This window comes from Sminthopsis crassicaudata, chromosome 3 (genome assembly GCF_048593235.1).
Source record: "Sminthopsis crassicaudata isolate SCR6 chromosome 3, ASM4859323v1, whole genome shotgun sequence".
Lineage (NCBI taxonomy): Eukaryota > Metazoa > Chordata > Mammalia > Dasyuromorphia > Dasyuridae > Sminthopsis > Sminthopsis crassicaudata.
Window position 1 is genome coordinate 47,104,022 of NC_133619.1, and position 72,089 is coordinate 47,176,110.

The 72,089-nt window shown below is 34.5% G+C and overlaps 1 protein-coding gene across 1 annotated transcript; it reads left to right on the top strand.

Moving 5' to 3' along the window:
- Positions 1 to 18,846: 18,846 nt before the first annotated feature.
- On the top strand, positions 18,847 to 24,314 carry LOC141564822 (uncharacterized). Its single transcript, XM_074307683.1, has 2 exons — positions 18,847 to 18,934; positions 22,854 to 24,314. Exon 2 carries the CDS (start codon positions 22,883 to 22,885, stop codon positions 23,735 to 23,737), a length of 855 nt encoding a protein of 284 aa, XP_074163784.1. The 5' UTR covers positions 18,847 to 18,934; positions 22,854 to 22,882; the 3' UTR covers positions 23,738 to 24,314.
- The last annotated feature ends 47,775 nt before the right edge of the window (positions 24,315 to 72,089 follow it).

Below are 72,089 nucleotides of genomic sequence, written 5' to 3' on the forward strand. Positions count from 1 at the left end.
ACATGTTTGAAGAGAGAGTGAAAGGAGAGAGAGAATAAATGAGGGGAAAGCAATAGTAATAGTAAAAGCAATTTTTGAAGTGTTTATCTATTGGAATATCATTGTTCTCTGGGAAATGATGAGCTGAATGTTCCCATGGGGGGGAAAAAACCTGAAAAGTACTCCACGAACAAAGCAAAATATGCTGTATATGAAATGATAGCAAGGTTCTAGGGAGATCAGGAGTAAAGGATTTTAATGGTTCTCACTCACAAAATCTTGTACAACTACTCTAAAGGACTTATGATAAAAAATCTTATCCATTCACAGAGAAGGATTGATTATGTGTGAATACAGATTGAAGCATTCTCATTTTATTCTTAATCTCTCTATTTTTAAAATAATTTCTCTTCAGGGTTCTATTTTCATTAAGGTGGGAGGTCTATGTTTTTTCACAAATTTATGAAAATGTTTTGGATAATTTCATATGTGGTTTCTTAATTTGTGGATGGGGAAAGAACCTACAAAGCAAACATCTTTAAAAAATCTTTACATTAAAAAAATGTAAAAGAAAAATTTTAAAATGTAACTTGGGCTCAAGATTAAATTAATTGAAATTATATTCAAAAAGGGATCATTCACTTTTGTCCTTTGGAGGTTATCATAGTAACTTTGCATTTCACTTAGTAAAACTCAGTCCAATGAGAATGTGAGAAATCAGAGTACAGAGAGTTTAGGAGAGAGAAAGGGGAAAGAATAAGTAGAGGCCACAGTCAATAAACATTTCTTATCTAGAGTGGGTCAAGCTCCATAGTAAGCAGTGGGGGGATACAAGAATTGCCCAAGCCGGGCCCTGGTTTGAAGGAGTTTCCAGTATAAGGGGGTGATTCCATACAAACAACTCTGTACAAATAAGTGGTTTACCAGAAAAAATTGGAAGTAATGAAGTTGTCTCTTGGGGTTCCTCCAAGTGTGTGATAAGGGAGAGCATAGGCAAGAGCACATTGATAAAGGTCCAGTTGCCCACCAAAGGCCAGGAATCACTCCTTGGCCAATCATAATCTCAGAGCTGCTGCTCTTTGCTACCCACAATTCCTGATTCCTTCACCTTTGCTCATATGGTCCCTTCTTCATTCACAGACTTGGTCGAGGAGCAACAGGCAAAAGCAATGAGACGCTCAGGTCCCCGTCACCGTATTTTTGCCTTGTATTTGGAAAATATTCAGCAACCCTCCGACCTCAGGAGCCAGGGGCACAATATTCCTGTGAGCTCACCAAGGAAGGAGAGGAACGCTGGGGCCCCTTGGTGGATGAGACATTTAGGCTTTGACATTCCTCCTAAGGCCCTGGCTCTTCTTTTGATTTTGATTAATCCACCCCCTCGTTCTGCATCCTGTGCTGAAACAACACACAGAGCTCCAAACAGGAACAGCAAAGTCCATCCTATTTTCACAAATGATTCAGAAACTTCACCCAAGGCTGTCCCCAAGGCCCTCACCTCCACCATCAGGCCTCAGGAATTATGCTCTGAAAAAGCCGGTCCCAACCACCCTGAAAAATTCAGTGCATTTAAGAAACTAAGATCTAAAGAGGAAACTGCCCTTAGCCCTCTCTCCAACAGTACCCCACTGGACCCTGTCTTTCGCCTTCGGGACACCAGTACACCAAAATGTGTTCGGAAACTTGCTGCAGAAATGCTCCAAGAAGAATGGTCTTGTCCAGAAAATGCTAATCCCCCCAGCCCTGTCAGAACCAGTGCCATTAATATAAGATCTAAAGTACAGGCTATCTCCAACCCTGTCTCCAGCACTATTCCAGAGTGTAGCTACAAAGATGACTCAGAAATGATACTAGGAGAATGCTCCAAACAACAAAAATCCACCCTATCCCGCCTTGCCAAACTCATTACAACTCAAAAGAGGAGGGGTAAAGTGAACCCTGCCTTTGTCATCCACTCCCATTGTTCCCCAAGGTGTGTTCCCCCAAATTCCTCCCAAACAACCCAGGGAGGCCATTCTGGCTAACAATGCCCCTTTTGGGGTTTCTTTAAAAAGTTTCTTTCTTTAAATGGAGGAGTCTAGAAGTATCATCAAAAATATGCTAACTTCCAGCACTGCCTATTTTGCCCACAGGCTTGACAAAATTATGCTGCCGATCAAATTTAGACATTAAAATAAAAAAAAAAAAATTGGGGTAGAATGGAGGTCCTTCAGACACAGCCCCAAAGATGGGAAGAAAGCCATTGGACTGAGGATGGACCTGTCTGAACTATCATCACTGAGCTAAATCCACTGAAAAAAGAAGTGGGGACCCTTGGCCTGGCTAGGTATTGGCTGGAGCTTCAGCAAAAACCACAGACACTTTTATCTCACAGTCAAATCAAGTTGAAGTTGTGAGCCTCCTGGAGAATAAGTGAAGCTGGGCTGATTAGGATGGCAACAGCTGGGCCACTGAGGACCTGAGGAAGTGGCCCTGACAAGAAGGAACCACACCCTGGTGGGAGCAGAGGCAGGGGCTGGGATGCTATTGGCTGCCAGTACAGAGTGCTGGTACACCCAAAAGGGGATGCTCTTGGTTTGTGCTTCTGGGTCAGAGAGTTTGGGGTTTCTGGACAGAGGGCACATCTGAAGAGGAAGCATGAGGAACCATCCCTTCACAACACAAGTAGAGGTCCTTAAAATAGTATTAAATCTTTTTTAAAAAATGCACCAGCTAAGAAGAATCCCACCATAGGAACATTATGGCAACAGGGAAGCCTAGAGTTCATTTTAAGAGGACACTTAAGTAAAAGAGCTTTTATCTCAAAGAGTAACCTGAAATGGCCCCAAACCCAAAGAGAAAGTATACAACTCAAACAAGAATTTAAAAAGTCAAATCAGAGACACTAAGGAAAAACTTAACCAAAGTAAAAAAAAAAATAAAAATCCGTGCAAGGAAAACCAAAAGCTTATGAAACAAAAAAGGAAACCAACTTGGAAAGGAGAAATAGTCTCAAGATGAAAATAATTCTTTGATAATGAGGATGGAGCAAGTACAAGACAAAAAATTTAAGACAAACCAGGAAATAACAGAAAGGATAGATTTTAGAGATTCAAAACAAAGAGAACCAAATGTGAAATAAAAGTTAAAAAATAGATCTGGAGAAGAGATTTAAGAAGAGAAAATTGGACTGCCTGACAATTGTGACCTAAAAAAGAACCTTGAAACAAAAATGCAAGAAGTAATTTAGGAAAATTGTCCTGGGGGTGGAAGAGCCAAGATGGCAAGAGAGGAGACATGACTTTATCAGAGCTCTCTCACATATCCCTCAAATTAACAGCAAATCGAGCCTTTGATCTGGTTTTGAAGTGACAGAACCCACAAGTATTTGCAGTGTGACATATTTCCGCCAGAAGATAATTTTAAAGATCTCCAGAAAAGGTCTGCTTCAATTGACCACTGTGGGAAGTAGGCCAAGCACTGGTAATGCAGACCTCCCCCCCCTCCAGGGTGGTGTGGGCTTCAGGCACCATGGAATCTAGCAGGAGGAATCTATAGCAGTGCTGGCTCCTCTGTCCTTGTTACAAGCCGATAAATCAGCATATTAGCTGGAAAACATCCAACACAAATGCAAAAGGCAAATCAGCCGCTAAACCCCAGAATATCTTGGGCCCTGGCCATGCCCAACTAGCACCAGAAGTTAGTCAGCACTGACCCAACTTAGCCTAATAGAGGAAGCTTGGACAATCCCCCCTTTATCTAAAACAGACCTAAATCTTAAAAAAACAATAAGCAAAAAGAACTCTCAGCATAGTTTTTTATGGAGAAAGATAACAAGAGATTTCAAACTCTGAGGACACTAAAAGTAGGTCATCTCCAGATGAGATCCCAAAGGATGATAGGAATTCGTCCCCATCTCACAAGACTCTCTTGGAAGAATTCAAAAAGGAACTTGAAACGAGAAGAAAGATAAGGAAAGGAAATGAAAATTTTGCAAGAGTGTTTCAAAAAGAAACATTATGTAAAGAAAACTATTTACCAAATAGATTTAATGAAATGGTAAAAGCCTATAATACCTTACAAAATAGATTTGACAAAATAGGAAAAGAAAATAACTCCTTGAAAAATAGTTTCTGGGGGGCGGAGCCAAGATGGCGGAGAAGAAACACACGACTCTGTGAACGTCCTCACTCCCTCACAACGAATTAGATAAATCAGCCTCACAAATAGCCCTGGACTGATAGATACCACAAGGACTGGAAGCAAGACTTACCAGCTGAAGAGAATCTGGAGTTTCAACAGAAAAGGTCAGTTCCCAGGGGAGGAAGAAGAGAGGCCAGCACAGACGGCTGGGTGCTCGCATACTGCACCAATCGAGCTGGGAAGGGCTCTGGGATCAGAGAAGCCACTTAGATAAAGGAATCTGGCATAGGCCGTTAGCTCTTCTCTGCTTATCATATAGCAGTTCAGAAGAGAAAGCTAAAATACTTTAAAAAAACTCAGAGAGATTAGATTTTCCCCGGACCCTGGGGGTGACTCAGGAGATCTCGGCACCAGGGGGTGTGGCCTCAGCTACCACCTGAGAATAGTTAAGAGATTGACAAGTGGGTGGATACAGCCCAAGGCAACACACACTGCCTAGTTTAGCTAGAGGGAGTGGAACTCAGATCAGGAAGTAACAGAGAAGCAGAACCTTTGAACTAGGGACCTTGGTTACTGGCAGACACTTCTAGTTTGAGCACAGGGGCTTCTCACGTCACCTGCTGCAGACATCCACTCCCCACCTTGACTCATATGCTAGGCTTTGTGCCGTATTTACTGTTCAATCTCAACCTCAAGGAAGCCACTAAAACACAGCGCCCTCGGGGCACAGCAGTGCTAATCACCTCTGAGGCACTTCCAGGGAGGGGGTGGGGAACTCTCTCCCAGAGCTCTCTCTTAGCTCAGGCACAAGAGCCGCTGCATCCATCCGTTCTGGGAGTAAGCTGGTAAAGAAGTAAATAAATAATTTCCTACCCCAGGGACAGACCCCAAAAGATATTTTAAATAAGAACAAAAAAGCCAGAAAAACCATAGATTCCTTCTACACAGAGAAAGAGCGGGTATCCAACCCCCAGGAAGTTAACGGCAGAGAGACAGCAGATAACAACCTAAAGGGGAACGGTTCCTGCCCCCCATCACATTACTCTCTCCTAGATGAGACTATTAAAAACTTAAGAAAGCTTGAAGAAAAATGGGGAAAGGAAAGGGAAGCTATGATAGAGAATAACAACGTCCTGAAATTGGAGTTGGAAAAAATAAAGAATTCACAGGAGATGCAGGGAAACAAAATTTGTGAATTAGAAAAGGTTAAAAAATCACAGGAAAGTAGGATTTCTGAATTGGAGAAGATAAAAAAGTCTCAAGAATATAGAATTTCTGAATTGAAAAAAGAAAATAATTCTCAAAAAAAAAAATTAGGGAAATGGAAAAAAATTCAATAGAGCAAAATAATTCATTTAAAAACGAAATTGGGCATTTACAAAAAGAACTAAAAACTGTGAAAGAAGAAAATAACTCCTTAAAAGTCAGGATGGAACAAATAGAAATGAATGATTCACAGAGAACCCAAGAATCAGTCAAACAAAACAAAACAAAAAAAAAAAAAAATGAGAAGCTGGAGAACAACGTCAAATACTTACTGGGAAAATCTATAGACCTGGAAAATAGATCTAGGAGAGATAATCTGCGGATCATTGGACTTCCAGAAAACTATGACCAAAAAAAGAGCCTAGATTCTATTTTACAGGAAATTATCAAAGAGAACTGTCCAGAGATAATAGAAACAGAAGGGAAAGTAGATGTGGAAAGAATTCATCGAACTCCTTCTGAAATAGACCCTAAAAAAAGAACACCACGGAATATTGTGGCTAACCTGCAGAATTACCACACAAAGGAGAAAATCCTGCAAGCATCTAGAAAAAAAAACAATTTAAATACCAAGGAGCCACAATAAGGGTCACTCAAGATCTGGCTGACTACACATTAAAAGATAGAAGGGCCTGGAACCTGATATTCCGTAAGGCAAAAGATCAAGGACTGCAACCAAGAATGAACTACCCAGCTAAGTTTAGCATCTTTTTCCATGGAAGAAGATGGTCATTCAATGAAATAGAGGAATTCTATATGTTTCTAAGAAAAAAAAAAAAAACAGACTTAAACAAAAAATTTGATCTATATCCACAAGACTGAAGAGAAACAGAAAAAGGTACACAGAACCCTTGAGAACTGTAACTCTGTTGTGGGTATATAAAAAGTACTCAAGGATAATTTGATTTTACTGATATAAAAGAAAAAAAGGGGTGGGTAGTAAAGAGAAGTAGGTCATTTCAGAAAAAGGGGAAGGAATGATAAAAAGAGGGAAACTACATCCCAGGAAGAGGCATAGAAAATACACCATACCTGAGGGAATTTAGTGAGGGGGAGAATCATTGTGTGAATCTTACTCTCATCAGGAGAGGCTCAAAGAGTAAACAATTAACATATTTGTTTTTCAGAGAATTTTCTCTCACCTCATTAAAAGGGGGGAGAGGAAAAAGGAAAAGGAAAAGGAGAATAAGTGAAGGGACTTGGAGGGAGTGGGGAGGGATACTAAAAAAAAAAAAAGGGGGAGGGTTGCGCATCACAAGGGGGGTCTGTAAATTAATTGGGGAGGGGGATCAGGGGGTCAAGGGAAAAAGCATAATCTGGGCATAATATGATGGCAGGAAATACAGAATTAGTAATTTTAACTGTAAATGTGAATGGGATGAACGATCCCATCAACTGGAGACGGATAGCAGATTGGATCAAAAATCAGAACCCTACAATATGTTGTCTGCAGGAAACACACTTAAAGCAGGGAGATACATACAGAGTAAAGGTAAAAGGTTGGAACAGAGCCTATTATGATTCAGGTAAAGCCAAAAAAGCAGGGGTAGCTATCCTTATCTCAGATCAAGCAAAAGCAGAAGTAGATCTCGTTAAAAAAGATAAGGAAGGAAACTATATCCTGCTGAAAGGTAGCATAAATAATGAAGCCATATCAATACTAAACATATATGCACCAAGTGATATAGCATCTATCTTTCTAAAGGAAAATTTAAGAGAATTGCAAGAAGAAATAGACAGTAAAACTATAATAGTGGGAGATCTGAACCTTGCACTCTCAGATTTAGACAAATCAAACCAGAAAACAAACAAGAAAGAAATTTAAAAAGTAAATAGAACATTAGAAAAACTAGGTATGATAGACCTTTGGAGAAAACTGAATGGCAATAGAAAGGAATATACTTTCTTCTCAGCAGTTCATGGATCCTATACAAAAATAGACCATATATTAGGACATAAAGATCTCAAAATTAAATGTAGGAAGGCAGAAATAATAAATGCCTTCTTCTCAGATCACAATGCAATAAAAGCTACATTCAGTAAAAAGTTAGGGGTAAATAGACCAAAAAGTAATTGGAAACTGAATAATCTCATCTTAAAGAATGACTGGGTGAAAGAGCAAATTATAGAAACAATAATTTCACCCAAGATAATGACAAGGATGAGACATCACACCAAAATCATTGGGATGCAGCTAAAGCAGTAATAAGGGGAAATTTTATATCTTTAGAGGCTTATTTGAAGAAAATAGAGAAAGAGAAGATTAACGAATTGGGCTTACAACTTAAAAGGCTAGAAAAAGAAACCCCCAACCAAATATTAAACTTGAAATACAAAAATTAAAAGGAGAAATCAATAATATTGAAAGTAAAAAAAACTATTGAATTAATAAATAAAACCAAGAGTTGGTTTTATGAAAAAGCCAATAAAATAGATAAACCTTTGGTAAATCTGATCAGAAAAAGAAAGAGGAAAATCAAATTGTTAGTCTTACAAATGAAAAGGGGGATCTTTCCACCAATGAAGAGGAAATTAGAGAAATAAGGAGTTACTTTGCCCAACTTTATGCCAATAAATTTGATAACTTAAGTGAAATGGATAATTTCCTCCAAAAATATAGGCTCCCTAGATTAACAGAGGAGGAAATAAATTGCTTAAATAGTCCCATTTCAGAAAAATAAATGGAACAAGGTATTAATCACTCCCCAGGAAAAAATCCCCAGGACCAGATGGATTCACATGTGAATTCTACCAAACATTTAAAGAACAATTAGCCCCAATGTTATATAAATTATTTGAAAAAATAGGGGATGAAGGAGTCCTACCAAACTCCTTTTATGACACAGACATGGTACTGATACCTAAACCAGGTCGATCGAAAACTGAGAAAGAAAATTATAGACCAATTTCCTTAATGAATATTGATGCTAAAATCTTAAATAAGATATTAGCAAAAAGACTTCAGAAAATCATCTCCAGGATAATACACTATGATCAAGTAGGATTTATTCCAGGAATGCAGGGCTGGTTTAATATTAGGAAAACTATTAATATAATTGACCATATTAATAATCAAATTAATAAGAACCATGTGATCATCTCAATAGATGCAGAAAAAGCATTTGACAAAATCCAACATCCATTCCTACTAAAAACTCTTGAGAGTATAGGAATAAATGGACTATTCCTTAGAATAATCAGGAGCATATATTTAAGACCGTCAGTAAGCATAATATGCAATAGAAATAAACTACAACCTTTCCCAGTAAGATCAGGAGTGAAACAAGGTTGCCCACTATCACCATTACTATTCAATATAGTACTAGAAACGCTAGCCTTGGCAATAAGAGCCGAGAAAGAGATTCAAGGAATTAGAGTAGGAAATGAGGAAATTAAACTATCACTTTTTGCAGATGACATGATGGTATACTTAGAGAACCCCAAAGACTCTGCTAAAAAGCTACTAGAGATAATTCAAAATTTCAGCAAAGTGGCAGGATACAAAATAAATCCACATAAATCCTCAGCATTTTTATATATCACTAACAAAATGCAACAGCAAGAGATACAAAGAGAAATTCCATTCCAAACAAATGTTGAGAGTATAAAGTATTTGGGAATCCATCTACCAAAGAAAAGTCAGGAATTATATGAGAAAAATTACAAAACACTTGCCACAAAATATAAAGTCAGATTTAAATAATTGGAAAGACATTCAGTGCTCTTGGATAGGCCGAGTGAATATAATAAAGATGACAATACTCCCCAAACTAATCCATTTATTTAGTGCTATACCAATCAGACTCCCAAGAAACTATTTCAATGACCTAGAAAAAATAACAAAATTCATATGGAAGAATAAAAGGTAGAGAATTGCAAGGGAACTAATGATAAAAAACTCAGAGGAAGGTGGTCTAAGTGTACCTGATCTAAAGCTATATTATATAGCAGCAGTCACCAAAACCATTTGGTATTGGCTAAGAAATAGACCGGTAGATCAGTGGAACAGATTAGATACAAAGGACAAAAAAGGGTACATCTATAGCAATCTAATCTTTGACAAACCCAAAGATACCAACATTAGGGACAAAAATCCATTATTTGGAAAAAACTGTTGGGAAAACTGGAAATTAGTATGGCAGAAATTAGATATGGATCCACACTTAACACCATATACCAAGATAAGATCAAAATGGGTCCATGATTTAGGCATAAAGAGGGAGATAATAAATAGATTAGAGGAACAGAAGATAATCTACCTATCAGAACTGTGGAGGAGGAAGGAATTTATGACCAGAGGAGAACTAGAGATCATTATTGATCACAAAATAGAAGATTTCGATTACATCAAACTTAAAAGTTTCTGTACACATAATACTAATGCAAACAAGATTAGAAGGGAAGTAACAAATTGGGAAAATATTTTTAAAAGCAAAAGATGACAAAGGTCTCATTTCCAAAATATATAGAGAACTGACCCTAATTTATAAGAAACCGAACCATTCTCCAATCGATAAATGGTCAAAGGATATGAACAGACAATTCTCAGATGAAGAAATTGAAACTATATCCACTCACATGAAAGAGTGTTCCAAATCACTACTGATCAGAGAAATGCAAATTAAGACCACTCTGAGATACCACTACACACCTGTCAGATTGGCTAAGATGACAGGAACAAATAATGATGAATGTTGGAGAGGATGTTGGAAAACTGGGACACTAATGCATTGTTGGTGGGAGTTGTGAAAGAATCCAGCCATTCTGGAGAGCAATTTGGAACTATGCCCAAAAAGCTATCAAACTGTGCATACCCTTTGACCCAGCAGTGCTACTACTGGGCTTATATCCCAAAGAAATACTAAAGAGCGGAAAGAGACATATATGTGCCAAAATGTTTGTGGCAGCTCTTTTTGTTGTAGCTAGAAACTGGAAGATGAATGGATGTCCATCAGTTGGAGAATGGTTGGGTAAATTGTGGTATATGAAGGTTATGGAATATTATTGCTCGGTAAGAAATGACCAGCAGGAGGAATACAGAGAGGCTTGGAGAGACTTACATCAACTGATGCTGAGTGAAATGAGCAGAACCAGAAGATCACTATACACTTCAACAACAATACTGTATGAGGATGTATTCTGATGGAAGTGGAAATCTTCAACATAAAGAAAAGCCAACTCACTTCCAGTTGATCAATGATGGACAGAGGTAGCTACACCCAGAGAAGAAACACTGGGAAGTGAATGTAAATTGTTAGCACTAATATCTGTCTGCCCAGGTTACATGTACCTTCGGAATCTAAAGTTTATTGTGCAACAAGAAAAAGGCATTTACACACATGTATTGTACCTAGACTATACTGTAACACATGTAAAATGTATGGGATTGCCTGTCATTGGGGGGAGGGAATAGAGTGAGGGGGGGATAATTTGGAAAAATGAATACAAGGGATAATATTATAAAAATATATATATAATAAAAAAATATTTTAAAAAATATATTACATATCCTCAAAGAGATGGTAGTAACAAAGCATCTGACTGGTTTCTCAAGGAACCTGTGTGTGGGCAAAGAAGTCACAGTTAGATTTGGAATAACAAAATGATTTAGAATTGGAAAAATACTAAGACAAGACTGTATATTGTCACCTTATGTGTTTAACTTATATGCAGAGTATATTATGTGAAATGGGAATCAGGATTGAAGTTCCTGGGAGAAATAACAACCTCAAATTGTGCAGATGTTTCCACTCCAATGGCAAAAAATGAAGAGCCATTAAGAAGTCTCTTGATGAGGTTGAAAGAGTAGAATGCAAAAGCTGCCTTAAAACTTAACATCAAAACAAACAAACAAATAAACAAAAAATAGTTAAGGACTTGTGAGCTAATCCCATCACTTCCTGGCAAATGGGTGGAGAGGATATGGAAGTAACATTAGAATTTACATTCTTAGGATTAAAGATCACTGTAGATAACTGCATCCCTGAGGGGTGAGGAGACAAAAACAAAAACAAAAACAAAAATGCTTAGTCCTTGGAAAGGACTATGGCAAATAAGAACAGTGTACTAAAAAGCACAGATACTCCTTTGCTGACCAAGGTCTGTATAATCCAAACTATGTTTTGTTTGTTTGTTTTCCAAAAGCAATTTATAACTGAGAATTGGAACATCAGGAAAGTTGAGTGCCACAGAAAACAGATGCTTTCAATTTGTGAAGCTAGAAAAGACTTTTGAGAGTTCCTTGGACAGCAAGAACATATCAGGAACACTTACATAGCTAAATTAATTCAATCTATTCACTAGAAGATCAAATGCTCACCTCATACCAAAATAAGTGCAAAATAGTTATGTGATTTGGATAAAAGAGATACCATACGCAAATTAGGAGATCAAGAGTTAGTTTATCTTTCAGAACTTTGTAGAAGAAAGGAATATATGACCCATGAAGAATTACAGAATATTATGAAATTTGATTACATTAATTAAAGTTTTTGCACAAACAAAACCAACACAATGAAGATTAAAAGAGAAGTACAAAGCTGAAGCTGGGAAAAAAATTTTACAGCCAGTGTTTATGATAAAAGCTTCATTTCTAAAATATATAAAGAACTACATCAATTTTTTAAGAATACAAGTCATTCCGCAGTTGATAAATGGATATGAACAATTTTCAGGTAATGAAAATCATATGAAAACATGTCATTTATAATCATATGAAAAAAAAATTCTCCAAATCACTATTGTCTAGAGAAATGCAAATTATAACAACTCTGAGGACCATCTTATAACTCTCAGATTGGCTAAGATGACAGGAAAAGATCATGATAAATGTTGTAGTTTATGTGGGAAAACTGGGACACTAATGCATTATTCTTGGAGTTGTGACATGATCCAACCATTTTGGAGAAAAATTTGGAATTATGCAAAACTGTGCATATCCTTTGACCCAGCAGTACCATCACCGAGTCTATATCCCAAGGAAATCACAGCAGAGGGAAAAGGACACATATGTGCAAAAATGTTTGTAGCAGCTCTTTTTGTGGTGGTAAAAAATTGGAAAATGAGTAGATGCCCATCAATTGGGGAATGGCTGAATAAGTTATGATATATGTAAGTAACTGAATAGTATTTTTCTTTAAAAAATGAGGAACAAGCTAATTTTAGAAAGGCCTGGAAGGATTTATATGAATTAATGCTGAGCAAAATAAGCAGAACCAGGAATACATTGTACACAGTAATAGCAAGAATGACTAAACAACAAAAGTAATTTATGTTATATCAAGGCAGCTGGTCATCTATTGAAACAATTAAGTTCTTTAATGAAGTTCATACTTCATATCAGAAAAGAGCAATTTACTTTTGTGGTGGTGGGATTTAAACACAATAGGAGAAAATATAATTATCCTGATATTATATATAGCATGACTTCTTAAGATAAATTGGTATAATTAATTAAATAGTAAATATAGATTTGATGTAGTATCCACTTTTAATCATGTACCTATAGCACCCTAATGTCTTAGAAACCTTTTTTTTTTTCTTCCCCAAAGTATGACCTGTATTGTCCTAGGAAAGTTTACTTTCTCCACCTCATTTTATATATGAAGGACCAGAGGCAAAAACGATTAAGTTTCTTTCCCAGGATTTCACAGTTAAATTTTAGGCTAAATTTGAACTCATGATTTACTGAGACAGAAACAATATCTTCGTATTCACTTTGCTCAAACTACTCTATATTCCACTCTCTATCTATCTATCATCTATCTATCTAGAAACATAAACATGCATATATATGCACATATATCTATATCTATATGTCTTTATATCTCTCTCTCTCTCTCTCTCTCTCTCTCTCTCTCTATCTCTTTATATATACATACGTATGTATGTATGTATCTGAATCTTTATGCTTCAGGTTTTCCTACATAAATAACATACATATGGTTAAGCAAATATATAAACAAAATTTCCATAAATAGAACAAGTGAAAATAGAATTGCTAAACCCACAATTTCATTGTTATAAGAACTTCCCAGGTGCAGAAACTTCTACAAATTTAGAATAGCATATTCTCTGGAAGTTATACTCTTAGAAAGTTGTCTATAATACTGAGAAGTTACATGACTTTAAGATTTTTAGAAATCTCAAGGGAAATTTTCATGTAAAAATGGACAGGGTCAAATACCCCTTATGTGCCAGAAGTGGAACTGAAATACAGATCTTCCTGAATCTGATAACACTTTTTGATCTATTTGTATCCACAGCCATATTGCTTGTTATATTGACCTGTGTTGTTGTTTATCATCATTATCATCACATGAGTATTGTTTAATAAATGCCCACTTCAAGGTTCAGTGAATGTATTTCTCTGAAATCTTTTTGCTAGTCTAATTAGCATTTTGTATTTTATTTCTTTTTTCATTTCTTATTTGTCTTGACCTGTTTTTTGTTCTTTAGGCAATTCTTTGGCCTCCTAAACAATGTCCCCTCTCTTACCTTTCTATCTCCTTTTGAAACTAATTATTTCCATGGAAAAAATTCAAGTTTCAAGAGCTTATTAAGTCTGGGGCCATATTTCTTAAGATAAACACACATACACATACACATACATACACATAAAGAAAAAAAAAAAACAAAAAAAAAAACTCTAAATCAGACAAACAATAAAAAACAACAAAAAAATTTCCAGATAATCCTAACCAGTTTATTTCTATGTATGATACAGGAATCTAGTCTTTACTTTGGTTCAATTGTCCTGCCATTCTTGCCATGCAATCCTTTACAATAGTTACCTTCTTGTTTCTCTTGTTTAACTTCTAGCAACTTTGATATTGGTTGTTCTTATAATAATAAAGCTTAAGTTAGTCCTTCATTTCAAAATTAAACCATTTTTTACAAAGTGGCAACTTTGGGAAACAAATGGAACTAGGGAAAGGAAGGAAATAGATGACATGTTCCCCTTCAAGATTTTGCAATTGACATTTAGCTGTCAATATTTAAGGATTTAGGTAAACATTCATTCTTGTTAGAAAACCTGAAGCTTCATAGACAGAATCTCAGAAATCCTCAGGAATAATTAGATGAAGACCATCAATAGAAGAAATTTAGCCAGTACTGCATGTGTTTAGGAGAATACAGCTTAATTACAAATGCTATTGATTTCAATGAAGAGAAACTGTTTGTTTCAGTAATAAATAATGAAAGAATGGAAAAATTCATTTGTCCCTTGTTATGTTTTTCCGTCTCTTAATTGTCTTTAAGCAGCTGCTCATTGCTCTGAATAAATGTAAAACTGAACAATTGTCAGTAAGATAGAGAATTATATAGAATAAGGGGGGCGGAGCCAAGATGGCGGAGAAGAAACACACGACTCTGTGAACGTCCTCACTCCCTCACAACCAATTAAATAAATCAGCTTCAGAAAAAGCCCAGGACTGATAGATACAACAAGACTGGAAGCACGACTTACCAGCTGAAGAGAATCTGGAGTTTCAGCAGAAAAGGTCAGTTCCCAGGGGAGGAAGAAGAGAGGCCAGCACAGACGGCTTTAAAGCCTTTAAAGGTGTGAACTAATTACATGGGTACATAAATGCTTGGTCTCAAGTTCTGGCTCATAACATCTCCTTGTAGGATCAGAGCAATCCTACTGAACCATTGGATGATATCCATTCCAATGACTTAGCACCTTGTAAGAATCCTAACAAAAGGATGTTTGAGAAAAAGTGTGGATGGAGGTAAGGAGTGTTAAAGAAGTTACGAAGAAGAGGAGGAAGATGGGAAATTTCTTTGCTCTATCAATAAAAAAGCCATATTATCTCTCCTGGATTGGACATGAACCATAGAGGGGAAAAAAAAAAAAAATAATTGAAAAATTTTACATTCAAACATATTAAATTCCCCTTATCTATCTATCTATCTATCTATCTATCTATCTATCTATTAGGAAGAAATGTATTTTCTTCCTAATGGATACTCAGACTAGAATTTTACAATTTCAGAGTCGGCGATGTTTCTCATGTTTGGTAAAGATGCACGCTAGGGGGAAAATGGCAAAACTGTTTATTGAGAATTAGTGGGAAATCGTTTGAAACCCAATGAAGGCTCAGGGCCTTGGGTTCAGGAAAGTAAGTCAGGAATAAGCTTCCTGTCTCTGCATGAAGAATGCTATCTGCAATGAGAGAGCTGATTGGAGGGAAGGAAATGATATCATAGGAAAATGGAATGTGATGTCATGATGACCTCACAAAGCATTATGGGGATAAAAGACCAGGAGTCCCAAGAGCCGTGCTCTGTGCGGGAGAGAGAGCAGGCGAGATAGGGAGTGTGAGAGTGCGATATTGAGCGGAGATAGAGAGCGCCAGAGCCCAAACAAGAGACAGCGATAGATAGAGAAGAGAGAGGCGGAGGAGAGGAGAGAGTGATAGATAGAGAGGAGAGAGGCGGAGGAGAGGAGAGAGCGATAGAGAGAGAGAGAGGCGGAGGAGAGGAGAGAGCGATAGATAGAGAGGAGAGAGCGACAGAGAGGTATCACCTCATACTTCACCACCTAAGGGACTGCCTTGGCATCTCGGAGAAGCTCTTTCAGGTAAGAGACTCCATCATACTCACTATTCTGGAGGGGGGACAGCCGAATATGTCTAGGAGAAGGAATGAGGGAGTTTGTATTGGGGGGGGGAGATATGTATGTTTGTGGGAAGTCACTGGATCTATTCTCTCCATACTGACCTTCACTTGCTAGTTGGTCAAAAGTCAATTGTGTATTAACTCCTGTTTCCCTATTGCACTGACTTGAATCCTACATAATTCATGATACTCCAAAAGCCACAACAAGTTTGTCTAAGTTCTAAACATGTCCTAGCTATGGATTTCCAATCATTAGGGGTTAGGATTTCATAAGAAAAATTATCTAGTAACATCTTAACATAAGATGATGGGGCCCCATAAAGAGTGATATCTTTCTTCAAATCCTTAATTTTATCCACATCAGAAGGAGTGTATCTTCTCCGTTTTTGACCTGAGGAGTCAAGCTCTCATCACAGGGAATGCATCTATAACATCCCATATATTCTGTCCTTCTCCCTTAGCCTTAACCATTGCTTTTTCTAATTTTGTCATAGGCTGCTTCACAGGCAATTCTGTTTGTGTCACTGCCTCTTCCCCTCCTCCTCTTTCCTCTACCCATGAAGGGTTAATTGAAGGAGGAGGAGATGGGAAATGCTCCTGTTGCTCAGCATTGTACTTAACTCAATTTTTACCTGACTCATCCTTTTCACCTAGTTTCGTTGGATGATCCTCCTCCTGTTCTTTCTTCCTTTTCTTTAGTCTAACACTTTGTAAAGCCACTTGAATTAAATTGTATGTATGAAGAATATCTTTCGAAATAGACTTTGGATTGGAATTGCAGTGTTCACCTACTTGCTCTCCTACTAATTCCCATTCATCTAGATCCAATTTTTTTCCATACAAAAACAAGGGCATATGACCAGCACAGTTTCTAAAAGTTCTGCGATCTCCTTCAAAATTATAATCAGTGCTTGGCTTTTCATAACTTGACAATGCTCTCTAAACATTTTCCTTCAACAGAAACAGAAGGCTATTTTCTAAACATCTGCCCCATTGAGTTGAAATTCTACATTAGCTCTTTAGCCAAGTTTCCTTGTTGTACTCACCCTAATTTCTGGGTCAGAGAGACTTTTCCATTGGATCCAGATCAGAGGTTTTTTCCACCGAACTCAGGATCCTGTCTGCCCCAAATTAGGCCCCAACATGTCATTTTCTGTTCTTTAAATGGTAATTGTTCTCTGGGCTCGGATTTGTTGGGGAGGTTCTGGAGGCAGCCTTGCTTTCAGTTAAGTGCCAATAATCACCTCTTGCAGCCAAGAGTTACAGTCCAGATCCTTTATTGTACCCTTCCAAATCCTGAATCTTTTTCTGTGTCCACTTCACTTTCTTAGAGGCCTATCTCTCTCCTTGATTCCCGAGAGCTCTTGTCCATATTCTCCAGCCAGCACAAATGTCAAAATGGGAATGAATCAGACTCGGCCTCCAAGAGTATGGGATTGTGGGATTCTACCTTCTGAATCTCCGGAAACTCAATCCTAGTTCTGAATGTCCTGGAAGTCCATGAGCAGGCTGTTTCTTTAGACTTGTGAATCTCCTGGACTTGTGAATCTCCAGGAATTCTGAATCTCGCCACTGAATCCTGGCTCTGAATCTTCTCTCAGAGAGTGGACCTGTCCTTTTCTATGGTCTCTAAAGACATGAACTCTAATGTGTGAACCAATGAGAGAACTCCTTTAAAGGTGTGAACTAAGTACATGAGTACATAAATACTTGGTCTCAAGTTCTGGCTCATAACATCTCCTTGTAGGATCAGAGCAATCCTACTGAACCATTGGATGATATCCATTCCAATGACTTAGCACTTTGTAAGAATCCTAACAAAAGGATGTTTGAGAAAAAGGTGTGGATGGAGGTAAGGAGTGTTAAAGAAGAAGAGGGGGAAGATGAAAAATTCTTTGCTCTATCAATAAAAAAGCCACATTATCTCTCCTTGATTGGACATGAACCATAGAGGGAAAGAAAAAAAAGCTGAATTGAAAAATTTTACATTCAAACTATTAAATTCCCCTTATCTATCTATCTATCTATTAGGAAGAAATGTATTTTCTTCCTAATGGATACTCAGACTAGAATTTTACAATTTCAGAGTCGGCGATGTTTCTCATGTTTGGTAAAGATGCATACTAGGGGGGAAATGGCAAAACTGTTTATTGAGAATCAGTGGGAAATCGTTTGAAACCCAATGAAGGCTCAGGGGCTTGGGTTCAGGAAAGTAAGTCAGGAAGAAGCTTCCTGTCTCTGCATGAAGAATGCTATCTGCAATGAGAGAGCTGATTGGAGGGAGGGAAATGATATCATAGGAAAATGGAATGTGATGTCATGATGACCTCACAAAGCATTATGGGGATAAAAGACCAGGAGTCCCAAGAGCCGTGCTCTGTGTGGGAGAGAGAGCAGGCGAGATAGGGAGTGTGAGAGTGCGATATTGAGCGGAGATAGAGAGCGCCAGAGCCCAGACAGGAGACAGGGATAGATAGAGAGAGAGAGAGGCGGAGGAGAGGAGAGAGTGATAGATAGAGAGGAGAGAGGCGGAGGAGAGGGAGAGAGAGAGGGAGAGAGGAGAGGGAGAGGAGAAGAGGAAAGGGAGAGGAGAGAGTGTGCTGTAGAAAATAGAGTTAAGAGAGGAGAGAGAGTGAGGGAAAGAGAGGGTGAGGGAAAGAGAGAGTGGGGAGAGAGAAACAGTGAATAAAAAGTGTGAGAGAAAACTGAGAAAGGTTGTGAGAGAGTGTGGAAAAAGGGAAAGAGAGGGAGAGGGAAAGGGAGAGAGAGAGGGAGAGAAAGAGCAAGAGAGGAGAGAGGGAGGGAAAGAGGAGAGAGAGAAAGAGAGTGGGAAAGAGAGAGAAAGGGAGAGACAGAGACAGACAGAGGGACAGAGAGGTATCACTTCTTACTTCACCACCTAAGGGGCTGCCTTGGGTTTTGCATCTCGGAGAAGCTCTTTCAGGTAAGAGACTCCATGATACTCACTATTCTGGAGTGGGGACAGCCGAATATGTCTAGGAAGAAGAGTGAGGGAGTTTGTATTGGGGGGAAGTATGTATGTTTGTGGGAAGCCACTGGGAGTAGAGATGAATGAGAGAGACATTGCTTGTGACAGCAATAGGAGCTGGACAAGATGCTTGTGGTCTGTCCTCATTGGGGGAGCAGCTGGGATACATGGGAGAACTTAAGGGAGACAACTCTTCTATAGACTCTGAGGAGATTACTCAAACCATCTGAGACTCACCACAAAGAAAATGGCTTTTTGTTTGTTGTTAATCTGAAGAAGCTCCTCGGTTCTTTAGAATGATGTGGGCCTGGGAGTCTGGATGACTGCGTTTCAAACTCAGTGTCCCTGAGGCAAACCATTTCCCATTTGCCTCTGTTTCCTCACAGGGTTGATGTAAGGATCAAAGGAGATGTATAGGGGGAAAGGCTATGGAGTGCAGTGCAGGTGGCACAAGGGAGAGGTTTGCTCTCTCTCTCCCTGATGTGACCCTGAGACTGCCTCCAGGTCTTCATTTAGAGCAATAGCCCCCCATTGGGGGGATTCAAGTTTTCATACATTTGAGCAACCTGTGTTCATTAAAGCCTAAATGAGAAAGGAAGGAATCGAACCCCCAAAGAATTGATTTCAAGTCAACCCCATAACCTTTATGACTTTCTTTAAAAGATGTGAGTAGCAATCATTACATAAATCACAGATTTAAGCCCCTTATATCTTCTCATGCCATGAGAGATGTGGGGATCCCTTAGCTGGAGACGAGATGAGGCAGAGCAGTATCAAAGATTTTAACTTTTTTTCTGACAATTAACCTTCAGACAAGTACTGGAGCCTACCTATCCCACAAAACTCCAAACCATATTTTAAATTCATAGAAAAAGTTCTCTGCAAATCTCAAAAGGAATATATATTCCCTTGCTTGTTTTAATTGGAAGGGGGGGTGGAAAAGATTGTTTATCCTACTTGTAGATATCCCAGGTAGGTATGGAAAATCCTTTTCTCCCTGTGCTTGGGTAGCCAATCTGTCATTTCTTCTTAGAGCTGGTATGTTTCCAGGCACTGAAAGGGTTAAGAAAGGCTATTCCAGGGTAGAAGCTTTCAAGGTTAGGGCTTTCAAGGTGCTCAATCTTGCCCTTCAGGCCCACATTGTAGTTACTACTTTGTCCCCTTAGATCTTGTGGATTTGAGTGAAAGACTATGAGTAAATGTTAAGGGGAAAGAAGAAGCAGGGATGGGAACCCGTGGACTGTAGGCCTGACCAGTATATAGGATATTGTCCATTCAAAGAATATTAGAATTTTCAGAAATTTTGTGCCCTTGTTTTTGAGCTTTAAAGCTTTCTTCTTTATTTTTCGAACTTTAAAAATTCTTCTTTATACTGACAATTTGCCTACAAAGTTTCAACCTCTATTTCTTCCATAGTTGTTAAAAGGAATTTCTCAGTTGCTGACTTTGGATTACTTTTAATGGGGAGGAGAGGGGAGAGATGGAATGGGAAAAGGAGGAAACAGGGAAAGGGACCTCTAGAAATGGATCATTTTTTATCAAAACGTATTGGACAATGAAAAGCAATAGCTGACTTGTGTCCAATGAGAGATTAAGTCTTTTTTGGGCTGCTTGATACTCCTTTAGCTGGGAAGATGGGATGTTGGAAGCAGAGTCCTCAGTACTTATTTGATGACAGTATTTTTCCTCAGGAAATTCCTGGAATTCATCATGGTGCAAAGAAACCAAATTATTTCCTCAGGCTGAGGGTCAATCACTAAATAAATAGCAATGATTATTCTTATGTCAGTCACTGTATTCAATAAGACACCACCCCCAAATTCATCTTAAGAGAGAGGGCCAGAAGTACACAAACTAGAATATGCCAAGTAAATACAGAGTATATAAAAAAATGTCAGAAGGCATAATCCTAATGGAACAATGAGGCTATCAGAAGAGTTTAGGACAGAGGTGTACACGGTCACCAGGCTGATATCTATGGGAGAAAAGAAGGGAAAAAACAAAAACAAAAAACAAACCAAAAAACTCCTATAGTAAAAATGTCACCTAGTAAGGAATTAAAAGATGACTAAGTCGTTGGAAGACATGTGGGCTGAGCTAAGGGAAGAGTAGTGGATGACTGAGCCTGCAAACCTGGCTGACAAAAAAGGGAATTTCAGAAGAGAACAGAGGGTAGGAGAAAAAGAACAGATTCTGTTTTGGACATCTTGAGGATCCAGTGCAATTGGCCATCTGGTTCAAAATGTCCATTAGATATTACATGGGAATTGGGGGAAAGAGCTCAAGAGAGATTGAGGCAGGATGAATATCCCTGGCCGTGGTTTAACCTGTATATGTTTGTATCCCGACATAGAAGAATGATACTTGTAACTGCTTAGGACATTCTCAATATTCTGGCTGTTGGACGGAATATACATGGCCAGGGGATAACGAATGTGCGTGAAGTATGAAGGAATAATATCTTTTTTTAAAAAATGATGACAGGGAGTGAGACAGGAATGGACTGGGAAAAGGGAAAGGAAAAAGTGGAGTGCTGCAAATTATGTGCCATAAGAAAAAGAAAAAAAAAAGGCTTTTTCATTGAAGAAGGAGAGGAGAGATTGAGAGAACATTAGTCTCATCAGAAGTGGCTCAAATAAGAGACATCATAAATACTCAATAGGTGTATGGAAATCTATCTTAGCCTGCAGGAAAATGGGAGGGCTATAGAATATGGGAGAGGGGTGATAAAAGAAGAGAGTCAGTGGTCAATAGCAAAACATGTTTGAAGAGAGAGTGAAAGGAGAGAGAGAATAAATGAGGGGAAAGCAATAGTAATAGTAAAAGCAATTTTTGAAGTGTTTATCTATTGGAATATCATTGTTCTCTGGGAAATGATGAGCTGAATGTTCCCATGGGGGGGAAAAAACCTGAAAAGTACTCCACGAACAAAGCAAAATATGCTGTATATGAAATGATAGCAAGGTTCTAGGGAGATCAGGAGTAAAGGATTTTAATGGTTCTCACTCACAAAATCTTGTACAACTACTCTAAAGGACTTATGATAAAAAATCTTATTCATTCACAGAGAAGGACTGATTATGTGTGAATACAGATTGAAGCATTCTCATTTTTTTCTTAATCTCTCTATTTTTAAAATAATTTCTCTTCAGTGTTCTATTTTCATTAAGGTGGGAGGTCTATGTTTTTTCACAAATTTATGAAAATGTTTTGGATAATTTCATATGTGGTTTCTTAATTTGTGGATGGGGAAAGAACCTACAAAGCAAACATCTTTAAAAAATCTTTACATTAAGAAATGTATAAGAAAAAATTTTAAATGTAATGGGCTCAATATTAAATTAATTGAAATTATATTCAAAAAGGGATCATTCACTTTTGTCCTTTGGAGGATATCATAGTAACTTTGCATTTCACTTAGTAAAACTCAATCCAATGAGAATGTGAGAAATCAGAGTACAGAGAGTTTAGGAGAGAGAAAGGGGAAAGAATAAGTAGAGGCCACAGTCAATAAACATTTCTTATCTAGAGTGGGTCAAGCTCCATAGTAAGCAGTGGGGGGATACAAGAATTGCCCAAGCCGGGCCCTGGTTTGAAGGAGTTTCCAGTATAAGGGGGTGATTCCATACAAACAACTCTGTACAAATAAGTGGTTTACCAGAAAAAATTGGAAGTAATGAAGTTGTCTCTTGGGGTTCCTCCAAGTGTGTGATAAGGGAGAGCATAGGCAAGAGCACATTGATAAAGGTCCAGTTGCCCACCAAAGGCCAGGAATCACTCCTTGGCCAATCATAATCTCAGAGCTGCTGCTCTTTGCTACCCACAATTCCTGATTCCTTCACCTTTGCTCATATGGTCCCTTCTTCATTCACAGACTTGGTCGAGGAGCAACAGGCAAAAGCAATGAGACGCTCAGGTCCCCGTCACCGTATTTTTGCCTTGTATTTGGAAAATATTCAGCAACCCTCCGACCTCAGGAGCCAGGGGCACAATATTCCTGTGAGCTCACCAAGGAAGGAGAGGAACGCTGGGGCCCCTTGGTGGATGAGACATTTAGGCTTTGACATTCCTCCTAAGGCCCTGGCTCTTCTTTTGATTTTGATTAATCCACCCCCTCGTTCTGCATCCCGTGCTGAAACAACACACAGAGCTCCAAACAGGAACAGCAAAGTCCATCCTATTTTCACAAATGATTCAGAAACTTCACCCAAGGCTGTCCCCAAGGCCCTCACCTCCACCATCAGGCCTCAGGAATTATGCTCTGAAAAAGCCGGTCCCAACCACCCTGAAAAATTCAGTGCATTTAAGAAACTAAGATCTAAAGAGGAAACTGCCCTTAGCCCTCTCTCCAACAGTACCCCACTGGACCCTGTCTTTCGCCTTCGGGACACCAGTACACCAAAATGTGTTCGGAAACTTGCTGCAGAAATGCTCCAAGAAGAATGGTCTTGTCCAGAAAATGCTAATCCCCCCAGCCCTGTCAGAACCAGTGCCATTAATATAAGATCTAAAGTACAGCCTATCTCCAACCCTGTCTCCAGCACTATTCCAGAGTGTAGCTACAAAGATGACTCAGAAATGATACTGGGAGAATGCTCCAAACAACAAAAATCCACCCTATCCCGCCTTGCCAAACTCATTACAACTCAAAAGAGGAGGGGTAAAGTGAACCCTGCCTTTGTCATCCACTCCCATTGTTCCCCAAGGTGTGTTCCCCCAAATTCCTCCCAAACAACCCAGGGAGGCCATTCTGGCTAACAATGCCCCTTTTGGGGTTTCTTTAAAAAGTTTCTTTCTTTAAATGGAGGAGTCTAGAAGTATCATCAAAAATATGCTAACTTCCTGCACTGCCTATTTTGCCCACAGGCTTGACAAAATTATGCTGCCGATCAAATTTAGACATTAAAATAAAAAAAAAAAAATTGGGGTAGAATGGAGGTCCTTCAGACACAGCCCCAAAGATGGGAAGAAAGCCATTGGACTGAGGATTTTCCTGTCTGAACTATCATCACTAGGCTAAATCCACCGAAAAAAGAAGTGGGGACCCTTGGCCTGGCTAGGTATTGGCTGGAGCTTCAGCAAAAACCACAGACACTTTTATCTCACAGTCAAATCAAGTTGAAGTTGTGAGCCTCCTGGAGAATAAGTGAAGCTGGGCTGATTAGGATGGCAACAGCTGGGCCACTGAGGACCTGAGGAAGTGGCCCTGACAAGAAGGAACCACACCCTGGTGGGAGCAGACGCAGGGGCTGGGATGCTATTGGCTGCCAGTACAGAGTGCTGGTACACCCAAGAGGGGATGCTCTTGGTTTGTGCTTCTGGGTCAGAGAGTTTGGGGTTTCTGGACAGAGGGCACATCTGAAGAGGAAGCATGAGGAACCATCCCTTCACAACACAAGTAGAGGTCCTTAAAATAGTATAAAATCTTTTTTAAAAAATGCACCAGCTAAGAAGAATCCCACCATAGGAACATTATGGCAACAGGGAAGCCTAGAGTTCATTTTAAGAGGACACTTAAGTAAAAGAGCTTTTATCTCAAAGAGTAACCTGAAATGGCCCCAAACCCAAAGAGAAAGTATACAACTCAAACAAGAATTTAAAAGTCAAATGAGAGACACTAAGGAAAAACTAACCAAAGTAAAAAAAAAAAATAAAAATCCGTGCAAGGAAAACCAAAAGCTTATGAAACAAAAAAGGAAACCAACTTGGAAAGGAGAAATAGTCTCAAGATGAAAATAATTCTTTGATAATGAGGATGGAGCAAGTACAAGACAAAAAAGTTAAGACAAACCAGGAAATAACAGAAAGGATAGATTTTAGAGATTCAAAACAAAGAGAACCAAATGTGAAATAAAAGTTAAAAAACAGATCTGGAGAAGAGATTTAAGAAGAGAAAATTGGACTGCCTGACAATTGTGACCTAAAAAAGAACCTTGAAACAAAAATGCAAGAAGTAATTTAGGAAAATTGTCCTGGGGGTGGAAGAGCCAAGATGGCAAGAGAGGAGACATGACTTTATCAGAGCTCTCACATATCCCTCAAATTAACAGCAAATCGAGCCTTTGATCTGGTTTTGAAGTGACAGAACCCACAAGTATTTGCAGTGTGACATATTTCCGCCAGAAGATAATTTTAAAGATCTCCAGAAAAGGTCTGCTTCAATTGACCACTGTGGGAAGTAGGCCAAGCACTGGTAATGCAGACCTCCCCCCCCTCCAGGGTGGTGTGGGCTTCAGGCACCAAGGAATCTAGCAGGAGGAATCTATAGCAGTGCTGGCTCCTCTGTCCTTGTTACAAGCCGATAAATCAGCATATTAGCTGGAAAACATCCAACACAAATGCAAAAGGCAAATCAGCCGCTAAACCCCAGAATATCTTGGGCCCTGGCCATGCCCAACTAGCACCAGAAGTTAGTCAGCACTGACCCAACTTAGCCTAATAGAGGAAGCTTGGACAATCCCCCCTTTATCTAAAACAGACCTCAATCTTAAAAAACAATAAGCAAAAAGAACTCTCAGCATAGTTTTTTATGGAGAAAGAGAACAAGAGATTTCAAACTCTGAGGACACTAAAAGCAGGTCATCTCCAGATGAGATCCCAAAGGATGATAGGAATTCGTCCCCATCTCACAAGCCTCTCTTGGAAGAATTCAAAAAGAAACTTGAAACGAGAAGAAAGATAAGGAAAGGAAATGAAAATTTTGCAAGAGGGTTTCAAAAAGAAACATTATCTAAAGAAAACGATTTACCATATAGATTTAATGAAATGGTAAAAGCCTATAATACCTTACAAAATAGATTTGACAAAATAGGAAAAGAAAATAACTCCTTGAAAAATAGTTTCTGGGGGGCGGAGCCAAGATGGCGGAGAAGAAACACACGACTCTGTGAACGTCCTCACTCCCTCACAACGAATTAGTTAAATCAGCCTCAAAAATAGCGCTGGACTGATAGAAACCACAAGGACTGGAACCACGACTTACCAGCTGAAGAGAATCTGGAGTTGCAACAGAAAAGGTCAGTTCCCAGGGGAGGAAGAAGAGAGACCAGCACAGACGGCTGGGTGCTCACATACTGCACCAATCGAGCTGGGAAGGGCTCTGGGATCAGAGAAGCCACTGATATAAAGGAATCTGGCACAGGCCGTTAGCTCTTCTCTGCTTATCATATAGCAGTTCAGAAGAGAAAGCTAAAATACTTTAAAAAAACTCAGAGAGATTAGATTTTCCCTGGACCCTGGGGGTGACTCAGGAGATCTCAGCACCAGGGGGTGTGGCCTCAGCTACCACCTGAGAATAGTTAAGAGATTGACAAGTGGGTGGATACGGCCCAAGGCAACACACATTGCCTAGCTTAGCTGGAGGGAGTGGAACTCAGATCCGGAAGTCCCAGAGAAGCGGAATCTTTGAACTAGGGACCTCGGTTACTGGCAGACACTTCTAGTTTGAGCACAGGGGCTTCTCAGGTCACCTGCTGCAGACATCCACGCCCCACCTGGACTCATAGGCTAGGCTTTGTGCCATATTTACTGTTCAATCTCAACCTCAAGGAAGCCACTAAAACACAGCGCCCTCGGGGCACAGCAGTGCTAATCACCTCTGAGGCACTTCCAGGGAGGGGGTGGGGAACTCTCTCCCAGAGCTCTCTCTTAGCTCAGGCGCAGGAGCCGCTGCATCCATCCAGTCTGGGAGGAAGCTGGTAAAGAAGTAAATAAATAATTTCCTACCCCAGGGACAGACCCCAAAAGATATTTTAAATAAGAACAAAAAAGCCAGAAAAACCATAGATTCCTTCTACACAGAGAAAGAGCGGGTATCCAACCCCCAGGAAGTTAACAGCAGAGAGACAGCAGATAACAACCTAAAAAGGAACGATTCCTGCCCCCCATCACATAACTCTCTCCTAGATGAGACTATTAAAAAGTTAAGAAAGCTTGAAGAAAAATGGGGAAAGGAAAGGGAAGCTATGATAGAGAATAACAACGTCCTGAAATTGGAGTTGGAAAAAATAAAGAATTCACAGGAGATGCAGGGAAACAAAATTTGTGAATTAGAAAAGGTTAAAAAATCACAGGAAAGTAGGATTTCTGAATTGGAGAAGATAAAAAAGTCTCAAGAAATAGAATTTCTGAATTGAAAAAAGAAAATAATTCTCAAAAAAAAAATTAGGGAAATGGAAAAAAATTCAATAGAGCAAAATAATTCATTTAAAAACGAAATTGGGCATTTACAAAAAGAACTAAAAACTGTGAAAGAAGAAAATAACTCCTTAAAAGTCAGGATGGAACAAATAGAATTGAATGATTCACAGAGAACCCAAGAATCAGTCAAACAAAACAAAAAAAAAAAAATGAGAAGCTGGAGAACAACGTCAAATACTTACTGGGAAAATTTATAGACCTGGAAAATAGATCTAGGAGAGATAATCTGCGGATAATTGGACTTCCAGAAAACTATGACCAAAAAAAGAGCCTAGATTCTATTTTACAGGAAATTATCAAAGAGAACTGTCCAGAGATAATAGAAACAGAAGGGAAAGTAGATGTGGAAAGAATTCATCGAACTCCTTCTGAAATAACCCTAAAAAAAGAACACCACGGAATATTGTGGCTAAGCTGCAGAATTACCACACAAAGGAGAAAATCCTGCAAGCATCTAGAAAAAAAACAATTTAAATACCAAGGAGCCACAATAAGGGTCACTCAAGATCTGGCTGACTCCACATTAAAAGATAGAAGGGCCTGGAACCTGATATTCCGTAAGGCAAAAGATCAAGGACTGCAACCAAGAATGAACTACCCAGCTAAGTTTAGCATCTTTTTCCATGGAAGAAGATGGTCATTCAATGAAATAGAGGAATTCTATATGTTTCTAAGAAAAAAAAACAGACTTAAACAAAAAATTTGATCTATATCCACAAGACTGAAGAGAAACAGAAAAAGGTACACAGAACCCTTGAGAACTGTAACTCTGTTGTGGGTATATAAAAAGTACTCAAGGATAATTTGATTTTACTGATATAAAAGAAAAAAAGGGGTGGGTAGTAAAGAGAAGTAGGTCATTTCAGAAAAAGGGGAAGGAATGATAAAAAGAGGGAAACTACATCCCAGGAAGAGGCATAGAAAATACACCATATCTGAGGGAATTTAGTGAGGGGGAGAATCATTGTGTGAATCTTACTCTCATCAGGAGAGGCTCAAAGAGTAAATAATTAACATATTTGTTTTTCAGAGAATTTTCTCTCACCTCATTAAAAGGGGGGAGAGGAAAAAGGAAAAGGAAAAGGAGAATAAGTGAAGGGACTTGGAGGGAGTGGGGAGGGATACTAAAAAAAAAAAAGGGGGAGGGTTGTGCATCACAAGGGGGGGTCTGTAAATTAAATATTGGGGAGGGGGATCAGGGGGGTCAAGGGAAAAAGCATAATCTGGGCATAATATGATGGCAGGAAATACAGAATTAGTAATTTTAACTGTAAATGTGAATGGGATGAACGATCCCATCAAATGGAGACGGATAGCAGATTGGATCAAAAATCAGAACCCTACAATATGTTGTCTGCAGGAACCACACTTAAAGCAGGGAGATACATACAGAGTAAAGGTAAAAGCTTGGAACAGAGCCTATTATGCTTCAGGTAAAGCCAAAAAAGCAGGGGTAGCTATCCTTAACTCAGATCAAGCAAAAGCAGAAGTAGATCTCGTTAAAAAAGATAAGGAAGGACTATATCCTGCTGAAAGGTAGCATAAATAATGAAGCCATATCAATACTAAACATATATGCACCAAGTGGTATAGCATCTAACTTTCTAAAGGAAAATTTAAGAGAATTGCAAGAAGAAATAGACAGTAAAACTATAATAGTGGGAGATCTGAACCTTGCACTCTCAGATTTAGACAAATCAAACCACAAAACAAACAAGAAAGAAATTAAAAAAGTAAATAGAACATTAGAAAAACTAGGTATGATAGACCTTTGGAGAAAACTGAATGGCAATAGAAAGGAATATACTTTCTTCTCAGCAGTTCATGGATCCTATACAAAAATAGACCATATATTAGGACATAAAGATCTCAAAATTAAATGTAGGAAGGCAGAAATAATAAATGCCTTCTTCTCAGATCACAATGCAATAAAAGCTACATTCAGTAAAAAGTTAGGAGTAAATAGACCAAAAAGTAATTGGAAACTGAATAATCTCATCTTAAAGAATGACTGGGTGAAAGAGCAAATTATAGAAACAATAATTTCACCCAAGATAATGACAATGATGAGACATCATACCAAAATCATTGGGATGCAGCTAAAGCAGTAATAAGGGGAAATTTTATATCTTTAGAGGCTTATTTGAAGAAAATAGAGAAAGAGAAGATTAACGAATTGGGCTTACAACTTAAAAGGCTAGAAAAAGAAACCCCCAACCAAATATTAAACTTGAAATACAAAAATTAAAAGGAGAAATCAATAATATTGAAAGTAAAAAAAAACTATTGAATTAATAAATAAAACCAAGAGTTGGTTTTATGAAAAAGCCAATAAAATAGATAAACCTTTGGTAAATTTGATCAAAAAAAAGAAAGAAGGAAATCAAATTGATAGTCTTACAAATGAAAAGGGGGATCTTTCCACCAATGAAGAGGAAATTAGAGAAATAATAAGGAGTTACTTTGCCCAACTTTATGCCAATAAATTTGATAACTTAAGTGAAATGGATGACTTTCTCCAAAAATATAGGCTCCCTAGATTAACAGAGGAGGAGATAAATTGCTTAAATAGTCCCATTTCAGAAAAAGAAATAGAACAAGCTATTAATCAACTCCCCAGGAAAAAATCCCCAGGGCCAGATGGATTCACATGTGAATTCTACCAAACATTTAAAGAACAATTAGCCCCAATGTTATATAAATTATTTGAAAAAATAGGGGATGAAGGAGTCCTACCAAACTCCTTTTATGACACAGACATGGTACTGATACCTAAACCTGGTAGATCGAAAACTGAGAAAGAAAATTATAGACCAATCTCCTTAATGAATATTGATGCTAAAATCTTAAATAAGATATTAGCAAAAAGACTTCAGAAAATCATCTCCAGATAATACACTATGATCAAGTAGGATTTATTCCAGGAATGCAGGGCTGGTTTAATATTAGGAAAACTATTAATATCATTGACCATATTAATAATCAAATTAATAAGAACCATATGATCATCTCAATAGATGCAGAAAAAGCATTTGACAAAATCCAACATCCATTCCTACTAAAAACTCTTGAGAGTATAGGAATAAATGGATTATTCCTTAGAATAATCAGGAGTATATATTTAAGACCGTCAGTAAGCATAATATGCAATAGAAATAAACTGCAACCTTTCCCAGTAAGATTAGGAGTGAAACAAGGTTGCCCACTATCACCATTACTATTCAATATAGTACTAGAAACGCTAGCCTCGGCAATAAGAGCCGAGAAAGAGATTCAAGGAATTAGAGTAGGAAATGAGGAAATCAAACTATCACTTTTTGCAGATGACATGATGGTATACTTAGAGAACCCCAAAGACTCTGCTAAAAAGCTACTAGAAATAATTCAAAATTTCAGCAAAGTGGCAGGATACAAAATAAATCCACATAAATCCTCGGCATTTTTATATATCACTAACAAAATGCAACAGCAAGAGATACAAAGAGAAATTCCATTCCAAACAAATGTTGAGAGTATAAAATATTTGGGAATCCATCTACCAAAGAAAAGTCAGGAATTATATGAGAAAAATTACAAAACACTTGCCACAAAAATAAAATCAGATTTAAATAATTGGAAAGACATTCAGTGCTCTTGGATAGGCCGAGTGAATATAATAAAGATGACAATACTCCCCAAACTAATCTATTTATTTAGTGCTATACCAATCAGACTCCCAAGAAACTATTTTAATGACCTAGAAAAAATAACAACAAAATTCATATGGAAGAATAAAAGGTCAAGAATTGCAAGGGAACTAATGAAAAAAAACTCAGAGGAAGGTGGTCTAAGTGTACCTGATCTAAAGCTATATTATATAGCAGCAGTCACCAAAACCATTTGGTATTGACTACGAAATAGACCGGTAGATCAGTGGAACAGATTAGATACAAAGGACAAAAAAGGGTACATCTATAGCAATCTAATCTTTGACAAACCCAAAGATTCCAACATTAGGGATAAAAATTCATTATTCGGAAAAAACTGTTGGGAAAACTGGAAATTAGTATGGCAGAAATTAGATATGGATCCACACTTAACACCATATACCAAGATAAGATCAAAATGGGTCCATGATTTAGGCATAAAGAGGGAGATAATAAATAGATTAGAGGAACAGAGGATAATCTACCTCTCAGACTTGTGGAGGAGGAAGGAATTTATGACCAGAGGAGAACTAGAGATCATTATTGATCACAAAATAGAAGATTTTGATTACATCAAACTAAAAAGTTTCTGTACAAATAATACTAATGCAAACAAGATTAGAAGGGAAGTAACAAATTGGGAAAATATTTTTAAAAACAAAGGTTCTGACAAAGGTCTCATTTCCAAAATATATAGAAAACTGACCATAATTTATAAGAAACCGAACCATTCTCCAATTGTTAAATGGTCAAAGGATATGAACAGACAATTCTCAGAGGAAGAAATTGAAACTATATCCACTCACATGAAAGAGTGTTCCAAATCACTATTGATCAGAGAAATGCAAATTAAGACCACTCTGAGATACCACTACACACCTGTCAGATTGGCTAAGATGACAGGAACAAATAATGACAAATGTTGGAGGGGATGTGGGGAAATTGGGACACTAATACATTGCTGGTGGAGTTGTGAAAGAATCCAGCCATTCTGGAGAGCAATCTGGAATTATGCCCAAAAAGTTATCAAACTGTGCATACCCTTTGACCCAGCAGCGCTACTACTGGGATTATATCCCAAAAAAATACTAAAGAGCGGAAAGAGACATATATTTGCCAAAATGTTTGTGGCAGCTCTTTTTGTTGTAGCTAGAAACTGGAAGATGAATGGATGTCCATCAGTTGGAGAATCGTTGGGTAAATTGTGGTATATGAAGGTTATGGAATATTATTGCTCGGTAAGAAATGACCAGCAGGAGGAATATAGAGAGGCCTGGAGAGACTTAAATCAACTGATGCTGAGTGAAATAAGCAGAACCAGAAGATCACTGTACACTTCAACAACAATACTGTATGGGGATGTATTCTGATGGAAGTGGAAATCTTCAACATAAAGAAGATCCAACTCACTTCCAGTTGATCAATGATGGACAGGGGTAGCTGCACCCAGAGAAGAAACACTGGGAGGGGAATGAAAATTGTTAGCACTAATATCTGTCTGCCCAGGTTGCATGTACCTTCGGATTCTAATGTTTATTGTGCAACAAGAAAATGATATTCGCACACATGTATTGTACCTAGACTATATTGTAACACATGTAAAATGTATGGTATTGCCTGTCGTCGGGGGGAGGGAATAGAGGGAGGGGAGGTAATTTGGAAAAATGAATACAAGGGAGAATATTATAAAATATATATATATATATATATATATATATATATAATAAAAAAAAATAAAAATAAAATTAAAAAAAAAATGAGGAACAAGCTAATTTTAGAAAGGCCTGGAAGGATTTATATGAATTAATGCTGAGCAAAATAAGCAGAACCAGGAATACATTGTACACAGTAATAGCAAGAATGACTGAACAACAAAAGTAATTTATTTTATATCAAGGCAGCTGGTCATCTATTGAAACAATTAAGTTCTTTAATGAAGTTCATACTTCATATCAGAAAAGAGCAATTTACTCTTGTGGTGGTGGGATTTAAACACAAGCAAAAGCAGAAGTAGATCTCGTTAAAAAACATAAGGAAGGAAACTATATCCTGCTGAAAGGTAGCATAAATAATGAAGCCATATCAATACTAAACATATATGCACCAAGTGGTATAGCATCTAACTTTCTAAAGGAAAATTTAAGAGAATTGCAAGAAGAAATAGACAGTAAAACTATAATAGTGGGAGATCTGAACCTTGCACTCTCAGATTTAGACAAATCAAACCACAAAACAAACAAGAAAGAAATTAAAAAAGTAAATAGAACATTAGAAAAACTAGGTATGATAGACCTTTGGAGAAAACTGAATGGCAATAGAAAGGAATATACTTTCTTCTCAGCAGTTCATGGATCCTATACCACAAAGAGGAAGGAATTTATGACCAGAGGAGAACTGGAGATCATTATTGATCACAAAATAGAAGATTTTGATTACATCAAACTAAAAAGTTTCTGTACAAACAAAATTAATGCAAACAAGATTAGAAAGGAAGTAACAAATTGGGAAAATATTTTTAAAAACAATGTTCTTACAAAGGTCTCATTTCCAAAATATGTAGAGAACTGACCCTAATTTATGAGAAACCGAACCATTCTCCAATTGATAAATGGTCAAAGGATATGAACAGACAATTCTCAGAGGAAGAAATTAAAACTATATCCACTCACATGAAAGAGTGTTCCAAATCACTACTGATCAGAGAAATGCAAATTAAGACAACTCTGAGATACCACTACACACCTGTCAGATTAGCTAAGATGACAGGAACAAATAATGATGAATGTTGGATGGGATGTGGGGAAACTGGGACACTAATGCATTTTTGGTGGAGTTGTTTAAGAATCCAGCCATTCTGGAGAGCAATTTGGAACTATGCCCAAAAAGTTATCAAACTGTGCACACCCTTTGACCCAGCAGTGCTACTACTGGGCTTATATCCCAAAGAAATACTAAAGAGGGGAAAGGGACCTGTATGTGCCAAAATGTTTGTGGCAGCTCTTTTTGTTGTAGCTAGAAAGTGGAAGTTTAATGGATGTCCATCAATTGGAGAATGGTTGGGTAAATTGTGGTATATGAAGGTTATGGAATATTATTGCTCTGTAAGAAATGACCAGCAGGAGGAATACAGAGAGGCTTGGAGAGACTTACATCAACTGATGCTGAGTGAAATGAGCAGAACCAGAAGATCGCTGTACACTTCAACAACAATATTGTATGAGGATGTATTCTGATGGAAGTGGAAATCTTCAACATAAAGAAAAAACAACTCACTTCCAGTTGATCAACGATGGACAGAGGTAGCTGCACCCAGAGAAGAAACACTGGGAAGTGAATGTAAATTGTTAGCACTAATATCTGTCTGCCCAAGTTGCATGTACCTTCGGAATCTAATGCTTATTGTGCAACAAGAAAATGATATTCACACACATGTATTGTATCTAGGTTATAATATAACACATGTAAAATGTATGGGATTGCCTGTCATCGGGGGGAGTGAATAGAGGGAGGGGGGAATAATTTGGAAAAATGAATACAAGGGATAATATTATAAATATATATATATATGTATATATATATATATATATATAATAAAAAACTGAATAATCTGAGATAAACAGAAAAAAACATTTTTAAATTGTAAATAACATTACATTTTACTATATCATTGCCTACATATTTTAAAATTTTTTGATTCTGATATTATTGATTAAAACTGAAAGAACCATGGGAAAAAAAAAGAGAATTATAGTTACCAGTTTTGTGGTGAGGTACACATGAATCAAACTGTTCACATTCTGTGAGTTAGCAGAAAAGTATAAGGAGAAAAATGCAATTTGAAGATTTGGCTAGCTTATCACCCAATGTCTTCAAAGCTGCTATATCTTTCTTTGAATACTATTTATTTCACTTTGCTTTTTTAAAAAATGTACCCAATCTGCAATCTGATACTAGCAGATAACATTTTGAGATTTTTGGTCATATCCCATATAGCAAAGAATATTGTCAGATCTCCAATACAATCCCCTGCAGAGATCATAATCTTTTATTATTACAGAGAAATGTTGTTCAATATGAACCTTAATGTTTCTATTTCTTTTTTTTTACTGCTGATTGGATTTTTAAAAATGAGAGTAATATTACTTATCGTTACCTGATTTTCCCAGCACCAGAATGAAAATGAACCTTTGAAGATTTTTTCTGTTAATCTTAAAAAAGTCACGAAGAGAAAAATTACTTTGGGAAATGTTTTTCTCTTTGAAGATAAAGAAATATAAATTGTCCTCAGAGCTGAATTCAGTACACTGGATTTCTTCAATTTTTCAAAATATAGTATTAGAGACAGAAAGAAAAGGAAGAAGTACTATGGTGTTGTGATTTCTCTGGAAAAATATCTAGATGTCTACTGTCAGAAACCAGCTTCCATTAATTACACAGTCAAAAAGTGATCAACTACACCTGCTTTTCATTTTTGAAAATGAAGGAGTATTCACAGAAAGATTTCTTAATTTATATGAAAAACGGCACATTGATGAATCTGTACTGTCTTTAATATGGGCCCTTGCTCCTACAAAGTAGAAACTTATCTTTGCCTTCTCATCACTTCTGAATCTTTTCATAAATCTCTATTGAATTTCCAACCAACTTGCTATGGACATTCCTCTAAGTGAAATTACAGGATCATAGATGTAGTTGGAAGAAATGTTAGAAGCCATTTCATTCAACCATCTCCTTTCATGGATGAAAAAAAGAGACGACAAAAAGTTAGAATCTTCACATAGTAACTATCTCTAAAATGTGTGGAACTGTTCATGTTAATACTGACATCCTGTGCTTTTCTGAAAACATTTGTTTCCCAGGATTATATTCCTGAAGACTCCGATAACTAGTATGTAGCTTTTTGCTGCCTATTACATATGAGAAATAGTTAATTGTCCTCTCTCTCTAAAAATTGTACTTTTCAACTGCCTCAGTGAGTCATTATTTTATGAATGATAATGACTCAGTCACAAAAATGAAAAACAGAAAGATGGAGAACTTGAAAAAACCTGAGCATTTTAAGTTTTAAGGTAATCCTCTTCCACCACTAGTAGCCCATTCCAAGTTTCATCAGTTGAGAATCAGATTAAATACTGGTCGTCTTTCCTTGTTTTTCTCTTCTCTGTCTCGGCCATTTGGACTTTTGCTTAGTCTGTATGAATCTGCTTGTACAATAAAAATGTGCCATCATAAAGATCTAGTGTTTTGTATATTACTAGATTTTCTCATTTAAAAAAAGTCCACAAAATGCAGAAAGGGACCTGCACAATGTATTATTCACATTATTTACCTATTGTCCTTGATTTCAAGATATAGTTATTTGCATTTCCTCTATACATTGAGTTGAAGTTATCTTTTAAGGCATTTTAGTTGATAGTTGTTCATCAGTTGAAATGATTTATTAGGTCCCTTAAATTCCCCCTTCCTATAGAAGAAGGAAAAGAAGAAGGAGGAGGAACATGAAAAACAGGAGCAGGAGCAGGAGAGAGAGAAGGAACAGAAGATTTATAGAGAATTTTTAGATTTGCAAAGTAAACTGCTATTTCATTTCAACAAAAACCCTAAAGAATAGGTGCTACTATTATTCTCAATTTACTTTTGTGTAAATTATGATTAAGAAAGATTAAATAACTTGTCTAAGTCACAAAACTACTGTCTAAGACAGGATTTGAATTTAGATCTTTTTAATTCCAAGTCCAGCGCTTCATCCAGTATTTCATCAAGCTGCTACCTCTGATGTACAAATATTTATGGAATTCCAACAGGCTTCTGTAAGTAGGTAATGCAAATATAAATATTCTTATTTTTTCAGAATAATAAAATGAGGCACTGAGATGTTAAATCAACTGCTGAGATAATTTGCAAATCTGAACCAAAACCCATGTCTTTGAAGAACAAAGGCATGTCTTTGTTTTGGGAGGTTTTTTATTTTTTATTTTTTTATTTTAGTTAAAGGACATTATCTCTTCCCACACCTTGTACTATACTTTTTCTCCTTTTAGCTAAAAGAAATTGGGCTACTTAAAGAATCATTTGTGTATGTGTGTGTGTGTGTGTGTGTTAAACCTATAAACTATAAAGAAGAAGTATAAGAATAAATTACCATGCTCAAGGATATAAATCTGAGCAACTTCTGTAAAATCAGTGGAAACAAATCCCCTGCCTGAGAGAGATTCATCCAAGTGGCAACCGATAAATTATAATACTTAATATAATATATCCAGGCTTTAGGCTATGTTCAAAAGATCTACAATATGTCATTGAAAAAGGAAGAAGTTATCATGTTCATCTGTATCAAGATGATACCTAACTGTTGATAATACAACTGGAACCAAGGTAATGCAAGGAAGGAGATGGGAAAGATTATTTAATTTGGACTACTATATTTGGAATCATGAAAAATGTAACTGAATCCTTGGTTTTATAGAAATGTGTCATGTGTTACTCCAATATTGAAATACAAAATGATAGTTTGAATTGGAATCATTAATTAAGGCAAAAATAATTAAATGATGAATTAAAATATATCACACCAAATTTGTACCTTCTCCCATTTCAGGTTCTTGAATAGAATAAGATGTTATTAATATATTATTAATTGCAAATTAACTTATAATGATTTCATAAATAAGCATATATTCAATAATCATGTGTTTTTACAAGTAGGAAACCATGAAAATTGGTCCAGGATGAAGAAGGGAAGGAGCATTAAATTCTCTTTCCTAAAGCGTGTTAGGGCCATCTTATATTATATTTAGCTCATTGGTCTGAATCAGTGCTTCCCAAATAGCCTCTTGAACTTCAGAGATTGCCATTAATATAGAAGGGAGAACAAAAGTCCTTAACGAGATCTTTACTATGGATTGGCCATGAAGCTTTTGTGGGTTTGGTCCCTGGATAGCATCAACTGAACGGTCTGCTCTGAGAGACAGTCTGCTTCTGGGTAGCTGAAAGCTTTGATTTATCCACCAGAAATGCCGCATCTTAACATGAACTGGATGGAATTAAGACTATGTAGGAACTGAGATAGGTTGAACCCACTCCCCCAGAGATGGAGATAGTGTGAGAGAGAATATACTTTTGTGGCATTGAGAACAAATGTGTATTCTGAGTTCTTGCCATTCCTTTGAAGCAAATATTTTTATCTAAACTGTCCAATGTTAAGTAGTCATATGGGAATAGAATTCTAGTCACTGGACCCTAACAGTGTTTTTAGGATCCTGCTGGTTTAGGATCATGGCAGTATAGAACAGAAATTCTAATCCCTCAGAGTTTTTGAAGAAAGATGTAGTGATCTAGTTCTGGGACAGTAGGGCAAAGAATAAATATTATAGAAAGGTTAAGCTACTATTATAAACTGTTTCCTTTCTATTCAGTAGAATATTAACATTTAGGTTTAGGTCTCAAGTTCAGCATGATAATATTTAGGTCTCAACTTCATTAAGTGTTTGCTTGATGAGTAAATGTGAATCAAGATCCTGTGTGGAAACTCTCAGTATATTCATTTAAGGTTAAAAAAAAAAGTGTTTTGATTGTTTATTTTACCTTGAACTTTATGATAAGAGAAGTATTAGTAAATGGAACTAGAGGCCATTAATTAGTTATATTAAAATTCTACAGATCAAAATGTATTCTATAAATTTTTAAAAACTGATTCAGGGTTTCTACTAGGGCCATTGTAATGCCTCAGGTTCAAACACTATTTATGATTGCATGAATGAGGAATATAACTTTAGAAAAGACACTATCCTGGGATTCTTCCAGGATAACATATGTGTGTCTATCTACTTTGCTTATAGAGGTGGTACTGATAGACTGCTCATATTTGGCATAATGATTTGTAATAATTAAATGAATACCAAGATCTAGCATGGCTCATAGAGAACCGTTCTTGAAGATAGGAAGATCTGAGTCTAAATTTAGATCCTATCAAATTTTTATTGTTTCATTGCTCTGGGTAAATTTCTAATAAGTTATGAACAAGAGACAATCTGCTTTAGTAAAAGTTTCCTCAAAAGGAATTCCCCATTTCAATGAAATCACCAGCCTGTTTAGAAAACAATTATCAACATTAGATTTTAAGCTTACTGAGAGTAAAGATTCTACATTATGTAATTTTGTATCCCACTAGGTACCTGGCTCAGAACTCAATACATATAGATGATTGTTAAATATATATTGACATTAATGAAGCAAAATACTTTTCTTCTGACAGAAAAATGGAGGGAAGTGCAGAAGGATATTTCTTTTGAAACTGGCCAATGTAGAAATTAATTTTGCTTAACTATGCAAATTTGTTCTAAATGTATGTAGAGAGAGGAGAGAAAATCATTTTTAATTGAAAAAAATAAGTTCAAAGCAGCTAATAGTACAGGAACTAAGACAAACTATTGTGTTTTGGACTCATGTTGTTCTATCTCTTTAAAAGACCAGAGTGCATGACTTTTAAAAAACAGTTAATAAATCCATATATATGTAAACCAAATCTGACAGAACACTAGTTAAGACAAAGTATATGTGCAAATACTTTAGTCTTTTGATGGTATCTTTAAAAATGGTGTAGTTAATAGAGTAGCAAAAGATTTTAATAATAAATAATAATTTTAAACTTAGAACTGTGAATTTAAAATATCAAACGTAATGTGAATATATTTCAGGAAACTAAATTTTATTTCGGGAGAAATAGTGAATGCAGTGTCTATAATACACAAGAAAAATGAACCTTAATGGACAATCAAGATAAGACATCAAGTTGTTTTAAAATAAAGCTCTTCTCCAATCTATCTTTAGTGCATATTAAAAAAAAGTAAAATAGAATTATATGGCACAATGGATAGAGCACTGGCTCAGACACTTAATACTTACTAGTTGTGTGACCCTGGGCAAGTCACTTAACCACAGTTGCCTCAGCAAAAACAAAAACCCAAACTAACAAATAAAAAACAAAGAAATAGTAACTATTACAAAAAAAAAAAGGTTTCAGAACCAGAATTCATATACACATATGTGTATACATGTACACATTTATATAACCTCATAAGACATATGTGTAATATATGTATACATGCATGTGCATATTACACATGCATGCACAATACGTGGATATATTATGTATATGTATAATTTCTGTTTGTGTCCTAAACCCAAACAACAGATGCTAAATAAAAGAAACTCAGAAACATGTTAAAAATTCAAGTCCATCACTCTAGTGAACATATGTCTCTCAAGTTATCAGCATCCAGCCAGAATTGAATTTTAAACTAACTGCTAAAACCTAAAAGTACTAAGACATCAACCCAGCAGCTAATATGTAAATTTACCAATTCAAAGCCTAGAAAATGAAAGAATTTTCCTGGGGAAGTGGGGTGGAGTATGATATGTTGCTACTCCTGGTGTAGACAATGTGTTCTGGAGAGGGTTTTTAATTATAGAGTTGAATTTCTGGTGGATTATAAATTAGTGTCAGGTATCTATATAATGATTTAATATGGTAGCATCTCTGATTGATGAATTAAAATCCAATAATCCTTTTAAAGGCATCCATTTGAATTTATGAACTTTAATGTATGTCAGCCTGATAAAATTATTTTATTAGGGATTTGGGTATCTTTATTATAGGCAGCTTTGCTTCAAAGTGAACACTGTAATAACCTATCCCATTCATCTCAAGATTGCCTTACTAGCTTTGATTGTTTCACTGGTAAGGCATAAAATTTTAGGGACCCCAAATTAGTAATTAGTCTTCTTCAAGCCATTTGCTCTAGGATCACTGTCTTATTTCCCCATCCCAAAATTCAGGAATGCTCTCATTTATCAATTTGTCATTCTGTTAAACTATGTATTATAGAATTTTCCTTAATTTTTATCATGGATCTTCAACACTGATATCGTTAAGTTGTTGGTAAAAATATTGCATAATCTTACTTAAGCCCCAGTACTCCTACTGGGTTTTGGAACTGCAATTTTTACACCATAGATTTTTTCACTCTGACTACATTATGCATATCTCTTTTCTCCTCTCCAAACATGCATGCAGTTCGATGTTCAATAAAGAGAATTACTTCTCCTTTAGACAGCATTGAATAGTGCATTATTGGTTATCAAAGTGTGGTTCCAAGAATCATGGTCCCAAGAAACCCTTTCACAGAGTCTATAAATTCAAAATTAGTTTTAATTTCTAATATATAGTAAATATCTATAAATAAAACCCATGTAAACAAAATGGAAAACCACAAGATGAATAAATAAAAATTAATCAAATGCAAAGTTGTTTGGGAAATTAGGATATAGTTTTTGAGGTGACCATGAATACTTCATGTAAAAGATGGCATTTCATCTGCATCATTTTTTATTATTTTAAAATTATTTTTACATTTCAAATATCCGATAATTAGGTAAATTCAAATGAAAGCAACTCTGAACTTATGCCTCATGACCATAAGATGAAGTTGACACAAAAATAAAAATTCCAAATGTTAGCAGGACTGTGGGAAAATAGGTACATTAATGTATTATTATTGGAACTATTAATACATATAAATTGAACAATATCCTAAAGGAGGGAATTGATAAGAAATAGGTGAGGAAAGTATAGGAATAACTTTATATCATTATTAATGTCACCTTCTAATACTCCTTAAATTGAACTAGAGAATAAATAAAAATGTTGGGCAACTGCATTCCCCACAATCTTAAGTACACAGGCATACCTACTTAGTTAGCATTCTAGATGTTTGACGATAGCATTCTAGAGTTATAAGCTTAATTATTTGGAACAGGTTAAGATAATAAGTGAAAGTAACGTTCTAGGTAGTCATCTGTAAATTTGAACTTTGTACAAATTCCCTTGTTGAGATGTGGTTTTGTCCATCTTTTTCCTTGAGAATAAAATGAGAGAAAATTGATTGAAGAAAAGAAAAAAATATTCTTTTCTCCCTATGAACTATTTATGTGAATCAATAAAGGACTTCTTGTTTATCATTAGTCTTTTCCTTCCTACCTTCCTTCTTATCAAGATTATTCTCTCTTGTTTTGATGCTTGCCTCTCAAGGCAGGTTGAGTAATTCTGCTGACTGCCAAATGAAAAAAATCTCAATGTTATTACTAATGACTAGTCACATCTTAACATCTTGGCAAAGGTCTTTTGAAAAATCAGTTCATCAGAAGTGATTGCAAGGGTCAGTGTTGAAAAATTAGCCATGCACAGGTTCTGTTAATAAAAAGGTATAATAATAATAATAATAAAAAATCAGTTCATCGGTTGAGTCACTCTAATAATGAGTTGGAAGCAGTAACATTCACCAATGTGTTCAAGTTCATTTTATAGTTTTTTCAACTTTTCTTGCAGTAGAGTTTTAACATTTCTTGCACATGAACGAAATTCTGTTTATCACACAAGGAACAACTTGTCTATCTTTTACCTTGAAGAAAGTTTTTTAAAAAGCACTTTGGAAACTTTTTTTTACCATACTTGATTTAGAACTTTGCTATATATCATAGTTAACTAAATATTGACTTCTCAACAATATAAAATCTAAGTCCAGTATGAAATATAAGAAACTGAGACATCTGGGCTTTGTTTAGAGATAGTCACTTTTGTTTGATTAGTTATTATTACTAGTGAGAATGTGATATACTTCACTGATTGTAATACTCCATTTCCCAGGGTTTTTCCATTATCACCCAGATGATCACCCATAATATCCTACTTAAATTTTGCAATAAAATGATTATTCATGGATTTATTTAACTTGTAAAAGGTAAAACAAAAAAGCCTATTTATTTAATATACCACATTTTTCTTTAATAAAACTTTTGATTTAAGTCTTGACCACCAGTAGATAAGATAAATATATATATATATATATATATATATGTGTTATTAAGCATGAATATAATATTTTTTCTTATTGTCAATCATAACGGTTGTTCCATTTATCTTCCTTCCAAGCTTTAGTATTCTTGTTTGATTGTTAAGTAATCATTCTCTGAATAATGATGTTGTCTTAGTTGTTTCCAAATCTAGACATTTAACTATGACAGACTTTTGGCTGAAACTTAAAAATCTAAGTAAAACGCATGGGTAATCAGGGCTCATCTCTTTTATATACATTTTATATAATGTCTTAGATTCAAATTCCTTTATTCAAAGACATTTATAAAATGGATCATCTGAATTCAAGAAGAAAAATTTAATCCTCAATCCTCTGTTCTTGCAATAAGCATATTCATGCTTTTCAGCAAACTGGCTAGTAATGAAAAGTTCCAAATGGTGAAAATAAATTATTAAACAGCAGCAAGCTGTATATATTTATTCTGCTACATCTCTCGTTTTTTTTCCATTTACCTGAACAGGCCTCTAATATGTTTTACATAACAACAAGACTCTCATATTTTATAATAGAAATTTAAAACCAATGGAAATATCTCTTTTAGGTAAGATCCGTTTCAACTATTGAAATTTAATCTTTAGAGAGAAAATTCAGCAATGTAAAGAGGGTGGGAGAACAACCTATTTGAATAGGAGGAAAATGAAAATCAACAATTTAAAACTTGTCCACTGCAGAAGTTCAGTATAATGAAAAATGCAAATTGTGGGAGAAGACTAAACTTTTAGTAGAGCTCAAAGAATTTCACTTCAGTTTTACTTTAAAAGATTTCCAACATGAATGTTATTCTTTATCATTTTATGACAAAGTCATTGAACAATACAATATCAGCAAAGATTTACATAATGTATGCACTGCTTCTTGAGGAAGATGCAAAATTTACCGAAAATATGATCTCTGATTTCAAAGAAATTATGGTCACTCATGTGAAAAGGGTATGGGGAATAGTTGCCAGTAAGTATAATGGTATGAAGAATAACAAAACAACCAACTATCTGAAAGAAATTATAGTTTTCTGAGACATTAAGAGGAAGGGATAATATCTCTTTTTAAACAATTTACTGTTATAAGTTCTACTCAAGTATTTTACAAAGATAATGACAGTGACATAATTTGGGAATATATAAGAGAAGTGTTTTAATTTTATATATACATTACTGTCTATAAAATATTTCCCCCCAAAGTTAATTTTTGAGGATAATTTTATATAATACAAAACAAAAATAAATATTGGCTATTCACATAAAACAATATAGATATAGTTATGGCTAATTTTAAAGCCACTTCTCTTCTGTGACCCCCAGTTTTCTTGAATAAAAAAGAGGGGGAAGTACACAGGCTCTTCTCTCAAATCCTTAGCTTTTACATTCCATAATTCTACTTTTGCTGCTAAAGCCTTTCAGAACTAATCTATTTATTTTTAAGTTGAAAAACACACCAGAAAACAGAAAAAATTAGCAAATATTAAATTTGTCCAACTATGGGATAAAAGTAAAATTAATGGTAATTGAAAAATAATTGGGGAGATGAGAACATTTTAGTCACTACCTTTTTCAGCCAACCAATCTTTGTATTTAATATATGATGTATGTATACTTAATCATGTGTTTTGTGTGTATACACAAACACACACACACACACACACACACATATATATATATTATATGCATTCACATGTGTGCAAAAACATTGGATATAGTCTAAATATAAACTATATCACATATATCATTGCAATATGAGTGTGTGTATACATATGCATACATATGAATTCATATCCATATGTATGTGAGTGTAATCTATCACTTAATTTATTTATCATGAAAAAAATGCATTGCAGAGAGCATTTTGAGATCCCTTTAAAAAAGTAAATCCAGAAGGTTCCATTCAACAGTAAAAATACCCATATGTAGTCATTGACATTAAAAGTTTAACAAAATCATATTAGTATGATTAGTTTATACTCATGCAGAATACTTATCAGAGTTAACCATCCAAGCATTTTTTAAAGTTATATGTGAAAAAGGATACACTAATTTAAACTGGAATTTGAAGCACAAAGTTTTTTGAAATGAGGATTTTTCTCTTTCAGAAAGACATTTTATACATCTTTGAAAGAGATGATTGTAATATCTATGAACATTAAGGTATCACTTGTGGAAAATGCATTTTTTTTCACCAAAAAGCACAATGATTTTAGAATACACATTATACAAAGCCCTAGTTAGGCTCACTCCCACAAAAACAGAAGTTTTATAATATTATTTTTGCTTTAAATTTCATGTTATTAGAAGCTACTGAGAAATGTTTTTACCTCCACAATGCTTAAAGTGAAATTTTCAGAAGGAATTTCAAAAGTAAAGCTTGATTTTTTTCTCCAAGAATATTGATGTTGCTATTAAAAATAACAACTATAAAACAACACAAAACTTAAGTCTTAGATGATCTTCATACTTTGTTTACTGAATACTATTATCCAAAAGTCTTTAAAGAATTCCACATAGTTTTTAAAAAATTTTCTTAATGACTCATAACAGTATTATGGAATGACAGACATGATACTGTATGGAAGAATAGAATCAACATTGCTAGATCACAAAAGATTTGTTAGCAAAGAAAAATAATAATATCCTTAAAATTATGTATTTCAATGTTATCGCTGGATATTTATTGGTGAAATTTTTGCATGTAACAAATCTCTTATCCTAGCCAAACTTATTTTTCATGTTCTCCAGGATATTTTGATTTATATAATTGTAGTATGGGGACTTGTCATATGTTACTTTGTGAAGAGCAGTAAATTTCTGATATATAATTAATGGCTTTCAAATATTTATTTCTAGGTCTTTGATAGGTGATAATCTTTTATTTTTCTAAAGTTTTCTTACATAATCTGTGTTACTCTGTAAATTTAGCCTCTTTAAAAAGCACTTGCTAATGTTCCTCATTTGTATAATTAACACAAAATTACTATGCCTGTGTGTGTGTGTGTGTTGTATTACTTAGTCATTTGCTTTATGCTTTTTTGGTGTTGTTTTTGTTTTAATTCATGTAAACAGGTGTTTGTGTTTGTTAGAAATGCTTCCTATGGAAAGTTTGAGGACATATCCTTAATATCTATTTACTTTCATTTCAACATTTTTTTCAAAAAGTCATTATTTTCATCAACCTTATGTTTATTTCCATCAATTTCAACATCTTCATTAACATTTTAATAGTTGGAACTATATGACCTGTGGAAAATTAAATCAATTAATATTAATTAGAATATGGAAAGTTCAATTAATAATTAACCTTAATATTAAATATTCCAGTCTAATCCCATTAAAACATTTTCTGCCAAGCCTGGTTATATATTTGTATTTCTACAGTTAAACCTCACTAGCCACACAAAACTTAAATAACAGTACAAAGCATCAGTATAACTCTTAATGAAAGATGAGACATCCTTAATAGTGGTGTGGTTTGTTATTATTTTATAAAATAAAACCACCAGTGTCCCTAAGATTTGACTGGCCATCCCTATGTCCTCAGTTGAAACAGCATAAAAAACACAGCATATATATATATATACATATATATATATATATATATATATATATATAAACATAATAGAGAGAAGGAAATATGACATATACAAAAACCTAAGCTCACTAAAATATTTGCTTTGGAATAAAATGTGAAACTTAGTATAGGGCCTGAAATATTCTCAGAGTTTACTACTGACTGTTTCTTTGATCCTTTCTTGACATTTATTCTTTACTGATTTGGCCAATGACACACAAAATGGAGGTAGTTTAATTTCACTGCTACAAAGGCAGCTATATGTCCTTGAATGAGTATACATTCTCATAAAGACAAATTGGGTTTTACTTTCTGCCAAATAAAAATCAAATTAAATTTCATATTCTTTTGACACAGTAGAGAAAAAGTTTCTTTCAATTTACTTTTATAAGACATTTTCATCGGATATTATATTTTATCTATAATCACTTTTTAAAAAGCCTACATTGAAAAACATTCTCCTTAAGATCACTTGACTATATAATTTTTTTTTATATTTTATTTATTTATTTTTTATTATATATATATATATATATATATATATTTTATAATATTATCCCTTGTATTCATTTTTCCAATTTACCCCCCCTCCCTCTATTCCCTCCCCCCGACGACAGGCAATACCATACATTTTACATGTGTTACAATATAGTCTAGGTACAATAAATGTGTGCGAATATTATTTTCTTGTTGCACAATAAACATTAGAATCCGAAGGTACATGCAACCTGGGCAGACAGATATTAGTGCTAACAATTTTCATTCCCCTCCCAGTGTTTCTTCTCTGGGTGCAGCTACTTCTGTCCATCATTGATCAACTGGAAGTGAGTTGGATCTTCTTTATGTTGAAGATTTCCACTTCCATCAGAATACATCCTCATACAGTATTGTTGTTGAAGTGTACAGTGATCTTCTGGTTGTGCTCATTTCACTCAGCATCAGTTGATTTAAGTCTCTCCAGGCCTCTCTATATTCCTCCTGCTGGTCATTTCTTACCGAGCAATAATATTCCATAACTTTCATATACCACAATTTACCCAACCATTCTCCAACTGATGGACATCCATTCATCCTCCAGTTTCTAGCTACAACAAAAAGAGCTGCCACAAACATTTTGGCACATATATGTCTCTTTCCGCTCTTTAGTATTTCTTTGGGATATAATCCCAGTAGTAGCGCTGCTGGGTCAAAGGGTATGCACAGTTTGATAACTTTTTGGGCATAATTCCAGATTGCTCTCCAGAATGGCTGGATTCTTTCACAACTCCACCAGCAATGTATTAGTGTCCCAGTTTCCCCACATCCCCTCCAACATTTGTCATTATTTGTTCCTGTCATCTTAGCCAATCTGACAGGTGTGTAGTGGTATCTCAGAGTGGTCTTAATTTGCATTTCTCTGATCAGTAGTGATTTGGAACACTCTTTCATGTGAGTGGATATAGTTTCAATTTCTTCCTCTGAGAATTGTCTGTTCATATCCTTTGACCATTTATCAATTGGAGAATGGTTCGGTTTCTTATAAACTATGGTCAGTTCTCTATATATTTTGGAAATGAGACCTTTGTCAGAACCTTTGTTTTTAAAAATATTTTCCCAATTTGTTACTTCCCTTCTAATCTTGTTTGCATTAGTATTATTTGTACAGAAACTTTTTAGTTTGATGTAATCAAAATCTTCTATTTTGTGATCAATAATGATCTCTAGTTCTCCTCTGGTCATAAATTCCTTCCTCCTCCACAAGTCTGAGAGGTAGATTATCCTCTGTTGCTCTAATCTATTTATTATCTCCCTCTTTATGCCTAAATCATGGACCCATTTTGATCTTATCTTGGTATATGGTGTTAAGTGTGGATCCATATCTAATTTCTGCCATACTAATTTCCAGTTTTCCCAACAGTTTTTTCCGAATAATGAATTTTTATCCCTAATGTTGGAATCTTTGGGTTTGTCAAAGATTAGATTGCTATAGATGTACCCTTTTTTGTCCTTTGTATCTAATCTGTTCCACTGATCTACCAGTCTATTTCGTAGCCAATACCAAATGGTTTTGGTGACTGCTGCTATATAATATAGCTTTAGATCAGGTACACTTAGACCACCTTCCTCTGAGTTTTTTTTCATTAGTTCCCTTGCAATTCTTGACCTTTTATTCTTCCATATGAATTTTGTTGTTATTTTTTCTAGGTCATTAAAATAGTTTCTTGGGAGTCTGATTGGTATAGCACTAAATAAATAGATTAGTTTGGGGAGTATTGTCATCTTTATTATATTCGCTCGGCCTATCCAAGAGCACTGAATGTCTTTCCAATTATTTAAATCTGATTTTATTTTTGTGGCAAGTGTTTTGTAATTTTTCTCATATAATTCCTGACTTTTCTTTGGTAGATGGATTCCCAAATATTTTATACTCTCAACATTTGTTTGGAATGGAATTTCTCTTTGTATCTCTTGCTGTTGCATTTTGTTAGTGATATATAAAAATGCCGAGGATTTATGTGGATTTATTTTGTATCCTGCCACTTTGCTGAAATTTTGAATTATTTCTAGTAGCTTTTTAGCAGAGTCTTTGGGGTTCTCTAAGTATACCATCATGTCATCTGCAAAAAGTGATAGTTTGATTTCCTCATTTCCTACTCTAATTCCTTGAATCTCTTTCTCGGCTCTTATTGCTGAGGCTAGCGTTTCTAGTACTATATTGAATAGTAATGGTGATAGTGGGCAACCTTGTTTCACTCCTGATCTTACTGGGAAAGGTTGCAGTTTATTTCTATTGCATATTATGCTTACTGACGGTCTTAAATATATACTCCTGATTATTCTAAGGAATAATCCATTTATTCCTATACTCTCAAGAGTTTTTAGTAGGAATGGATGTTGGATTTTGTCAAATGCTTTTTCTGCATCTATTGAGATGATCATATGGTTCTTATTAATTTGATTATTAATATGGTCAATTATATTAATAGTTTTCCTAATATTAAACCAGCCCTGCATTCCTGGAATAAATCCTACTTGATCATAGTGTATTATCTTGGAGATGATTTTCTGAAGTCTTTTTGCTAATATCTTATTTAAGATTTTAGCATCAATATTCATTAAGGAGATTGGTCTATAATTTTCTTTCTCAGTTTTCGATCTACCAGGTTTAGGTATCAGTACCATGTCTGTGTCATAAAAGGAGTTTGGTAGGACTCCTTCATCCCCTATTTTTTCAAATAATTTATATAACATTGGGGCTAATTGTTCTTTAAATGTTTGGTAGAATTCACATGTGAATCCATCTGGCCCTGGGGATTTTTTCCTGGGGAGTTGATTAATAGCTTGTTCTATTTCTTTTTCTGAAATGGGACTATTTAAGCAATTTATCTCCTCCTCTGTTAATCTAGGGAGCCTATATTTTTGGAGAAAGTCATCCATTTCACTTAAGTTATCAAATTTATTGGCATAAAGTTGGGCAAAGTAGCTCCTTATTATTTCTCTAATTTCCTCTTCATTGGTGGAAAGATCCCCCTTTTCATTTGTAAGACTATCAATTTGATTTTCCTCTTTCTTTTTTTTGATCAAATTTACCAAAGGTTTATCTATTTTATTGGCTTTTTCATAAAACCAACTCTTGGTTTTATTTATTAATTCAATAGTTTTTTTACTTTCAATTTTATTGATTTCTCCTTTTAATTTTTGTATTTCGAGTTTAATTTTTGGTTGGGGGTTGACTATATAATTTGTTTATGAGGCTTCAATTATTGAGTCATTTATACTCCCCCTCCAAAGACCAAAATAAAAATATCCTTTAGTACAAGCTATTTATTATTCTAAATAATAGTAAAATTTCTCAGACCTGTGTCAAGTGTATTTTCCTTACTAATTAGTTTGGTAGTTATTTATTACATTGAAATTTAAATGTATTAATCAAATGTTTATTTTGTAATTGCATTACATTAACCCTGATTAGGGATGTATTTATCGCTTCAAAGAGTATATTAAATTGTAAATTCTCCTAGGAATTTATATTCCTAGGACTGGGTATTCTTTGTACTCACCAAGTAAAGCAATTATTTGTGAATAAAGTTACAACAAATCTGAGGTTATTGATCTGTTGTCACAAATAGTGTTATCTTTTCTCCCAGTAGTAAAGGCATACAACTGAGTATGTATACTACTTGAGTGATATGTTCTCTTCCTACAATTGACTGGGGTTCAATTTATATATTTAACAATACAGAGTGATTTTTAACATGTCATTTAATCTCCCTGTGCCCCAATTTTCTCCTCTTTAAAAAAAAAAGATGTGATTCAGCAAAACAAGATTATATGATGATCAATTCTGATGGATGTGGTTCTTTTCAACAATGAAAGGATTGAGGTCAAGTTGGGATGAAGACAGTCATCTACACCCAGTCAGAGAACTATGGGGACTGAGTGTGGATCACTACATAGAATTTTCACTCTTTTTGTTATGGTTTCCTTGAATTTTGTTTTATTTCTCATTTTCCTTCTTGTGCAGCAAGATAATTGCATAAATATGTATACACACATATATGAACATATTTAACATATATTGGATTAGATGAGGGAGTGGGAGTAGGGGGGAAATTTGGAATACAAAATTTTGCAAGAGTCAGTGTTGAAAAACTCCATGGATATGTTTTGAAAAAAAAAAAAAGATGTGATTGTAATTTATAGACTATGAAGTTCCCTTTGGTTCTCAATTTTGACCATATTATTCCAGAAATATTTCCATTTTCTTGAAGGCATAAGCATTCTTTTTTATTTTTGCTTTTTCTTTTTATTAAAGCTTTTTAACTTTCAAAAGATATGCATGGATAATTTTTCAACATGAACTCTTACAAAACCTTGTGTTCCAATTCCCCCTCGCTCCCAGCATGCATCCCCTTCCCTAGATAGCAAATAATCCAATATATGTTAAGCATAGTAAAATATAAGTTAAGTCAATATATGCATACATATTTATATAATTATCTTGCTGCACAAGAAAAATCAAATCAAAACAAAATGAAAAAAGAAAACAAAATGCAAATGAACATCAAAAAGAAGGTAAATTCTATTTTGTGATCTATACTCAGTCTCCACAGTTCTCTGACTGGGTATAGATGACTGTCTTCATCCCAACTTAATCAGTACTGGTCTGAATCATCTCATTGTTTAAAAGAGCCATGTCCATCAGAATTGGTCATTATATAATCTTCTTGTTGCTGAGTACAATGATCTTCTGGTTCTGCTTATTTCACTCAGCATCAGTTTATGTAAGTCTCTCCAGGCCTCTGTGAAATCATCCTCCTGATAATTTCTTATAGAACATTAATATTCCATAGCATTCATATACCATAACTTACTCAGCTATTCTCCAGCTGATGGGCTCAGTTTTCAGTTTCTGCCACAAACATTTTTACACATGTGGATCTCTTTTTCTCCTTTAAGATCTCTTTGGGATTTAAACCCAGTAGTAACATTGCTGAATCTAAGGGTATGCACCTTTGGCCATGATTTCATATTACTCTCCAGAATGGTTGGATCAGTTCACAACTCCACCAATAATATAACTAGAAAGTTAAATTAGGAGACATCTATGCAGAGAGACATTGGAAAGATATAAATGAAGAGAACCAGATTTCCAGGAATTTGCCCTACTTGTTCCAAAATCAGTGTAGATATCTCATCATCTTTAGTTCCACTTCCTCTCAGAATTCCTAATATTCAGTTATCTACCAACTCTAGCCTCAGATTCCCCAAAGCAGGGATTATAGATGTACATCATCTTGCCAATTTAATAACTTACTACAATTTTTGAAGTAAAGAGATATCTGTAACCTTAGTGAAAAAGCTCTCATTTAAGGAAGTTATTATTAATTCTTAGCTTCAGGAAAGGGAATGAGGAGAAATGGGTACAAGTTAGAGAGACAGATTTAAGAATTATGTAAAGAAAGGGATGAAATTCCTCCCTTATAATAATCATCACGTACATGGAATTCTCTTCAGAATATATAATATTTTTCCCCTCTTGAGATCTCTAAGAATGAATTATCAGTTAAATAGTAGACAGAAATTTTTTTTCAGAACTGGCTTAGACCACATGATCTCTTCCAACTCTAAGGTTCTGAAATTTTTTAACCTAAAAGAAAAAGATCTTTTAAATGAGAATTCATTGTAGATTCAATATCAATGTCCAAGAAGTGAATACTTCTTATTTTACCATGGAAATATTTGGCATAGATTCTAGTCTACATTGAGAATACCAATTCCATTTGGGCAGAAAGTTTTGTTTCAGCTATAGATCTTATTATTATATTTACAAACAAACAAACAAAAAGCAGAATATGAAACTTTAAAGCTAAGGAAAACTTAGAGGAGGAGGAAAAGGATTCATTTGCAAAAGATTTTTAATCCCCACCATCAAAAACAAAATACTGTGATGGTTTGAATTATAGCTAATACTACTTTGGAGAGATTTTATTGTTTCTGTAGTTTGAACGTGATGTAGTTGCGGTCTTGTGAAGCACAATTTCTGAACTGACTTGCTACTTATAGCCATTAAAAAAAAATTGTGTTTTCAAACACAATAGAATGTTTTTTTTTCTTTTATTCCCTTTAGCCCTAATATATTTGTTTATACAATTTGTATTTGAAAGTATTCTGCTGAAATTTCATTTTTTCAAGCAAAGTGTCTCAGAAAATACATGATATTTTAATATCCTAACAGTTACAATGTTTCTCTTTTGTCAATTGCCAAATTTAGAGATGCCCCAGCTGTCCATGAAATCTAAATTGCTTATTGGCAAGAAGAACCCGTCTGAGCTGTTTCTCTAAATTCATTTTTAGGGAATCTTGCATTGAGATGTCTCAACATATGTGATTTTCTCTACACTCCCCCCTTCCAAGTACACTCAGAAATATCTTGGCATTATGTTGAGTGTTAGAATATTTTATTAAAAAAGAAACCTTTCAATGTCAACTGGAATCATAAGGTATAACCACTTTTTAAATCATAGTACAGATCTGAAAACTACATATCTCTAGAATTTTTCCATAAAATTTCTTTAGAAAATTCTTAGTTCCTCAAATAATATTTTATCATAAGTAGATTGGCCATCACTTGGTGAATTACTTGTTCAGGACACTTAATGAAACAAGGGAAAATGGCATTTCATTCTGAGTAGATCTCTATTGAACTATTAGTGCAAAGATTGTGAAAACAGAGGCAGCATGTTCTAAGAATTAATTTTTGAAATATCCATTAAATATGACCCTAACAATAGATATCCGATAAATAAGATCTTTATCTAATTCACATATTTACCTACTGTTAGAAGAAATGGACCACATAAATTATTATTCTCTTAACAAATTCAATTAGAAGATAAAGAATTATGTTAAGCAGAATGATGCTTTATAGATTATGTCTGGGGAGCTGACAAACTCCTTGGATTTAGTTCCATTGAATATCCAAAGGCAATATAAAATATGATTTCATGGCTACTCCATACATACACATTGTGGGTATTCTCCATCACAAACATTGCAATATAATGTTTTTGATGAATATAAGGAAAGAAAACCCATGAAACCTTCATCTTTAGCATTCAAAATATACATGGATAAATGCTAATTCCAAAATAAGGATGAACAAACAAGTTAATAGAAAAAAGAAGAGTGGGATACAAAGTGCAGGAGATGCAAATAACAAAAGAAATTAAATGAAAATCCTTTCTCTGAAGGAGTTTTTCCTCTAACAAGATAGTCAACGTACAAATAATGTGTAAATGTTATAGGGACATTTGGAATAATCTGTGTGAAAAGACAATAGAAATTATTGGGGTTGGTTTCTTACATAAGAGTGGATTTTAAGTGAGAGTTGAAGAAAGTCAGGGAAACCAGGAGACCAAAATGAGTTGGAAAATAAATCCAGGAGTAAGGGACAGCCAGAGAAAAGATTCAAAGTAAGGAGATAGAGTATCATGTCTGAAAAAAACAAACAAACAAAAAAAAAACACACCAAGAATCTTGTAATTACTTGGAATGCAGAATGTTTAGGTCTAAGACTAATGGAAATGTAGAAGTTGGTATGGTTTTGAAGAGTTTTAACAGTTAAACAGAAACTTTATAGTGGCTCATAGAGGGAGTTGATAGAATTGGGGGAAAATGGCAATATGGTCAGACTGGTACTTAAAGAACATGAGTTTGACAGTTGAGTAGAGGACAGAATAGAATGCAGAAAGGTCTGACCCATGGAGATAGACCAGAAAGCTCTTGCTTTAGTATAAACATGAAGGGATGTGAACACCAGGATAGTAGTAAAATCAAATAAAATAATAGAGCACAAATGGTAAATATTACAAAGGCAAAATCAAAGAGCTCTTGGGGACAGAATGATTATGGGAAAAGGAAGGTAGATCAATTGAGGTGTCCAAGATAACACCTAGTGTTTGAGTTTGCAAAACTGGGAGGCTGGGGGTGCTCTCCAAGGTAGTAGATATTTTAGGAAGAGGAGAGGCTTGGGAAGAGAAAAGATACTCACTTCACTTTGATAAATGGATTTAAAATATCTATAAAAGAAAGTTTCAGATGTTCAGTAGGTAGTTGTGGATATGAAACTTGAAGTTAAGAGATAGTATGAGACTGAAAAAGGAAATGTGAGTCTTACCTATCTAGAAATGATAATTGAGTTCATGGGACAACAAAACAAAATATGATAGAGGGAGAAGAGAATACAGCACAGTACAGAATTTTGCTAGACAACCATGACAAAATAAATAAAAATGTATGAATAAATGGATGAGCAAATAAAATACTGAATAAATAAAATATAAATGAATGAATAAATGATGATAACTATAATAATAATAATAATAATAATAAAACATAGCAGCTAGTATAAGCCAAGCACAGTGCTAAATTTTTGTCTTTTTTATTCTCAATAGCATTTTATCTTTCCAAGTACATGCAAAGTTTTCAGCATTCACCTTTGCAAAATCTTGTATTCCAATTTTTTTTTTCCTTTCTCCAATCTCCTTGCTCTCCAAGAGAGTAAACAATTTGATATAGGTTAAGCATATGCAATTTCTCAAAGCATATTTTCATATTAATCGTTCTACACAAGAAAAATCAGATCAAAAGGGAAAAACAAGAGAAAGGAAGACAATTACAACAATAAGCAAACAACAACAAAAAAGGTGAAAATGCTATGCTTTGATGCACCTTTAGTCTCCATACGCTGGATGTTGAAGTACATTCTACCACAGATCTATGGGAATTACAATGCTAAATTCTTTACAAATATTATTTCATTTGATTCTGACTAACTCTTATAAAAAGTTGACAGTTTTATCTCTATTTTACTGATGAGAAAATTGAAGTCACACATTAAATGTATGAGGCTCAATTTAAACTCAGGTTTTCTTGATTTCAAGTTCAGTCCTCTATGTGTGTTCCATGGCAGTTATGGGTATACTACAGAATAAGGCATACCAGAGAGACTAAGAAGAAATAGTCAGATGGGAAGAGAACAAAGAGTAGCGTCACTAAAATGATAAAATGGAGTTTCCAAAAGAGGAAAATGTTTGTGTCAAAATATGCAGAAATTTTGAGAAGAATGAAGATTGACAAGAGACCATTGAATTTGGTATTTTTGCAGACATTTGTTTAATAATAAAGTTGGATGGAAAATACTCATATATTTAAGAAGATAATAAGAAGAAACAAATTATAGACATTTATTGGAGATGTGTGCCAAGAATGGAAAAGATTGAAGAGATGAATCTGGATTGATTTAGGCATACAGTATAATGTGTTTTTGTTATTATTGCTGTTGTTTATTTCTTTTTATTTTCATAATTCCTAGTTGTACACAGCACATAAATTCCTTTGATTCCTTATGATCTCAAATCATTTCAGAACATAGTCATTGAAATCATAAGTAATTAAACATTTTTGTGTCCTAAGGCCTTTTGACTATATAATGAAGCCCATGGGGACTTTTTTCAGGATAGACAGACTGACAAATACAAACATATGCAAATATATTTATGTGCATATATATATTTGCAATATATATGTACATTGAACTAAAGTATAGAGGATTATAAGTAGAAATGATACATTCAAATAAACATCAGTTTTTACCCAAGAACATTCTTCATCCCCAGATTAAGAAGCAAAGTAGAGAATAAATATTGCCAGAGCTTTATGGTGGCAGCATGTAAATTATATGTGCAGTGGTGATCTATGCAAAAATGCACATATATGAGATCATCCAAGACATTAATGATCATATGAGAATGGGTACAGTCATACAAGAAGAGATAAAAGATGGAAGTTTGAATATGACTTCCTTTTAAAAATTTTTGTTCTTTTCTTTTGTTCCTTTTTTTTTTTTTTTTTTTTTTTATTAATCAAAATATCAGTTCTTGCATCCATTTACCAGATTAATGAATGGTTTGATTAGATCGCCTTTGAGGTCACTACTACACTACTACACTACTACATAATGATAATATCAACAATGATAAATGACATTTATATGACATTTCAAGATTTGCAGAACATTTTGCATATATCTCATTTAACATCCTGAGAAGTTGATGCAATTTTTATTTTATTATTTTACCAATTTATAGACTGGAATTGATGGAAGTAAACTGGTGCCCTGCAACTATGCATGTGTTCTAAACTTCTAGAAATTTAGACTTTCTTCTATGAGTTCAGTTCAATATAATATCTCTATGCATGAAGCTGTCCATCAAATTATATAGAACAAGAAGAATTCCAAACATATGCTAATAGAGTTATTGTCCAATAGGTAATTAGCCTTAAGTCCTTGGTTGTTTGATTCAAGCACACTTTTTAAGAGTTTCAGCCCTTCAGCCCTCTTTGTGGTGGCCAGAAACTGGAAAATGAGTGAATGGCCATCAATTGGAGAATGGCTGAGTAAATTGTGGTATATGAATATTATGGGATATTATTGTTCTGTAAGACATGACCAGCAGGAGGATTTCAAAAGACATGGAGAGACTTGCATGAACTGATGCTGAATGAAATGAGTAGGACCAGGAGATCGTTGTGTACTTCAACAACAATACTATATGAGGATGTATTCTGATGGATGTGGCCATTTTCAACAATGAGATGAACCAAATCAGTTCCAATAGAGCAGTAATGAACTGAACCAGCTACCCCCAGCAAAAGAACTCTGGAAGATGAGTTTGAACCACTACATAGAATTCCCAATCCCTCTAATTTTGTCCTCCTGCATTTTGGATTTTCTTCATAGGCTAATTGTACACCATTTCAAAGTCCGATTCTTTTTGTACAGCAAAACAACTGTCTGTACATGTATACATATGTTGTATTTAATTTATACTTTAGCATTTGAACATGTATTGGTCAATCTGCCATCTGGGGGTGGGGGAAGGAGGAGAAAAATTAGAACAAAAGGTTTGTCAATTGTCAATGATGTAAAATTATCCATGCATATATCTGGTAAATAAAAACTATTAAAATAAAATTAATTAATTTAATTAAAAAATAAGTTTCAGCCCTTTATATCTGTCCATAACAGGAACCAATATCTCAAACCTTTTTTAAGTTCTTTGAGGTCAGACATTATTTTATTACTGTCTGGATTTTAGATGCTTTGTAAAAACAAAACAAAACAAAAATATAATAAATATAATAATATAAATATATATTATATGTAAATTTATATATATGTATATATATACATATGTATATAATATGTTTCTGCTGCTATTGTTGACTATCTTGATCCATCTTGATTATGATATTGATGTGACATTTTAATTTTTTCTTTAAAAATATTCTAGGTAAAGGATAAAATTGATTGTTGAATTAAAATGAATGTCTCAAGTGATCCACCAAAGGTTTCACTATGTATTAACTAGAAGATCCAAGGTTTAAATCCAGGAAAGGCCATTGACTTCAGGCCTAATTTGCTTTCCACTAATCCACATTGTCAAAGAATTTGTTTAAATCATAATTTTTAGATAAGTAGAGCAGGTATAATTATTTCCTCTTCTTAAGGTGGCTAAAAGAATTAGTAGAATGTTGGAAGGATCCATATGGTTAATGCATATTTGATGACAATGTAAAGTAATTGACTATTGGGGAGGGAATAATGATTGGCTTGAATTCCTCTTCAACCTCTCTTTCCATGAAAAGTTTTATTGCCTTTTGTATCAAGTTGTACCTTAGTCTTGTAATTACTTTTTACTTTAAGATGAGTAACCCTTTTACAACTATATTCTCAGCATTTTAAATTCCCCTTCAAAATTGATGATGCAAAATTAAGTGTAAAATGAAATCAATAAGTCTCTGGCATTGACCTTGCTGTCTCAAACACAAAAATAGAATGATTTCAGCCCTATGCATTTCAAATCAAATAGTGTTATAGAATTGTGCAGTGCTATGTCATCACAAAAAAAAAAAAAAAAAACAAATGATGTGAAAAATTCAGATGTTATCCACTGAGAAGTAATACACTGAAGTATTGTAATACACTGAAATATGAAGACTAATTGAAAAACTCTGTTGGGACATATTTAATTCCATAGCCTTTTTTTTTCTTTCAGATAAATTAAAATAAGATTATTTTAAATGTCATTCTGACTTCATTTTGCTTGTCTGTTCAAAAATTAACTCTATTAAACTGACCATATTGAGAGCCATTAGTGATGCCAAGTGTGGTCTTGGTACATGACAAGAACACACCACAAAAATGGGTTTGGACAAAAGTCAAAAATAATTTATCATAAATTCCAGAGTTTTACTATAAGGGAATTTCAGAAAAAAAAAACCATAAACTTTTACTGTAGTTCCAGAAAAATTATATAAAATTATGTGTAATTATACCTTAAATTGAATTGGAAAAAAAATTTCACAAGGGAAAATTGTTGACTTCCTAATGAAAAAAGAAACTGGGAGTTTTTCTGGAAAAAAGAAATCAACCTTTGCTCTGCAGTCTGCTCAGCATGATCTAAGAATCCAATTTACAAGACTAATATTTTAGTTTTTCTCTTCTTTTCTTTTTTTAAAAAATTCATATGTGGTGAGAAAAATAAAAAACATATTATTGATGTGTTCTTGCACCAATAAATTCTATTTTACTCAAGCAAACTCTTGTGGGGGGAAAATGTTTTTGTTTTTTTTTTTTCCACCAGAAGCACAGGGTAAACCACTAGATTTTAAAACAAAGATGATTAATATAGTCAAAATAATCAATACAGATACACTCTTCCAATGATTATAATTATTCTCCTTATATGAACTAAGATAAGAATTTCCATGGAATTAGCTCATATTTTTAGTTACATGGGCTTTCCTGGGTCTATATCTTTTCTATAAATTACACAGTTACTTCTTATTGGCATTGACTATTGATTTTTCACATTTTTCAAAATAGGAAGAGATTCTCTTCCTACTAAATCTTGACAGGAAACATAAAAATAATCATCAACAATCTCTTAATCCCACCCATCTCACTCAAGAAAAATATTTTTGTTGGAATATATGTGGAAAATAGAAAATATTTGAAGTATAGAAACACTTTCAGGCTGGAAATCATTTTTTCCCTTAAAGCTCATAGGTAAAACTAAAAAGTAGTTTTGCTGTAATGACATTTATTCCTTTTTATGTCCTATAAGATAATAATAATAATAATGATGATGAAAATAAACCAATCTCTATTAAAACATGACAAAAAGGCATACGGGTAAGAAGGTAATATAAAATTACCCAAATCTAAGCATCTCTTTATGGGGCTGAAAAATGTAATTTCTATTAAATTCCAGTAAGTATTATAAAGCTTAGATCAAGAATGGAATTTTCTATCTGTTCCAGATGAAAATGTTGCCTCTGATGACACAGCATATAATCAACACCTAAGAAACAATATAAATAGTGTTAATTAACTCCCAGCTCTTATTGTGCTAATTAGATGCAAAGGGATTATTTATTTGAAAGAGAGAAGCCCTCCTGACAAGCTATGTGTGAAACCCCAGAGTTGAAGTGAAGCTTTTCTGAACTAACCTAGCCTCATTAATCTCATAAGTATCTTTTCAACAAGTGAACAAGCTGCTTATAACTTGAACCTCAGACTCACAGTCAGATCCCCAAAACATTGAATTAAAGGTAAATATTTACAGGTACTATTTTGAGGAGGGCATATGTGCAGATTTTAACAAGAAAAGAACATTATGACAAACATAAACTATATCAAATAGCAATGTATTTTTTGAAACCTCAATAGTCAATCACATCTCTTTTCTGAAACCCAAACAACCAATCACTTTTCATCCCCTTTGAATTGTGAAAATATTATTTTAGCTCTGCTATTCCTATTGAGGAAGTTTTTTTAAAAAAAAATCTGCTTCATTTTGGCAGACAGTGAAATAGTACTTTAAGTTTCATTAGGAAATAAATGACTAAAACTGTTTAAGGAAATTGTAAATACAACACCCAAGAAAGAAGGTGGCTAACATTGAATGAAACTTTGTCAGGGAAAAAAATGGAAAAGATAGCAGCTCAAGAAAGTCAAAAGTAAAAAAGATTTAAAATAACAACAACCAAAAAAAAAAGAATTTGGACCAATTAGAAACAAATTAAATGAGTGAAATTTTGATATATCAAAGATATGGTCAATAATGATTTGTTAAGCTAAGTAAATCTACTGAGAAGTAAAGTTTCTCCATTTTGTACTGTTCTGTATCATGATTTCATTAAGCTTATGGACTGACTTATTTTTATCACCATTTCTAACAAAGGAAACTCAAGCCCAAAGGGCTTAATTTAGATTAGTAAATAGTTTCCTAAAATCATTAAGCTTAAGAGATAGTCCTGACAAATTTTCATAGGATTTTCTTACTTAACCCTCTATACCTTTGTCAACCCTACCTAAACTTTCCTTAGGTGATTAAAAATAGTAGAAAAGAATAGTCTTCTACAACAGCTATTTACCAAATTAATGTTGTTATTTGATGGACATTCTCTTCGCACAAGACTGACCTTAGGACAAGATCGGTAATGTTGCCTGAAAATCATAGTATTGAAATTTTTTCTGTTGGAAGATGCTTCTTTTGAGATAAAAGATCGTGAAAAATGTGAATATGTTTCATATGTGGGGCTAAACAATTGACTTTACCTTGGCCTATGACATGTTATTTTGAACTGGAGATTTCATAGACATTTTTAACTAAACATGTCCAAAATTCTACTCAGTATCTTCCTAATCTTCCTACCCAAGCTTCCCCCACTCTCTAGATTCTTTATCATTTTTACTCAGCTCTTACATCTATTATGTTTCCAGGAACTGTTGATATAGCTTTATAATATCTCTCATATGTTTCCTTCTCTTCTCTGACATTGCTACAAGGCAGGTACATTATCTCATTATCTCAATTCAGGGCTATTTTCATAATCTGTCGATTGATTGATTGGAAATTCCAAATATGATAGGCCATATTTTGTTATGATACAGGAGCCACCTGCCTATCTTTTCAGTAATGAGCTGATTCAGACTGATTCTAATAAACTTTGGACAGAGTCATGTGCATCCAGAAAAAAGACTGTAAGAACTGAATATGAATCACAACACAGTATTTTTCACCTTTTTTGTTGTTTTCTTGCTTTTTTCCTTCTCTTTTTTTTTTTCATTTTGATTTGAATTTTCTTGAGCAGCATGATGAATGTGGAAATAAGTATAGAAGAATTGCATCTATTGGATTACTTGCTCTCTAGGGCACAGGACTGGGGCAAGGCAGGGAGAAAAATTTGGAACACAAGGTTTTGCAAGAGTGAATGTTGAAAACTATCTTTGCATGTATTTTGAAAAAAGAAAAATATTATTAAAAGAAAAGAAATAAGGAGGCAGCTGGGTGGTGCAGTGGATAAAGCATCAGCCCTAAAGTCAAGAGGACCAGAGTTCAAATGCCACCTCAGGGCACTTAACACTTCCTAGCTGTGTTACCCAATTACCTCAGAAAAAAAAAGAAATATTACTTAAAATCTATATCTAACTCTGCTGTACATTTCCATTATCTTCCCTGTCATGTGGTCAGTACATACTAGGCTTACCATCATTTTAATTTTATTAATCATTTACTATCTTTGTAAGCTTGGGCAACCTTTACAAATTTTCTATCTCCTCCAGTCCAATTTTCTTATACCTAACAATCCTTCACATATTCTTAAATCCAGAGACATTGCCCTGTTGGTTTTTCCTCTCACATAGCTTTCTACCTTCCTCATTCATGCCTGAACTTTCCCCCCTCTTTTTTTCTTCTAGATTGTATCAGTCTTTTCAGAAAAGGATAAAGAACAAGAGGAAGTCAATACAGAAGGAATATTTTTGATGACTTAAAGAGGTACATTAAATACTTCTTCAACGATAGAGAGTATGTGTTCATTCTTTCTATTAAAATGTTTCTTTTGAAAATTTTATTTATAACATCCTATAAATAATGTGAGAATTTCGCTCTTTGGTCTCCTCATTTTCAATTGATTTAAGACAAAATTACAGAGAGATAGGTTTGCTTGATTTGGAATTACAAGATATAAATTCATATTGCACTCTATATATGTGATCATGGGATACTTGTTTAACTTCTAAAAATCTTGATTTATCCATTTTTAAAATGAGGATAATGATACTTGTATTATCTTAGTTCTTATTATTTGTCTTTGCTTGTCATTGTTTTCCAGGAAGTGATGTTGTGTATAGTATGAAAGTCACATTTGGAGGCTGCAGAATAATATGGGTCACAACTGTGCTGCTAAGTCATCCATGGGGCTTCAGCAAAATTGCTTGAACAAACTGGTTAAACTCCAATTGGTAAAAATATGGTGGTTAAATGAGACAAACAATCTGGTTCTTTTTAATTCTAAATCTATGAAACTAATATTTGAGGTTGTAAGGAAGCAATTTTCACAGGATAATAACAACGCTGTTTTATTTAAGAAGATGTGGAAAAAAGTGGAAAAGCTAAAAGTAACAATAAACCAATTTGGGGGCATCAGAGGACAAGAGTTTAAATACTGTATTTCATTACCTGTGTTATCTTGGGGAAGTTATGCCCTTACAGAGGTTCCATCTTGTTATTTGTGAAATGAGGAAGTTGCATTATGGTTACTAAAATCATTTCCAGCTCTAAGTATATGATCTTGAGGTAAAAAAAAATCAATTTAAGGATGTTTACCCGGCCAACTAAACTTCACTCTCTTGGACTTCTGGATGATAATTCACACAGTGAAACTTCAGCCTTTTCCAGCTTTCTTTCATTATGATTTATCTTCCCCATTAGGGGAATAAAAACTCCTTGAGGGCTCTCCTGTGCACATTGTGTGCGTGTGTGTGTTTGTGTGTGTGTGTGTGTGTGTGTGTATGTGAATTTGTATTTTCTTTACTTAGTAAAGTAACTAAATAAATGCCTATTAATTGATTAACTAAATCAGAACCCCATAAAGTTTGGCTCAGAAATTTTGTTACAATATTATAATATACAAACTTTGCATAGTGCATGTTATACTTTGAATTTATTATTCTCTTCTATACACATATGTGTATAAATTTAACATATGAGAAATTATGTTTTTACTTTAGAGCTTCTTTTCTCTTTAATTACAAATTTGAATGCCTCTAATTTCAAAATAAAATATCTTTCTTATTTAGGTTGCATATACATTTTGAGCTTATTATAGTGAAGATTTTTAAGATGTTTGTCTAAGACTAAATTCTGCTAAACTGTTTTTTGTTTTCTCAAAAGTTCTTATTCAATTGGTTGATCTCCAATTTATCTCTCAGTTTTATCTAATTCTGATGTATTACATTTAATTATGTCTCATCCTTCCTTATTTAGTCTGAACATTTATGTTTTTTTTCTAATTTTAAAGGTATCAGGTAGTTTTTATCGACTAATGGTTTATAATACAATGCAATGTTTGAAATGGCTATTTATACGGTTTACAATCCTTTATTTTCTTTAGATTCTAGATTTTTTCCCTCTCTTTCCAGCTGACTCACTTTTATTATTTTGTATGTCCATAAAATAACCCTTGTAGTTTAAGACTGAATTTAAATCTGTAATTTAAAGTGTTTATGTCATTTTTATTATACAGTCTTTCTGCATAATCAAAAGTAATAAATATCTCTATCATCAATTAAATAATCCTCAATTCTTTAAAATTATTTTTATGGCTGTATTTATATCACCTCACATTGGCTGATTTTTAAAGTTTCATTTTAACTTTAATGTAATTTCCTTTTGTGTGACTTAACCTATGATTTTATTATTTCATGTAAAAATTAAGTTGTTTTGAATCTGTCTATCTATCATTTGTCTATATTAGCCTACATGTTCATCTATTTATTCAACTTAGTTTTATGTATTTGGCTAATTATTTGTGTATTTATTTGTTCATTCAATCATGTATTTCCTTACTTGTTCATTCATTCATTTATTTTGTTTGTTTGAAAACTCATTTATTTTTGCTTATTGGATGACATTAGTGATTTAATTAACTAGAGGCACCTTCCAGGTAGGAATTTCTTGTAACTAAAGATTGGCATTATTTCTCTAATCCCTCAATTTAAAGACATGACTGGAACATTGAAAAATTAAGTGCACTTTGTGTCAAATATGGTCTATGAGGAAAGTTCCATACTTTTTGCACAAGGAAATAGCTCTGCAGACTAAAGCTTTTTCTTTAGTTTCTTTTCTATTTTTCTGAGGTGTATAAATGAGTAATCATGAAATCATCACGTAGGCCTAATTTTTTTTCACTTCTTTGCTTATATTAGTACTTTTTTCTTAATGATATGTGCATCATTTCTAAGAATACATAAAAAGGGAGAGAAAGAGGTACTCTTGTTTTATTCCTGTATTTATTAAAATATCTCAGTGTTTCTTCATTGCTATAATATATTTAATATTAGTTATGTACTTTTAGTATTATAAGAATTATCATTTGCCTATAACTGCAAAAATATGATTGCATTAGGAGAAGCCTAAATTGGAGAAGAGAGACTCTGAGTTCTCCCCAAATACTTTTAAATAATGACTCTAAACAAATTCTAGAGTGGGAGAACTCACACAAAGACAAAATAAAATCATCAACCACTCCAAAACAACTTAGAATATCAGCAGGAAAGGTGTTTTGCCAACTTGAGAGTGGAAAATAGTCGAGGACAGGCAACAAGAAAAGCTTGATCCCAGAAAAGCAGGAGAACATGTTCGAAGCCTTTGAATCACCAGTGGCAATAGCTGCGTCCTGAGCTCTCAGCTTACAGATGATAAGGGGGTCAATAATCTGATTAAAAGGGGCTTCTAGGAATCTCTTTGCTAACACTAAGGCAGAATCCTCTTTCTTTTCTCATACTCAGATCTGGGAATCAGTCCTAGGTAGCAATCCCAGGGAGATTAAAAGGACTAGCACAAAATTACTTGTGGTCACAGTGCAGTGGGGTCCTCTTTACAGTTCCAAAGGGGAAAAAAAATACTTTGCTTGTGGTCATACATAGACCAGAGCAAAGATTAAGAGAGTAGCCAACATACTGTTCCTTACATCATTTAACTTTGTAAGACTCAAAACTTACAGGTCCCAAGAAGTATCTCTGAAAAAAATGTACAATATATTTAAAGCTGGGAACAATGAGCCATCCACCCTGAAAGCAGAGTTCTAATTTAACAAAAAAGATCCAAGTCAAACAATAATTTGGGAAAATTGTTAAACAATAGGAAAAAATTCTGATCAAAGAAAGTTACTATGGGTGATAAAGAAGATCAAAATACATACTCAGAAGATTATTACAAACTCAAAACTCTTACATTCAAAGTGTCAAGGGAAAAATGAATTGGTTTCACTTCATGGAAGAGCTCAAAAGTGATTTTGAAAATCATAAGAGAGGTAGGGGAAAAGTTGAGAAGAGAAATGAGAGTGATGTAAGAAAATCATGAAAAATGGATAAACAGTTTGGTAAAGGAGATACACAAACATATAGATGCACATATAAATGTATACATACATTGGAATATAGAGATATAAATATAGCTATACAGATATATAACATAGATATATAGTTACATATAGATATAGAATATAGATATATAGATATATAAAATTATACTTATATATAACCAGATTCATATACACAAACATGTATAGTGAACATGTATGAATGCATGCCAAAATCGTAGCCATGGCAAAAAGGCATGTGTTACATGCATGTATGTGTGTGTGTATACACACACACAAACACACACACACACACACACACACACATATATATATATATATATATATATATGATAATTCAACAATGAGCTTGTTGTAAGAGAGATCAAGAAGTGGGGCACCAACATATCTTCAATAATCAACTATATGTAAAAAGTAAAGTAAGAGAAATCAATTAGGAAATATGACTAGAGAGGAGGTAAAAGGAGTTCTGCTTTCTCTAGTACCAAATTCATTACTTTTAAATATAAACATAAAAAAAATAAAATAAAAATTTAAGAAAAGTGTGTTGGAAGGTCTCCAGAATATTGGACTAATAGTCTATGCAACATCTATAAGCAAATATGGAGGGGAAAAGCTACCCAAGTTGATAAAGCATGTAATGCATTAGGGTCTTAATTGATGAACCTTCATTGCATCATAAATTTGGAGATGGAAAGGAATGGCTAGTCTTGCATCTCTATTGTTAGTGATGAAAAAAGAATAGAAAAGTTGTTCCTTCTCTAAAATAATAAGTTAAAAAAAGGCAAAGCCAAGCCTAAAACCCAGGGGCCTGATTTTCAAAATGTAAAATCTAAATTGATCCCACTACAAATAGGCGAAAGAGTTATATTTGTGAGATAAGAGATACATTGAAGTATTGAACTCCTTTAAAAAATAAATTATTGCAGAATTGATTCTTAGCTTAATTTTTGCTCTGAATTCTCAATATTATTTTTCTGGGTGTTCACAAAGCCATTCCTTTCTACTTTGTGCTCAATTCAGCAGCACAAATATTAAAATTAGAATGATGCCGAGATTAGCATTCTACTCTATAATTATCCTGGATGTTGGATGCTTTTTCTTTCTTCAATGAATTGCTTCAGACCTAGCCTGATGGACATCATCCACCCACTGTGTCAACCTGACAAAATAATCAATTTTCCCTAAGAGATATTTCTATTGATATCTGAAATTGTTCCTTCGGGAAACTGTTTACCTCATGGCAACTTCTGGATTTGCATTCTCCATCTCATTTATCTTACAGAATAATTTGACTTAATGAGAGGGGAGGTCTTTTGTCTTGCTACACATTAACAAGCATTTTGCTTCATTGGATAAACCTGCTCATGCATTTTTATCTTCCAAATCATCCCAAACCAATCCTGTTTGCAGAGAAACCCATAAAAATCCAATTACCACCATTATTACATTTTTAATTAAATATAGTATCTCTGAAATTAAATCTTTTCTTGTAACTGATCATCTTGATTTCTATTCCTTGAACTCACATTGAATTTGAACAGCTAACTGATCTTTCAAGACTGACTACAAAAGCTTTAGTGTACTGCAGAAATAATTGCAAAAGAAACAATTGGTAGCTATTACTATGTTTCTATTGATCTTCAATTCTAATAAGAAGTAGTTGATGTTAGTACCAAAGTTTTTTGCCATGGATAAGCATTATACTGAACAGCATCATAGAATTTAAAGCAATAAACATATAGTCAACATATTTGGGGTATTAAAGTTAATGATTTTATTTTTAAAGCAGAAAATCTATGAGGAGAATATGCATTCTGGAATTAGTAATTAATATCACCCCTGAGAAAGGGAGGAGAGGTATCAGCTGGGGAAGCTCATAGATTTGTGCAAGACAGAAGTACATTTCTAATTGTTTGAGGTTTGGTTTTTAGAAACTTTCATGTAAATATACAGATGAGCATTGAAAAAAGGAGAAGATAGGAAAATCTGCTAGAAAAATGAGAGTTTGTGAGCAAGAAGGCAAGTAAAGGGACTTCTTTCACAAGGAAAAGACTGCCTCTTCCTCAGAAATTGTGTCAAAAGGATGAAAGATAAGTTGAAAGAGGAAGAGCTAGGTAAATGTCATCAAACATGCTTTTAAAGTAAAGTGTAAGGCCCATGAAAAGCCTTCAGAGAGAAAATAAGATAAACCAGATTCTATAGTCATTGAGAGAAATAATCTATTAGTCAGAAGTAGAAATGTTTTGCTTTAATGAAGATTTCATTGATATAGAATAAATTTTGGGAGGGGATATTGAAAATTAATGAAAAATACTGATTATGGAGTTGTAGAACCTAAATTTGTATCCCATTACTCATAATTATAAAAATAGTTTAAGTTTTCTAAAGCTTACTTTTACTTGTTAAATGAAAGGAATGAACTAGATATCCTTTGAGAACATCTCTAGGTTTTGATGTATGTTCTAATATTATTGATGAGAAGTATGGACAAGTCAATTTTCTAGCAACTTTAAACAAAACTGTTATAATCAAAGAAGCATGTCACTTCCCCTTGAAGTACTTTATCTTGAATATCTATATTATCTGATATCAGGATTATCATGAAGACGACAGCTGTTTCCCAAGTGCTAACATTGGAGAATTAGAGGACACTGAAAGGAGGATGATATGGCATTCTCCTTTGGCACCATAGAGGGAGATATTAGCTATACTAACTCTCCCTTCAGGGACATTGGAGAAAGAGGAATCACTATGACATGAATTTTGGTGGTACTGATAAGAAAAATGATAGATGAGATAACCTGAATGCTCCTGAATTGAACCAACAAGACATGTTTATTGTTTATTGAAGTAAGCTTATTTATTTTTAATATATATTACTTTATATATCATGTTGGGTGGAAAAAAAATCAGAGCAAAAAGGAAAAATCATGGGAGAGATAAAAAACAGAAAAAAGAAGTGAGTATATAATGTGTTATTTACATCAGTCTCCTTAGATCTTTTTCTGCATGCAGATGGCATTTTTTGTCCAAAATCTATTGAGATTGCTCACTAAACTGCTGAGAAGAACCAAGCCTTTCACAACTGATTATTGCACATTCTTGCTGTTACTGTGTATAACGTATTCCTGCTTCTGCTTGTTTCACTCAACATCAGTCCATATAAAACTTTCCAGACTTTTCTACAATTATCTTGTTTATTTTTTATAGAACACTAATATCCCATTGCCTTCACAAACCACAATCTATTCAGCCATTCCTCCATTGATGGTCATCAATTCCTTTTCCAGTTACTTGCTACCACAAAAAGAGCTGCCGCAAACATTTGTGCACATGTGGGTCCTTTTCCCTCCTTTATGATATCCTTGAGTTACAAACCCAGTGATGGCACTGCTGGGTTTGATATATAGTTTTCAATGTTTAGGCTACATATTATACAAATAATCTCTGATATTTTGACATTGGTATACTCAGTGAATAGTATTTAACTAAGAAAACTTGTGGTAAATTTATGTCTCATGACAAACAGGGCTTTATGAAATAATTATTGTGTATGTTCTTTTCTTTCCATCCAATATGGTTTATTCAGCAATACTATATTGTTTCACTTACCTTCATTCTATTATACATAGATAATTTGACTCACAAAAAAGAAATTAGATGGTTGCCAATAAGCTTTCAATTACTTAGCCAAAGACCTTCCTTTTTATTTGCCATGTATTGCTTAATAACATTAATAAAGTCTCTCATATTAAGTACTCCTTTTCCCCATTCTCAGTCATTATCTCTTGGTTCTGAATCACTGTACTTGAGATCTCTTTTATCACCCATTTTTTTTTGTTTATTGTGTCAAGCCAGAATAAAACTTTGTGAGAAAGTCCCCTGCTTCTTGGCAAAGGATTTGGAATTTGCTGGAAATGCCTTTAATTCTGTTTTTATTGATTTCCCATGATTAAATCCCTAATCTAAGTTACCAAACTGAGCCAGGTGTGCTGATCTCAAGGAGAAGTAAACTTTGTTTTATGTTTTAGTCTTTTTCTAGGTGAAATTAAAGTTAGATATTACTTTCCTTCTTTTTCTTTTTCCTTTTTTATACTTTGTTTTTCTTGGCCCAGTCCTCTTTGTCTTTTCACAATATTTATTATGTTTATCTTTTTTTGAGCTAGATGTCTTAGTTATTGCATAAACACCAATATTTATATTCAGGGCCATGTGCGGAACTATGAATTCTAATAGCATCCTACCTCATTGTATATTTCAATTCCAGACTTTTACTGGAAGCCGTATATTCTGGGAAAGATTTATTCTTCTTTTTGCAACTCACCCACAAACAACAAGGTAGTAACCTTAGAATAAATGACTGTGGGGATGTTTCACCTTGGGCCTTGTGAAAATAGGTTGTTTTGGTTAATGGCAGATATTTGTGTATGATCACATACACATAGAAATATAGCACAAAACCCATCATACATATGAGGTCACTGCAAAAAAAGTGTATTCTGGCTGAGTAATGGAGCTTGAGAAGGATGCTGTGTTCTATCCTTGCCCAGATTTCTTGCATAATTTCTCAGTTCACCATCATCTTAAATGAATGGCTCTGGTGTTTACCTTCCAGGCTATATACCTGCAATTTTAGTCTTAGCATCTATTGTAACTTAAATAAAAGTCCCTGGTTCTTTATTTCATTCCTGTTCCAAAGCAAGGACATTATATGGGGGAAAAGGTATCAGATTTTTGGGGAATAGCTCAGGAGGAAGCAATTATAAAGACAATGGTATAGTGTGAAAGATAAAATGAAAAGAAGAAAAATTCAAATATCTCTATGGGATAACACACCCATATATACACACATAAATAAAGGTGCTAAAACTGTTCTTGTTGAAGGATTTTATTGGTGAAATATTATTATGTTGACTTATAGTCAATTTAAGAAGAGTAAAGTCATAAACCTAGAAATATCAAGGAAAAAAGTTTACTGTTGAGTAAAGCTTGTGGCTAGTCAAAATCATGCTGAAGACTTTTACAGAATGGGTCTGCCTGGGTAGTGTGCCCTATGGCCAAATTCAAGCAGTTACTAATTTGCTTGCTTCTGGAATGTTTCTTATCTAATGAATCTCTATATATTAATTGGAGGGTAATCATATCTTGGGAGTAGTGGCAATGTGGGTGAAAATAAATATGCATCACTTACTATGTATTAGGTATGGTGTCAAGTGCTTTAACAATATTATCTCATTTCAGACTCATAAGAACCCAGGCATATAGACACTGTTATAATTTTTTATTTTGTGACTGAGGAAACTGAGGCAAATAGAAGGTTCTATTTGTAACTAAGGCTGGATTGAAACTCAAATCTTTATCCACTATGACAGCTAGTTGCCTCCCATCACAAATGACTTACTTTAAATTATCTTTATAAGGTTATCTTAAAAAGGTTTACCCACACGTCGGCTTGTTTAATGAATAAATATGGGAATATATCACCTACTTGTAAAGAATGATGCATTAGTCATGAGCTTAAATAGTTATTTCTATTTTATCCTACTCTTCATTGATCCAAGAAACATTATCAGTAATATGCTAGTGAGTAGCCTAGAGTCAGGAATCAGGAATTCATAATGTAATTATGTCACTTATTAGGTGGATAATCATGGATAATGGATAATCCCAAAATTATAGATATCAGAAAAATTTTGTTCAACTAATTTAATTGATGTTACATAGAAAAGCAAATCC

Bases quoted from the DNA above. Each gene is read 5' to 3' on its own strand.
- LOC141564822 (XM_074307683.1), top strand. From the start codon at position 22,883: ATGAGACGCTCAGGTCCCCGTCACCGTATTTTTGCCTTGTATTTGGAA.